This window comes from Impatiens glandulifera, chromosome 1 (genome assembly GCF_907164915.1).
Source record: "Impatiens glandulifera chromosome 1, dImpGla2.1, whole genome shotgun sequence".
Classification (NCBI taxonomy): Eukaryota; Viridiplantae; Streptophyta; class Magnoliopsida; order Ericales; family Balsaminaceae; genus Impatiens; species Impatiens glandulifera.
Genome location: NC_061862.1, coordinates 1,139,518 through 1,199,568, shown reverse-complemented (window position 1 = coordinate 1,199,568; position 60,051 = coordinate 1,139,518). Strand labels below are relative to the sequence as shown.

At 33.3% G+C, this 60,051-nt stretch overlaps 12 protein-coding genes and 1 non-coding gene across 13 annotated transcripts; 10 read left to right on the top strand and 3 right to left on the bottom strand.

Moving 5' to 3' along the window:
* Positions 1-1,791: 1,791 nt before the first annotated feature.
* Positions 1,792-3,252, bottom strand: LOC124918646 (cold shock protein 2-like). Its single transcript, XM_047458691.1, has one exon. The coding sequence runs from the start codon at positions 2,945-2,947 to the stop codon at positions 2,189-2,191; it is 759 nt and encodes a 252-aa protein (XP_047314647.1). The 5' UTR covers positions 2,948-3,252; the 3' UTR covers positions 1,792-2,188.
* Positions 3,253-3,376: 124 nt separating this feature from the next.
* Positions 3,377-5,885, bottom strand: LOC124918645 (ferredoxin--NADP reductase, leaf isozyme, chloroplastic-like). Its single transcript, XM_047458690.1, has 9 exons — positions 5,689-5,885; positions 5,350-5,596; positions 5,133-5,266; positions 4,974-5,052; positions 4,686-4,777; positions 4,505-4,582; positions 4,346-4,408; positions 4,030-4,264; positions 3,377-3,738 (listed from the first exon to the last, which is right to left on the bottom strand). Exons 1-9 carry the CDS (start codon positions 5,794-5,796, stop codon positions 3,671-3,673), a joined length of 1,104 nt encoding a protein of 367 aa, XP_047314646.1. The 5' UTR covers positions 5,797-5,885; the 3' UTR covers positions 3,377-3,670.
* A 1,441-nt stretch (positions 5,886-7,326) lies between these two features.
* On the top strand, positions 7,327-8,029 carry LOC124924236. Its single transcript, XM_047464326.1, has 2 exons — positions 7,327-7,441; positions 7,522-8,029. Exons 1-2 carry the CDS (start codon positions 7,360-7,362, stop codon positions 7,941-7,943), a joined length of 504 nt encoding a protein of 167 aa, XP_047320282.1. The 5' UTR covers positions 7,327-7,359; the 3' UTR covers positions 7,944-8,029.
* Positions 8,030-8,417: 388 nt separating this feature from the next.
* LOC124921499 lies at positions 8,418-9,100 on the top strand. The gene has a single exon (XM_047462170.1). It carries the CDS (start codon positions 8,471-8,473, stop codon positions 8,984-8,986), a length of 516 nt encoding a protein of 171 aa, XP_047318126.1. The 5' UTR covers positions 8,418-8,470; the 3' UTR covers positions 8,987-9,100.
* Positions 9,101-10,348: 1,248 nt separating this feature from the next.
* On the top strand, positions 10,349-11,782 carry LOC124920938 (peptide methionine sulfoxide reductase A5). The gene is made up of 4 exons (XM_047461528.1): positions 10,349-10,679; positions 10,916-11,028; positions 11,129-11,273; positions 11,359-11,782. Exons 1-4 carry the CDS (start codon positions 10,377-10,379, stop codon positions 11,554-11,556), a joined length of 759 nt encoding a protein of 252 aa, XP_047317484.1. The 5' UTR covers positions 10,349-10,376; the 3' UTR covers positions 11,557-11,782.
* Positions 11,783-20,388: 8,606 nt separating this feature from the next.
* On the top strand, positions 20,389-21,873 carry LOC124920752 (peptidyl-prolyl cis-trans isomerase Pin1-like). Its single transcript, XM_047461303.1, has 2 exons — positions 20,389-20,854; positions 21,523-21,873. The coding sequence occupies exons 1-2, from the start codon at positions 20,623-20,625 to the stop codon at positions 21,645-21,647; spliced, it is 357 nt and encodes a 118-aa protein (XP_047317259.1). The 5' UTR covers positions 20,389-20,622; the 3' UTR covers positions 21,648-21,873.
* A 1,049-nt stretch (positions 21,874-22,922) lies between these two features.
* LOC124917720 (GDP-mannose 4,6 dehydratase 1) lies at positions 22,923-24,307 on the top strand. The gene has a single exon (XM_047458067.1). It carries the CDS (start codon positions 22,997-22,999, stop codon positions 24,110-24,112), a length of 1,116 nt encoding a protein of 371 aa, XP_047314023.1. The 5' UTR covers positions 22,923-22,996; the 3' UTR covers positions 24,113-24,307.
* A 21-nt stretch (positions 24,308-24,328) lies between these two features.
* On the bottom strand, positions 24,329-27,125 carry LOC124917731 (protein BASIC PENTACYSTEINE6-like). The gene is made up of 3 exons (XM_047458076.1): positions 26,823-27,125; positions 25,492-25,535; positions 24,329-25,415 (listed from the first exon to the last, which is right to left on the bottom strand). The coding sequence occupies exons 2-3, from the start codon at positions 25,495-25,497 to the stop codon at positions 24,510-24,512; spliced, it is 912 nt and encodes a 303-aa protein (XP_047314032.1). The 5' UTR covers positions 25,498-25,535; positions 26,823-27,125; the 3' UTR covers positions 24,329-24,509.
* A 1,446-nt stretch (positions 27,126-28,571) lies between these two features.
* LOC124917743 (V-type proton ATPase subunit c2-like) lies at positions 28,572-30,228 on the top strand. The gene is made up of 3 exons (XM_047458081.1): positions 28,572-28,741; positions 28,836-29,121; positions 29,868-30,228. Exons 1-3 carry the CDS (start codon positions 28,663-28,665, stop codon positions 29,998-30,000), a joined length of 498 nt encoding a protein of 165 aa, XP_047314037.1. The 5' UTR covers positions 28,572-28,662; the 3' UTR covers positions 30,001-30,228.
* Positions 30,229-34,573: 4,345 nt separating this feature from the next.
* LOC124917708 (zinc finger CCCH domain-containing protein 44-like) lies at positions 34,574-42,699 on the top strand. The gene is made up of 11 exons (XM_047458060.1): positions 34,574-34,630; positions 34,874-35,245; positions 35,426-35,505; positions 36,395-36,582; positions 37,955-38,843; positions 38,958-39,085; positions 39,616-39,675; positions 40,115-40,165; positions 40,333-40,403; positions 40,549-40,703; positions 40,786-42,699. The coding sequence occupies exons 2-11, from the start codon at positions 34,881-34,883 to the stop codon at positions 42,387-42,389; spliced, it is 3,591 nt and encodes a 1,196-aa protein (XP_047314016.1). The 5' UTR covers positions 34,574-34,630; positions 34,874-34,880; the 3' UTR covers positions 42,390-42,699.
* Positions 42,700-45,321: 2,622 nt separating this feature from the next.
* LOC124920981 lies at positions 45,322-47,189 on the top strand. The gene is made up of 5 exons (XM_047461573.1): positions 45,322-45,562; positions 45,919-46,088; positions 46,212-46,278; positions 46,589-46,682; positions 46,777-47,189. The coding sequence occupies exons 1-5, from the start codon at positions 45,358-45,360 to the stop codon at positions 46,895-46,897; spliced, it is 657 nt and encodes a 218-aa protein (XP_047317529.1). The 5' UTR covers positions 45,322-45,357; the 3' UTR covers positions 46,898-47,189.
* A 1,411-nt stretch (positions 47,190-48,600) lies between these two features.
* On the top strand, positions 48,601-48,673 carry TRNAK-CUU. The gene has a single exon. It is a non-coding gene; the product is annotated as a tRNA-Lys (tRNA).
* A 533-nt stretch (positions 48,674-49,206) lies between these two features.
* Positions 49,207-51,500, top strand: LOC124920874 (aldehyde dehydrogenase family 3 member F1). The gene is made up of 9 exons (XM_047461446.1): positions 49,207-49,437; positions 49,512-49,580; positions 49,657-49,753; positions 49,832-50,038; positions 50,121-50,242; positions 50,317-50,588; positions 50,671-50,761; positions 50,840-50,989; positions 51,057-51,500. Exons 1-9 carry the CDS (start codon positions 49,240-49,242, stop codon positions 51,318-51,320), a joined length of 1,470 nt encoding a protein of 489 aa, XP_047317402.1. The 5' UTR covers positions 49,207-49,239; the 3' UTR covers positions 51,321-51,500.
* Positions 51,501-60,051: the final 8,551 nt, after the last annotated feature.

Sequence of the window (60,051 nt, the reverse complement as noted above, 5' to 3'; positions counted from 1 at the left end):
TGTTATCTATGCCCACATATATGATGTCGTTATTCATTCTCCCTAAGAGTGTGGCGGTGAAAATATATAAAATAATGTGTAAATTTCTATGGATGTAATTTAACTCATCGTTTTGTCATATAGTTAGTTGGGATAAGATTAAATATTTTAAAGATCAAAGAGATCTAGATATTCGAGATCTTAATTCTTTTAATAAAGTTTTTCTATCAAGATGGTGTAGTAAATTTACAATGAAGTCGGATAGTCTTTGGGCATCGATAATCAAATGTAAGTATGATAATAATTTATTTAGTTGGTTTACTAAATTTTCTAATTATCCAGCGGGGTGTAACATTTGGAGGAGAATTTATTTTATGTGGAAAATTTTTCGTGAGTAGTCTAGATTTATTGTGGGGGATGGTTCTTCGATTAAATTTTGGGACGACATTTGGTGTAGTGTCAAAAGTCTAGTTACGACGTATCATGTGTTTTCCTCCATTGCTATGTGTAGAAATGACACAGTTAAGGACATGTTTAATCTTTCGTCTAATAGTTTTGCTAGCCAAATTAGATGTAGAAGAAGATTAAACATTATGGAGACTTCATCCCATAATAGAGTTTTACTTTTTATATTACGCAAACAAGTGTCACCGTCTGAACAAGACGTTATGCGTTGACAAAATATAAATAGTTTTCATGTGGGGTATTGCTATAAGTTACTATAAGTTGTTCGCTAAGATGATTTAATATAATTTTGTTATAAAAACTTTGGGAGTTAAAGATTTCATCTAAGATCTCGTTCTTTGTATGGCGCGTTATTCATGGTGGAATTATAACGGATGATATGTGCATGAAAAAATGTTATATTATGGTTAGTATGTGACAAATAGGTTGAATTGACAACTCGCTTATTTTTATATTGTCGATGAGTGACTAGTATTTGGAGTCTTTTGTGAAGTATTACTGGAATTTATTGGATGATGTCTAAGTCTTTGGGTAGTTGCTAGAGTTTGAATTGATGCGGCTGATATGACATGCCTACATATTTAGGTTACCATCCCAATTTATTTATTTTTGTAGATTATCTGGTTGGAGAGAAATCGTCAAACTTTTAATGATTGTAGTCGTCCGATTTGTATAATTCATAATATTATTATTGTGATACTTTCTTAGATTAGTTTTAAAAAAATCAGTAGAGTCTGTCGGGGGAGTTAATCGTTTTTTCTCGAAAATTTACGAGCTCGACAATTTATTGGATACCGTTTTTCATTTTTTATTTTTATTTTTATGTTTTGTAGTTGTGCTTAAACGATTTTGTTTCATTTTTAATATATGGACTTTTTTTTAAAAAATAGTTAAATTATTATAATATTATTTTATATTTAAATTTTATAACAATAAAATAAGGACATTGATGAATAGAGTTTTAGTAAAAACACAAGAACAAATGAGGTGTATAGGTGTATCGTGTATCATGTATGGATCATGGAAATTGGTTAGTATTTTGCATAGAATTGTTCTCACCCAAATTCTATTGGTACAGGCTAACAAGTTGGATATTTCCTTTGTGTCACATCTATGTCACAAAGTAAAGCTAACATAGACAAACAGTTGAAGAAAACCAAGAATTCTAACATAAGTAAAAAAAACATACACCTAGAAAAGAACCAAATTTAAACATTCATAATCTTGTTTGTTTCATATTCATTTTTCTCCATTCTAATTGACCAATGATATATATAAACACTTGAACAGGATTAACATCATTATCCAGGTCCACTGGCGGAAAACACAAATCAAATAACTCAAAGATTTGAGCTTACACTTGTTCTTATTAACTCAATCCACTAGGCAAGAATTACAATCAATAAGTTTGTGGCATGACCAATTGACCAATGATATATATAAACACTTGAACAGAATTAACATCATTATCCAACTCCACCACCACCATCACTGGAAAACACCAATCAAAAACACTAAGCAATTAACTAAACCGGTCCCCATCTATATAGTTGAGATGGAAAACTTCTTCTGATCACTCCAAAGCAACAGCAACAGCTATCTAAGGTAAGGATTCTAAAGTATAAAACCCCCCAAAAACAAAACATATCTACCATAAACTTAACCAAAACAACATTATCAAATTGCATTATAAAAGATCTCTCTTCTTCTGATTTATCAGCCAAGTCAAAAGTAGAACCAACAATCAAGATGCATTGTTTGGACATTCCCTCGCGAAGTGACCCTGTTCCCCACAGTTGTAGCAGCTGGTTCCACCACCACCACCACCACCTCTTCCTCCTCCTCCATATCTACCGAAATTACCTCCACCTCCACCTCCGCCTCCACCACTAGTACAGTCTCTCGCAATGTGCCCTTGCCCTCCACAGCTGTAGCATGCACCACCACCACCACCACCACCACCGCTACTCCGACCGCGATTGCAATCCCTAGCAAGATGCCCAGAACCGCCACAATTGAAACAAGCAGAACCTCCTCCGCCACCGCCACCCCCACCACCACCACTCCCCTGTCGCCCACAATCTCTAGCCATGTGACCAGATTCCCCACAAGTATAACACCCGCCTCCTCCTCCTCCTCCATTCCTCACACTACTCCTAAATCCACCACCATTAGATCCATACCCTCCTCCCCCTCCACCGCTGTTACGGAATCCATAACCACCCCTCCCGCCTCTTCCACCACCGTATCCATCCTGTCGACCTTCCTCGAGTGAAGATCCGTCAGGGCCAGTTACATCAACGGCCTTGGTACGATCGTTATCAATTGTTACCGCAAACTCAACGATCTGTCCTTCTTGAAGAGTTCTGAACCCATCTGATTTGATTGATGACTGATGAACAAACAGATCATCAGTGCCATCTTCAGGAGAAATAAAGCCAAAGCCTTTCTGATTGTCGAACCATCTCACAGTACCTCTTGCTCTTATACCCTCCACTTCCATTGACGACTCCGTTGATGAGAAATCGAAAGATCCAAAATTTAATGATCAACCCCTAGAATAGAAGAAGCCCAAGAGTGTATCCCAGAGAAGACCGGCGATAGATTTCATATATCAGATAATAGGAGAGGAGAGAGAACCCAAGTATCCATTTTTTAAGGACAAGATTGCCCATCTCTTTCGTCCATATTACAAGAAAACCGAGACATCTCTCTCTCACCTTCTAGACTCTAGAGTGATAAAAATCAAAGGAAAGGTGAATGGGTAAAAATGGAAAAAGAGGGAAATGAAATCCATTTACTTTTTCCAGCAACTTTTCAGTCAATTAAATTCACACCTTATAATTGGTAGCAGCAACCTTATCTAATATTATCTTCATCTAAATATTGCTAGCCTAGCCTGGTGTGGTGAAAACAAAAATTAGAATTTGGATTGGGAAGCAATGATGAATCAATACTGTAATAATCTGTAAAAAGTACCAGATTTGATATACATATATATATGTTCTCTCAAAAGAGTAATCTTTAACTGAAAAATGGAACAACAGATTGAACATTGCATGTGGGTTACCTTACCTATCTATTTATCTAAAGAATGCAGCAGCAGAGATGAAATTCACATGTTTGTTTGTTTATTTGGCCATAGATGCTCTCTCTTTCTCAATCTGTGTGGCCTTGGCCTTGACCTTGAAGAAGAAGAAGAAGAAGGAGGAGGAAGTAGAGCTATCTAGTAAACTTCCACATTCCATTGCTCACTCTTCTTCAACGCTTTCCTGTACTCGATCCAGTCAATTCCTGAAATTCAAACCATTGTTTACTTTCCATATCTCTCTTTCTCATCTCTTGAGAATACTTAATAAATCAAATATCATCATATGACAACATATATATGTCTCCACCTCATACATTTTACATTTTCAGCACTGAAATTCGCTTAAAATGTGCCCAAATGGCTCAATTTGATCAACATTGAAAACCGGGCAAATTTCATGGCAAGAAGAAGATTTATTTTGTTGTTTTCCTAAAACATAAGGTTGTGGATGTATGTAAATAGGTGTTATGGATGAGGACATATTAATTTCATACCATCTTTGGCAGCTAATGGGACCATAATGTCGTCAATTCCCTTCTCCATTCCTTTCAGCCCACACATGTAGACATAGGTGTTCTCCTTCTGCAGCAGTTGCCATAGTTCCTCTGCATATTCAGCCATTCTTGTTTGAATGTACATCTTCTCTCCCTTTTCATTTGTTTGCTCCCTGCTCACCGCATAGTCTACCCTGAAATTTTCTGGGGATCTCTCCTTCATTTTCTCGAATTCCTGTTTTATTTCCCCACTAACCATTTCTAAGATATTTTTATCCATATATTTTGCCTAATTAAGATGTTATTCATTTCATACCTCCTTGTAAAGAAGTGAACTGCTTGTAGGAACACCCAGGAAGAGCCATGCCAATCCATTGAACTACAGACAGACACACAATTATCAAACATCAGTTAAATACCTAGACAGTAGACAGTTTTATCCCTTCTTGATTTGTAAAAATTATCTAGTCACCACCTTGTAATCCTCGTACTTCTCAAAGAACATCTTCCACAAGAATGAACGGAAAGGAGCAATTCCAGTTCCAGTTGCAAGCTGCAGAAACATGTGTGCGCATTTATAATGGAAATGGAGAAGGGATGGTAGCATGATGATGATGACAATTGACGACACATATGGGATTAAAAACAATTTTTACCATTATAATGGTGGCATTTGGATCTTTTGGCATAAGCATTTCTTTTCCAACTGGACCCGTTATCTTTACATCGGCACCAGGTTTCAAATCACCTGTAATGTAGATAGAATCCATGTCCGCTTATGTAGAACATTTGTATCTGGATTTGATTTCTCAATAGGAAAACCATTTATGATTTTTTGGGGATACACATCCAGATACATTATTTACTGATATGAAGTCAAAATTCTGAAACTAACTTGATTGATGACAGAATACTAGTAGAGAATTCAAGGGTGGTATTCTTACACAAGAAATTTGAGCAAACTCCTTTAACTATTTCCCCTTGATCGTTGGTGTAAACAAGCCTTTTGACACACAATGAAACCTATATGATGATGAAGCAGCCAATATGGGAAAGATAATCAAGAAACCTTAACAGTTGAGAATACTGGAAATGAAGCTTACAGTTTGGGAGTTTCCAAAGTCACCAAGAGCACTGCTGGCAATGGAATACAGCCTTAGTTTGTGAGGCTTCCCATTCTTGTCAATACCATCTGGGATTACACCAATAGATTGGCCTTCTCTGTAGGGAACTTCTCCTGTTTATATAATTAATTGATTTTAAAAGATGAGATAGATTGTAATCATGTTTAACAGCCCTTTAAGCTGAAAAAGAGGAGACCTTCAGTGGTGAAGACCATGTGCCAGGTCTCTCCAGGAGCATCATCTCCAGTAATCTTAGAATTAAGGAGACATTGGCTGGTGTATGGCTCCTTTGGCCTGTATTTGTTCACAATCACACCTTCCTCCATTTTCTTGGAAATCTTTTCAACCTTTTTAGGAGCCTCGGTGGTGGTCTCAGTAGTGACCTCAGCTCTGACAGAGAATGCTTTCCCCCCAAGTGATGCATTTCTATAGTGTAAAGAAACCTGATCATAACAAAAGAAACTCAGGGTCATTTTTATCAAACACCATTGTTGCATGGAGACAGAACATTGAAATTTCCAAGTAAAATGTTCACCTTGTTGAAACCGATTCTCTCTGGAGGGAGGATGATAGAGGTTTTGATTGAGAGGGAGGACTTAGAGGAGGAAGGGAGGGTGACAGCAGCAGTTACTGCGGCAGCCATGGATGCTGAGGCTGAAGGAAGAGAAGGGAGAAAGGCAGTGAGTGATATGGTGTCAGAGAAGCAGCAGCAAAAGAAGAAGAAAAGGGTGAGGTGGGATTTTCTGATATCTTCTCTCTCATTTTCTTGTCAGGGGAATCGAACAGAGTTGGAAATTGGGTGGACGAGATCGCAAATGAAGTGGCAGATGGGAAGATAAGAAATTGTGTGAATTAGCCACAGAATTTTGGAATCGCCATAGCTGCTCAATCTTTCTCTTCCTGTCCCATTCCATCTCATAATTTAGCCCTATTTTTTCAACAAAAAAAAAATCAACTATATGTCCTAAAAGTCTTATTTTTGTATAAACGAGTTAAGTTATTCGTGAGGATGGTTCAAAACTCGTCTCGATATCGGTTTGACTGAACTGGAGTCAAAATCGAGTAGTTCGATATTATAATCGAGCTTGATTTCGAGTGTTACATTTCCAGTTTCAATAATATACTTAGATTTGAAGTTGAACAAATAAATAAGTCCAAAGTCTTATTTTAAGTAAACGAGACAAGTTGTTCGCGAGATTCTTTCAAAACTCGACTCAATTTAGTTTGAACAGTTCGTGAGTAGTTCAGTGAATACTCGTCTCGATATCAGTTTGACTGAACTAAAGTCAAGATCGAGTAATTCGATAATATAATCGAACTTTAATTCGAGTTTTACATTTTCAGTTTTAATATTTCGCGCATGAATATACTTAGACTTGATGTTGAACAAGTAAATAATATTAAATTTGTTAAAATATATATAATTAAAAAAAATTAAAACATTATATTATATAAATATTAATACCCTAATAAGATATTAAAAATATATAGGTCCAAACCAACTCATAGATATTTATAATTTATTATATTATATATATATATATATATATATATATATATATATATATATATATATATATTAGGTAAGATTTTTACATAGTATTATATTATATGTGTATTAATATAATTTAATAGGTAAAAACCCTTGACATAGTATTATTATATATATTTATGTGTATTGATACAATTTAGTAGTTACTATATATTAATTCACTAGCATAGTTACTATAAGTAATAATTTGAAGGATAATTGTCTATATGATATTATAATACTCAACATTTAATATTTTAGTAATGTTTTGTTAGTATTATATGTGTATTTATACAATTTAGTATGTAATTTATTATCATACTATATAACTAGTGATTTTGTATGATATTATAATATTTGATTATATATATAAAAAATGAATATATTGTAAATTATTTATATGGTCCAATATTGGATTTTAATAAATCTGAAATATATTAAAGTAACCTTTTATTTTATATATGTTGACCATATTAATATTTATATGTAATAAACCGACCCCCAACACCATATTACACATAATCATGAGCCTTAGAACTCACAACGGCTAGTTTTTGCGCGTCCGCGATCTAACGGTTACTTGATCGAGTTCTAGAATCTTTATATATCATTGACAAACGCCGTTTCAGCATCGACCCTGTTTCTGATCTTCGAATATCATTGAAAAGGATATCAATGGAAACCCCAACTTCAACTAGACGAATCACAAGATCACAAACCAAGGCCGCCGCCGCCGCCGTCGCTACGGTCATCCCAGGTAAGCTCATAATAACAACTGGACAATCATAGTTGATTACTTGAACTTCCTTCCACTAATTAACTTATGAAAATTTGAAGATCATGATCACCCCATTAAGAATTTGTCATCTGGGTCGTCGAAATATTCAAGAAAAGATCGATCTGTGCTTTTTGACATTTCCAATGATTCCCCTGTTCTTGGTCTTGCTATGGGAAGCATGAAGAAGAAGAGTGTTCGTAAATGTAATCATCGTCGATTCAAGGAAATAAGAACTCCGGGATCAGGGGAGGCACTTTTAAGAGATCAAGTCAAGATCCTTTTGAAAAAGGTTGAAGAAGATCAACCCCAACTCTTAGGAGGAGGACATTTTCTTGGTTTCAATGGCGGCGCCGGCGCCGGCGGTGGTCTTACTCCGGCTAATACTCCTCTAGCCTTCTTCATTAAACCTTGTCAAGATGGAAGCTTGAAGAAAGATACCCCTGTTCAACAACGGTCCATAAGAAAGAACCTATTTTTATAATTACTTACTTTTATAATAATTTAAAGACAAAAATATTCAATATATTTCTTTTGTATTAATGATAAAATGAAGAAAATAAATGAAAATTTGACGAGACGAGTAGACAGTAAAATGCGTAGATAAATAGAATATAAATTAAATTGTGCAAATAACTATTTCAAAATATTTTGACGAAATTATCTCGTCTCACGAATGGGCAGAATCTTCATGCGAATGGGCAGAATCGTCATTTGAATGTCAATATCGTCACACGAAGGGCACGATCATTCTGAACTTTTCACATGTCTTCTCATCGCGTGACGATGCTCTCTTCACGTTATGCGAAGGGGGTATTTTTGTCGTAAAAAATTCAAATGGTAATATGGATATCAGTGCAATCTAATTTATGGTCAAATTTCTCAAAATAAAAGGGTCAAAAGGGTCTTTTTATCATCTTCATAGTAGATAAGGAATCCAATCCTTAGATTACTCTGTTTTGTTCTTTGCTTTTTTTTCTTCTTCTTTCTTGTGTAAAAGCTCCGGCTGCCATGAATCCAACGGCATTCTTTCTCAATAAACCTTTCACCGCCGTTCATCACCTTTCAAAACTTCCGACCGGGCGTCTCCGATCAGCATCCGCCGCCCAACTCCTCCGGATCAAAAGTGAGAATAGTACAAACGAATCCATCACGAACGATGCTGTCGTGGTCGACGAGACCGACAGGAACCCAGAGACGGCGTCGGGGATACGATTCCGGCGGGGGGTGTCGAGGAAGAAAGGGCGTGAGCAAAGGCGGCTGAAACAGGGCGGTGGCGGAGATGAGGAACGGAAGAAGGAAAAGGTGGTTGTGAAGAAAGAATGGGAATCAATGAACTTAACAGAGAAGGCAATAGAGCTTTATGTTGGGGAGAAAGGATTGCTATTTTGGTTGAATAAATTTGCTTATGCTTCCATTTTTATTATAATTGGAGGTTGGATTTTGTTCAGGTTTGTCGGTCCTTCTCTCAATTTATACCAACTTGATCAACCTCCTCTTTCTCCTTCTTCTGTCTTCAAGGGTTAACTAATTAATTCAGCTCATGATCTGAATTTCTAGTTTTCATTTTTGGGATTTGAGGGATTTTCTCTGCAAGTGTAAGTAACAACAGATGATTATGATGAATGATTATGATTACCAGCTGCTTTGTTGCTCAGAATCAAATGTTTGAAATCAATTCTTTAAGTTTTAGCTATCTAGTTCCTTCTTTATACAGCAGATGATGAGAATTGTTTGGTTTTGATAATGGAATCTGAAATAAAAATGGGTTTCATAGCTGACTTCCAATATTGTTATTTGGATTATAAGACTTGTTTGAATAGTTGAATTTCAATAATTAAGGAATGGACAATTGAGAATCTAGAAATTGGATCTGAACAACATAGAAGAATAGTTGTGTTATAATATCAATGAAATACCTTTGGTAAAGATGTCAATTTAAGAAAGTAATGGCACATTTAACACTTGAATTTGTCCACAAACAACCTTTTTCACGAGACAAAGGCACGTATACATAGTGTATATCGTTTGAACTTTATATCCCGTCTGGTTGCTATCCGGTTATTGCAAAGGCCCAAGTGATAGTGGGTCATCAGCCGTGGAAACTCCAAATACATAATTTCAACTTGGTTCAGAAATTGCACATCACGTGAGTCAGGGAGGGAGTTGAATTGTTGGAGAGTCATCAACCTGTACTGAGTACACAATACACAATGTAGTACACCAAGAGTGACTAAAAAATTCTCTTGAAATACATGACCGAAGCCAATGCATATAAAAGTGTGTATGATAGAGATGAGTTGTGGCAACATCTCGCACTCATAGTAAACATACTCCACGTTTGGGAGTGGTTGAAGTTCAACCCCTACAAGTCAAGAGACCTAGAGCAAGTCGTTCCTCCGAGAGTAGAGGAAGTAGCAAGATGCTAGGGACGAGTCGAACCATCATCCAAATAATTGGGTAAGGGCAAGGCGAGATGAGACGGTATCCATAAAGGTTAGATAAAGGTAACTAATAGAGTAAGATAGCTAATATAGTGTGATAATTAATAGAGTGAAGATGCGTACCACACTAAGATGTGACACTAAGGAATAGAAAATAAAACAACAATAGTAAAGATTTCTCTGAAGAATATATAATAATAGAGTTTAAAATTTGTGCTGATGAACAAAATCAAGTTCTAATACCATGAAAAAAAATCCATCATTTGAAGGAATATATTAAATTTTAACAAGTTGCAAACAGATAAAAGAAATAATGGAAGAGCAATGAACAAGATCTGAGCTTAGGCGAATGAAAAAAACATTAAAAAAAAATTAAAATGAACTTAATAAGTTTTGTTACACAGGAAATAAGGTAAAATTAGGGTCGGAGAGAAATCATCTGTCTTTCTTCCTGTCTGTCTCCGACAAATTCCATGGATCCAAAGAAGACCCAGATCCCTCTCCTCCGTCTGCTTCTTCTCCTTCTCTGTAATCTCACATTTCTGTTGTCTGGAAGGGTATCCGGCATCAGATTTCCCGATCCGAATTCTCGTTTCTCCGGTGACATCTCCACCCACCCTCTGAAGACAGCGTTTTTCGCCCTTGGTAGCTTCTGGAGATCTGAAGCCATTTTTGGTTGCTTGGACGGTGTCGTTCGGACATCCGTCGGTTATGCTGGCGGTTCCAAAATTAATCCCGAGTATCGAAATTTGCGTGATCATGCCGAAACTGTACAGGTATACAAATAAAGCATTTCCTGATAGATCTCATGCTCTCATTCACTCAAGTGTTTGTTGAAATGCCTTGAGATAATAATAGAATGTGATTTGAATTTTGGGGGATTTCATGAGGATAATGAGGAATTAGAGTATCTCATTGCAACTGTGCATAGAATTGATTAATCCTGCTTTGCTAATGTGGAATGGGTGAGATACTTGTTAGAAACTAACTCTGTAAAAAATTGAATATGCAGGTTGAATATGATCCTAGATTGATTAGTTTCAGGCAACTATTAGATGTATTTTGGTCAAGTCACGATTCGAGACAAGTATTCGGACAAGGTCCTGATGTTGGAAACCAGTACAGGTCAAGATGATGTTGTTGTTTGTTTGTTAATGAATATATATATATATATAAATGTTGTTGTCCAGCAGCACCTAAGTGAGGCTTTCTGGTCTGGCTGCAGGTCCATTATATTCACAAATGGGACTGAAGAGTTTAGGTTGGCTGCAATTAGCAAAGAACGAGAACAAACCAAGTCAAAGCAAAACATTGTAACTACTCAAATTCAACAAATTGGAACATTTTATCCTGCTGAATCTGAACACCAGGTGTGTGGGCATGATATGATGATGGATTATGATTTACTGATCAGATCAAATAAATGTTATCTTATTTAGTTGTTGATTTGAACAGAAATTTGAGCTGAGAAGACACCCATTCCTGTTTCAACTGTTGGGGAATTTACAAGAGGAGGAGTTACTGATGTCCACTCTTGCAGCCAAGCTTAGTAGCTATGCAGCAGGTCTTTGTCCTGCGAGAATTCAAAGAAAGTTTGATTCTAAGATCACTGAAATCAATGATAAAGGGTGGCCTCTTTTAAGGAACATTTGATTTGGATTTAGAACAGGTATACAAATCATCAATCTATATATTGTAACAGACACACAAATAGGATCTATCTGCTTGTTCCACACACAAAGGTTCTCAGAGAGGAGGAGAGGTGGTACACCAAGGGTGGCCTGTCTTGTTTTGTCTTTGGTCTGTGTGCAGATTTCCTAAGCTTTTTCCATTGTAAAAACCCTTTAATTTTATGTAATTGAACTAATTCATATTCTTATATTTGGATTTTTGCATATTTAATCTCCAAAATAACATCAAAGTTGAATGTAAAAAAATATCAAATCTTAAGGTTATAGACGAAACCATAAATTAGAGTTATGGGAATTGAATCTAATGTAAAAAATAAAAAAAACTTGTTTTTTATTTTAAATAATTATGTAATGATATTATGGAATAAATAATTAAAATATATATATAACATTTGTGGAGAAAATCAATAAAAATATTAATAATTAATGTGTGCAAATTTTTTTAAAAGGATAATAAGATCGGGTTTAATTCGATATTGATCCCCACTTATATATAAAAGTGGAGCATAACCCGTATTAGGATCACAATAAATTTAGTACAATAATAGCTTAAAATTGTTAAAGATGTTGTGATTTCACCGCAAACCAAATTATCCAAAAATAAATAAATAATAGAAATATAATACATTGTCTCAAACCCTAAGGCCTCGTTTGATCTTTGGGTTATCAGATCTTTGGGTTAGCAGGATATTGTCTGAATTTCTTCTAAAAAAATCAATGTTTGATCAAATTAGGTAAAAATGTAGGTTTTTAAATTTTGTTCATATTTTACCCTATCTCTCCCCCTCTCACATCTACTCTCTTTATATATATATATATATATATATATATATATATATATATATATATATTATGATTAATAATATTTTTTAAATGAAATAATTTAATTTATATATATTCATTGAAATCTGTCCTAGCCTTGAAAAAAATATCTGATAGGTTTGAAGCGCTGGGTCTTATGAAGAGGGCTCTAAATTCCCAATTTCAGTATTTATTGAGAGGAGTCCCAGACTTGTTGTTCTCAGGGACCATTTTACATCAGTTGCTGGTTCGGAAGGTGAAGGCCAATTTGAATATGATGATTTTCAACTTTAATGGGGAGGAATATACTTTTGGTCTGAAAGAGTACGCATTGATTACATGCCTCAACTTCGACAGATTGCCTGAATACAAAGATGAATGCCGAGGTTGTCCACCCTTGCTGATAAAATATTTCAAAAGGAATACGTCAATTCGAATGATGGATTTGGAATCTATTTTCATGAAATGCACCGATAAGGAAGACGCATGGAAGATCGGGTTGATCTGCTTGATTAACCAGTACCTCTTCTCATATGACCCAAAACGGCTTTTAAATCTCAAAATCATCCATATGGTTGAAGATGTTGAAGATTTCCTCCGATTTCCATGGGGGAAGGTGTCCTTTAGATTCACCATGAGGGGTCTTGACCAGGACATGAAACACCACAGGTCCGTATATATGTCCAGGAAAGGGAGTGGAGTTACTAATTCTTTTGCTTATAACGTGTATGGGTTTGTACTAGCACTACAAGTGTGGAGCTATGAGATCATTCAAAACTTGGTCCCTAAATTCGCCACAAGGAAAGACGTTGATGGCCCTTTTCGCCCAAGGATACTGTTGTATCAATCCAAAAGGAAGAATACATTTCAGGAGGTACAATCTGCCTTTAACAGCGCTGTGTTTTCTAAGATGAAAGAGTCCTCCGAGGAGACGAGTTTGTACAGTGGGGAGGATTTTGAACACATTAACAATTCATTCGATAATTTGTTTGAGGGAGTTACTGATGGGGGAAAAAAGAGAAAGACTGATGAAGATGATGATGATGATGTTGATGAAGAACCTACTACTGTCCAACCTTCCAAGAGGAAGAGGAATGTTGAATATGATGATATATCCCCCCCAGCAAAGCAGCCATCAAGCGTCGTAGCCTGCGTAACATGAGTCCCCCATCCGCAACTTCAACACCTCCATCATCACCTGCACGTGAACCGGCACCGGCATCTCATGTTCAGATAAAGGATGCCGAAGTGATAAAGAAGGATGTCGAAGAGATAAAGAAAGATGTCGAAGAGATCAAGAGAGACATAAGAGACATCAAATTGAATCAACAAAACTACTTTACGAGGTTTGAAAAGATGATTCTCAGTCTAAGCAACCAGTTCGCCAGCCATGTCACCAACCAGGTAATTCTGTTAGAGCTTTCTGTTTTTTAATGTCTTGATGCAGCTGCTTGACGTAGCTGCTTGACGCAGCTGCTTGACGCAAGCTGTTTGACGCAGCTGCTTGACGCAGCTGCTTGACGCAGCTGCTTGACGCAAGCTGCTTGACGCAGCTGCTTGACGCAAGCTGCTTGACGCAGCTGCTTGACGCATCCTGTATATAAATTCTTTTCACTTTTGTAGCAGGAGCAGAAGGAGAATGACATCGGTCTGAATGACATTCGTGACGAAGAAGAGGAAGAAAAGCAGAATGACATTCGTGACGAAGAAGAGGAAGAAAAGCATAATGACATTCTTGACGAAGAAGAGGAAGAAAAGCAGAATGACATTGGTCTGAATGACATTCTCGATGAAGAAGAGGAGCAAAAGGAGAATGAGAAGATTAATAATGGATCCATTTTGCAAGACAATGTTGAATTGGAGCAGAAGAAGATTGAGAATGAGAATGTTGAGGATGAGAATGTTGTCGAGAACGTTATTCATGAGGCTGTTGTCGAGAATGAGAATGTTGTCGAGAAAGAGGTCGTTGTTGAGAATGAGAAAGAAGAAGTGGAGATTGAAGAAGGGGAGAAGAAAGAAGAAGTGGAGATTGAAGAAGGGGAGATTGAAGAAGAAGGGGAGAAGAAAGAAGAAGTGGAGAAGAAAGAAGAAGTGAAGAGAAAGCCTATACAAAAGACTTTTCAGAAAAAGGTGGGGAAGAAGGTTGGGAAGAAGAAAGACGAAAATGACGAAGATGAACTGGAAATAGTGAATACTCCTCCTCCTCTTCCTAAGAAAGTCATATTGGTCACGAGAAGGAATAGGAGGCCGAAGAATGATCCAGATTTCACCGACCCCAATCTGAAACAGCCCAAGTTAAAAGATCCTATCACCGTCAATCCACTTCTAAAATATGACGATCAACTTCTTCATCAATTGCAAACATGGCTTAAAGATCCAAAAACTGACAACACAAAAATTGAGCTCCATACTATATTAGGTGATAAGGCATTATTTCGCCGAATGCTAAAAAGGTTCACCTGGCTGACTGATGATGTAAGTAATATTCATGTTAGAATAATTTTAGATTTGCAGATTGTATTTTAAATGTTTTTCTCTTGTGTAGGAAATCGATGCAGGTTGCTTCATTCTGAGAAGAAGAGCTTGGGTATATCCAAAGACATATAAGAAGAACTTCTTTATTGGAGATTGTTGGCTCCACACCAGGTTCACTGCTGAGTACCCTGCGTTTAAGAAAAGTCGTATTGAGTTTGACATTGAAAACTTTTTCGAATACTTCTTGGGCGATGAAAGCAACTATAGGAATAGTTGGAAAGTATGCGATGATATATATATTCCTTTGAACATCAAAGACGTCCACTGGATACTTTGTGTTGTCCGTCTACAACAATGGCGCGTAGACGTATATGACTGCGATCCTGGATGTTATGCTAATCTTGATGAGTTTGTGCTACCGATGTGACAAATGATTCCGGTTATATTTGACAAGGCATTGCCTCTTGAAGATAAACAAAGATTTCCTCTGCTCAACCCTGATTCCGTTTTGCCATACACAAGACTTCCAGAGTCAGAAGTTCCCAAAGCAACTAAGAGTGGAGATTGTGGTGTATTTGTACTAATGTATATTGAGTACTTGACTGCAGGTCTGAATCTAGCAGAAGTGACCTCAAATGAGATGAAAGCTTGGAGAGAAAAGTGGGCAGTGAGGTTATTTCATGGACTTGTAGATCCATAGGTTATTTATGAAACTTTTGTACTGATAACAAATTTTTGTAATGTTAATCTCAAACCTTTGTAATATGGTTGATTTAATGATATCAAATGTTGTTAATGATATATATGTTATTGTAATTAATTTAATGCCTTAAGTACACAGTTATATAAACCATGTCTAATGTAATAGGTTCTGCACTAATGTAAACCATGTTTCGTCAAGCAGCTGCGTCAAGCAGTTTCGTCAAGCAGCTGCGTCAAGCAGTTTCGTCAAGCAGTTTCGTCAAGCAGCTGCGTCAAGCAGCTGCGTCTACAAAAACACTTGGTACAAAAACCCTGTCCCTGTATTACATTCACCAGAAAACTACAAAAACACCAGAAAACACCAGAAAACACCAGAAAACAACATTCAATGAATCTTTGTTACAATACAATACACTTTACTGAATCCTTGAATCCTTGATGCAAAAACAACATTAACACCTCCACACAAGACATTTGGTAATAAGTCTACAAAAACAACATTAACACCACAACACAACACTAACAAGTTCATTCTAAGCTAATGGCTCGTAAGATTGAGATGATGGCTCGTAGAGCTGAGATGAGGGCTCGTACAGTTGAGATGATGATGGCTCATTCTGCTGAGATGATGAGGGCACATGCTGCTGAGATGATGAGGGCTCATGCTGCTGAGATGATGCTCTTGCTCTTGCGGTAGACGGTGCAGGCATCACTGCTTTGTATGTTGCTCTATTATGTCCTAGACCTGCACATGAACTGCATCGTCTCGGGACCTTACGGACCTCACCTTGGGATGTCCTACGTTTAGTTTGTGGCCGACCTTTCTTAACCTTCACAGGTGGTTTTAGACACACGCGTTGTTTGATAATATCGGGAAAATCCCAATTCTCTTCATCACCAACCGGATAACATGTCTCCGCATATGCATTCAACCAAGATACAGTTGTATAATACCTATGAGAAGGAAAATAAAACGATTAAAAATAGGTTAAATAAATAGGTTCAAAACGATTAAATACCTTGAGCATAAGTCGTAAAGAACCACATTCCTGTGACGGGCAGCAGCCAGTGCATGTGTACAAGGAAGACCGGAGACTTCAAATACCCTACAAGTGCAGTCCTTGTCCTTCAAATTGACTTTATAATGTGCCTCATTATCATGCACATACAACTCAAATCGGTTAAGGGATGATACGGTATAGAATCTTGCTTTCAAATTGACTTTTCATACGTTGGAGATAAAAATTCTTGGTGGTTGGACGCTTTTTCTCTTTTATCATTAAACCACCCTTGTAATGTTGTTCTTAAAGACTCAAGCATTGCTGAAATTGGATACTTTCTGGCTTCCCTGCACTGACTATTCAAACTCTCTGCATAATTGCTTGTGAGTTGATTGTATCGCTTACCGGGGAAATATGCTCTACTCCATCTTTGAAATCCAATCTCTTCCAAATAGGCAGCAATCCTATGATCTTTAACCCTGATCTTGTCAAAAAACCGATTAAATTGGGGGATAGTGTACGCACGAGAAGCCAAATCAAACTCGACATGACAATTATCAGTTTTGAATTTGGCATTAATATTCATCTTTATGTGATATGTGCACGCACCGTGGTCTGCTTCTGGAAAAACAGCACACAAGGCATTGGCTATACTTGGGTGTCTATCGGATACGAAGACGAGATCATCAACTAATCCAATTGCTTCTCTAAGTTTTTGCATAAAATAAGTCCACGAGTTATTATTCTCTGAATCAACAACGCCGAATGCAACAGGATATAGTTGCTCATTGGCATCCAATGTAACAGCCACCAATAGTTGACCTCCCACCTTGTGCTTGAGAAAACTTGCATCAACACACAATATGGGACGACAAAAGGCTTTGAAACCCCTAATTGAGAGGCCTAGAGACATGAACATATATTTGAAGTGGCCGTGCTCGTCTGTCTGAATATCTGTTATGGTACCCGGATTATTCTTCTCCAACATGTATAGGTATGAAGGCAATTTTCCATAGGAATCCTCTACCGTCCTCGCACCGCCGTTAAAGCCGTTTCCCTTGCCCTCCAAGCCTTATTATAAGTCAAAAACATCCCATAAGCTGACTGCATGTCTTCAATTATTTTTTTAGGCAAGTGGTTATGGTGATGGTCCATGTACTTACCCTTCATGCACTGCCCAATAACCCATGCCGGTGTTTGCATTTTTTTTTCCGGCCTCGACAAAACTGAGCATGAGTGTTGTCGATTGAATTTCCGAATCTCAAACATCTCGGAAAACTTACCTTTCACAGCACGTAAGCTCCACTTGCATGTCTCATCCATACATTTCACATACCAAAGATGTTTTCGAGACTTTTTCACTTTGAATTCAAAATGATAAGTCATCGCATATTTATATAGCTTCAGTTGAAGTTCTTTTTTAGTATCAAATAACATACCGACTTCCAATACGGTTTCACTAGTTAACGCCAATGCAAATGAAGGGTCTGTCGGTGATACGTCTGTCGGTGATACGTCTGTAGGGTCTGTCGATGGTGTACCCATTGACGCTCTTGCACTAGATGGTGTACCCATTGACGCTCTTGCACTAGATGGTGTACCCATTGACGCTCTTGCACTAGATGGTGTACCCATTGACGCTCTTGCACTAGATGGTGTACCCATTGGTGTAGGTATTGACCGGTGCGGCGTGCGTGCAACTGCTGATGCAGGACTAGTAGTAGCTTGGAAATCACTAACCCGTTCATAATTAAAGTCAATAACGCGTTCATGATTAATCAGTTCATGATGAGCCCGTTCATCTTCTTCTCCTCCTCCTTCATTATCACTTTCAAATAAAATCTGTTGAGAAACAACTCGAGAAACAACGTCGGGTATAGTTTTTTGAGTAATGATTGGTAGTGTAGTATCTTGACTTGGGTACTTCTCTACTAATGAGACACAAAGTGGTGACGAAGATGACGAACTTCGACCCGATATCAACCGTGATAAATACATGCCCACATCTTTATCTCCCTCAATAACAACAGGGGGAAGTTTTGCAGAAGGATCATACATGACTTTAATCACTAAATCATATGCAGACTTTTGCACGTTAATCGTCTCATAGATTGTATCAACTAATTCAGCAAATGTAGTACATTGAGGTATATCCATGGTTTTGCATGATTGTGCAGAGAAAGACCTGGTACCATTGGCTGCAATTTACCACTCTCCATTGTACACAACAAATACGTCAGCAAATACTTCAGCTGCAATTGAAAAAATGATAGTATCAATCGAGAGACACCGTAACAATGAAATGCAAGTAAAGTGTATGGGGTGCGTTACGCATCTGCGTAACGCAACTACGTGACGCAACTGCGTTACGCACCCAGTTTCCGCCGCGACGGTGGCATTCCACCTACTCATTCCCTAATCACTACACCATAACAAACAAAGCGTGGAAAGAGAGAAATGAAGAAGGAGAAGAATACCTGTAGCAGCAGAAAGAGACATTGTGAAGGAAGAGAATGGATTCCGCCGTCGTCTTCGTCGGTCGGTGGTTGGGTTTTTTAGAGAGAAGGAGGAGAAGGGAAGTGAAGAAAGAGAAGAAGAAAGAAAGAATGAAAAGAACTGAGATTTTTTTTATTATATAGTAAGGGCATTGTGGACTTTTCACAATGCCCTCAGGTGCGTCACGCAACGGGAGGGTGCGTGACGCAACGGGGGTATTTTCGGCAGAAAATTATTTGGGGGTCACCAGCGCTATAAAAATTAGTGGCCCGCACCATCGACTATTTGGCCCTATTTTGGGATCATTTCCTCAAATTTCCCCTCACATCTACTCTCTCCTTTTATATATATATATATATATATATATATATATATATATATATATATTATGATTAATAATATTTTTTAAATGAAATAATTTAATTTATATTATTTTTTTTAAAAATATAAATAAATATTAAAAAATTATAAATATATTAATATTAACTTTTATTAATATATAAATAAAAATTTAAATAAATACTAATTTTATAAATAACTACTATTATAATTTAAATATTACATCAAATAATATAGTATATTATAATCTTATTTATATTGCGTATTTATTTTTATTTAATATAATTAATATAAAAATTTTACATTAAATTAATGTTATAAGATAATAACTAAAATTCAAACAAATTTATTAGAATATTTATTTAGAATAATAGTTTAAAGTTAGTTTATATTAAAAAAAATTAAATAAATTTATTTATAAATATTTAATTTAAATGAAATATATTTATAAATTAATTAATATTTTTATTTAAATATATTTCACTTTATTTTCTAATATAATTATTTATTTAAACTATTTAAAATTTAAATGGTATTTTAGATAATATAGTAGGTTATAATTTTATTTATATTTAATATAATTTTTTAAAATAAAATAATTTATTAATTTAATTTATATGAAAATAAATTTTATAATGTAATAAAATAATATAAGATATATATATATATTATTTTTTATTAATATAAAATAAAATATTTAAGTAAGTGTAATTTAGGTATTTTAATTAATAAAAGAATTAATTTGATTTATATGGTATCGTTAGGTTTTAGATAAAATCTGTGTTTTATCCTAAAAACCCTAAGATGAAACTAGGGTTTTGCTGTCTTATTTATGTGTGAACATAAACTATAAATCTTTAATCTAATTATATTTAATCAATAAATTTATAAAAAAAAATGTATAGTGGGTGTGAATTTAATAATATATAATAAAGAAATGAAAAGAAGGAGCATATATAGTACTAGTGGTCGGGTGGGTGATAGAGTGAAAAGAGATTCCCAAAATCCGATCCAACTAAAGCAATCAAGCAGGCAGGAGCAGACGGCGCAGACGCAGTGGAGAAGATAACCCTTTTTCTCTTTTTCTCTATCTACAACTGCATACATACACGTTCGTAAAGATAGAGTCGGAAAGGAAAAGAAAAAAGGCTTCTTCAACCTCCTCCTCCTCGGCGGTAGATCGAGCGGCGGACAAGAAGAAGACAAAGCCAAACATGTCATCCGACAAAGTTAGGGCTTCCCACATCCTTATCAAACATCAAGGTTCTCGTAGGAAGGCTTCATGGAAAGATCCAGAAGGTAAAATCATCATGGATACTACCAAGGAGACAGCCATCTCTAAACTCACCGCCATCCGCGACGACATCACCTCTGGCAAGGCCAAGTTCTCCGACGTCGCCACTCGTCAATCAGACTGCAGCTCCGCCAAACGCGGAGGAGATCTTGGTCAGTTCTTTCAAACCCTTCTTTTATTGTTTCGATTTATTCTTGCTAGAACAAGTTTTAGATTCTGGGTATTAACCTGTTTGTTTATAAGGATGAAGAACATATAATAGTCTTATTCTATTAGATAGATAGATCTTCATCATTATTGTGAAACTAGCACTGATCTTCTGGATCTTTCAATTCAATTGGATGCTGATCATCTTCACATTGGTAATTCTGATTTCAATATGTACAAACATATCTGTTCTGTTCCTGTTCTGTTTCAGTGCACTTTGTTTGAGGTTTCTTCTTCTGATAGAGAACTGTGTTCATTGTTGTAAACAAGCACATTCTTCTGTTGCATCTGTTCATGATTCCACAGCCTTTTATGATGTCAATGTAGCGATGAATCTGTAATAAGCTATTGGTAGTGAACTGATTGATATATTCAATACTGATCAAGTGATTGAAAATAAAATATTACCAGTTCAAGCCATGATTATTTGGTATTATTGAACAATTTTATGGTGAAATACATACTGATTGGGATAATAATACCAGTTCAAGCCATGATTACTTGGTGTGTTATTGAAAATTTTTATGCTGACATACATACAATACATAGTGATTGGATTATATATATGGTTTGTTGTTTCTTTTTGATGGTGATCAATGATAATAATGTGCAGGCTCATTTGGAAGAGGTCAGATGCAAAAGCCATTTGAAGAAGCAACATATTCACTCAAGGTTGGGGAGATAAGCGAGATTATTGAAACCGATAGCGGTGTTCATATAATATTGAGAACCGGCTGACCATATATGTCATCAAGAACAATGAATTCGCATCTTCTTTAATGCTGTGGCGCCCTCTATCTCTATCTCGATCTCGTTCTCAAGTTGTTTTTACTATGTCATATGAACTTCTGTTGATTATTTGTCTGTTGTTTCGTTTGGATTATACTCTATTGTTTGTAAGAGAAGGGTGCACCACAAGACATTCAACTATCTTCATCTTAATATTATTGTTTTATTTTCCAAATTTCAATAATAGATAAAAGGAAAATTAGTTCTGAAATTTTAAACATTGAAAAAGAAGTTAGAAATTTCCCTTTATTTGATTTCAATTTGTTCATTATCTTAGAGTTTGTTCAATCTTAGTATTTTCTTTTCTGTTTTATAAAAAGTTAAGATAAATTATTTAAATTTAATAAAAATAATTTCATATTTTAGATGATTTAATCTATAGGATTCACACCATTTTTCCTTTCTAGAAGCACAACATATTTGTCAATTGCTTTGTAGATTTTACATATTGTTATAATTTCCTGTATAATATCTTGGTTTTTCTTGTTTTTGATAAAAAGAAATCTAGAGTCATTTAATTTTTTAATTGATTTAATTATTAAAATATTTTATATTTAATAAAAATTAAAACAAAAATATATTAATATTTTAATTAATAAAATAAGTGATTTAATTATTTTAATTAATAAAATAAGTGATTTAATTATTTTAATTAATAATAATATAATAAATAAAGAATTTAAAACATATCTGTTTTCTTATAAATAATTATTGTAATAGAAGGGTGCACCACAAGACATTCAACTATCTTTATCTTAACATTATTATATTATTTTCCAAATTTCAATAATAGAAAAAAAAAAGGATAATTAGTTCTGAAATTTTAAACATATTATTGAAAAATCAGCTATGAAACCCTTTATTTGATTTTCAATTTGTTCATTATCTTTAGAGTTTGTTCAATTTGTTTTATAAAAAAATAAGACAAATTATTTAAATTGAATAAAAATAATTAGATAATTAATTATGTGATTTGATTAGTCTATAGGATTCACACCATTTTTCCTTTATAGAATCACAAAATATTTTTCAATTTCTTTGTAGATTTTAACAAAATCTTCTCTTTTACATATTACAATTATTGTAATTTCCTATATAAGCAATTAGAATTATCTTGGTTTTTTAATAAAAAAAAAATTGAAAGTTATTTAAATTAATATTTTTTATTTTTTATTTAAAATGTTTTCTTTCCTCTCCCTCAACTCTTTAAATACTTCCCTAAAACCTCATTCTCTCTCACACACACTCACACACACTCACACACATTTGAGCAGAAGCTAACTGAAGAGAAAATTCCAATGGCATCCGACGACAAAACTTCCCGATCCGTCACCGGCGCCGGCGCCAATGGCGTCGAAAGTTCACCGTTGAAAGGAAAGGTCGCTCTGGTTACTGGAATCACCGGTCAAGACGGATCTTACTTGACAGAATTCCTTCTGAAAAAAGGCTATCAAGTCCATGGTTTGATCCGTCGTTCTTCAAATTTCAACACTCAACGCATCAATCACATCTACATCGATCCTCACAATGTCAATAAAGCACATATGAAACTCCATTACGCCGATCTTTCCGACGCTTCCTCTCTCCGTCGCTGGGTCGACACCATTCTCCCCGACGAGGTTTACAATCTCGCCGCTCAATCACACGTCGCCGTTTCCTTCGAGATCCCCGATTACACCGCCGATGTAGTCGCTACCGGCGCCTTACGTTTACTAGAAGCCGTCCGATCTCACATCGTTACCACCGGACGGGAAGTTCGTTACTATCAAGCTGGATCATCTGAAATGTTTGGATCTACTCCTCCGCCTCAATCAGAAGATACACCATTCCATCCTAGATCTCCATATGCTGCATCTAAATGCGCTGCTCATTGGTACACGGTGAATTACAGGGAAGCGTACGGGATGTATGCTTGCAATGGAATCCTTTTCAATCATGAATCGCCTAGGAGAGGAGAGAATTTTGTGACGAGGAAGATTACTCGTGCTTTAGGTCGGATCAAGGTTGGGTTACAGAAGAAGGTGTTCATGGGTAATTTAAAAGCTTCTAGAGATTGGGGATTTGCTGGTGATTATGTTGAGGCTATGTGGATGATGCTGCAGCAGGAGAAGCCTGATGATTATGTGGTGGCGACGGAGGAGTCGCATTCTGTGGAGGAGTTTCTGGAGGTGGCATTCGGTTATGTTGGTTTGAATTGGAAGGATCATGTGGAGATTGATCCTAGATATTTTCGGCCTGCTGAGGTTGATAACTTGAAGGGTGATTCGAGCAAGGCGAGGAAAGTGCTGGGATGGAAACCGCGAGTTGGGTTCGAGCAGCTGGTGAAGATGATGGTTGATGAAGACGTCGAATTGGCTAAGCGCGAGAAGGTGCTGGTTGATGCCGGTTTCATGGATGCCCAGCAGCAACCATGATGATTGAATGAATGAACCTATAATCATAATTTACATAAGATAAAACAAACAATCTGAGGCCTAGTATTCATCACTTTATATAAATTTGTTTGTGTTTTAATTTGATTTTCATCTTTCTATGTACTCACACTGTTGTTTCTTGTCTGAAATGGAATTATTATTCAATTCTAAGAACTGATATGAGTTTTTCAGGTTTACAGTAAGAATTCAATTCCCATCCACCGACAGAGTAGTAATAATTTTAGTAGGGTAAAAATGAAATGACATGAATTCTCAAAGCAAATCTACTACAGAAACCAGATAACATAAATAATAATTGTAGGGGTTCTAAATTAAATTTTGTTACCAGACCAACCAGAATAGAAATGGGGGCCAATAATCTTGTTGTGGAAAACTACTAGGGAATGGTTTCGTGTTGGTCCCAATGGTCCTTGAGATCTAGTGGCATCGAGGGGTCGTGTAGTTCTTCTGCTACAAGTCTGGTGATCAATTTTGATAACGCGCTTCCACTTATCTTCCTTCCAACTACTACTCCAGAACGCTTGTTGTTGTTCGATTGGTGCAAATGCTGAAGGTGGTACATTGGCATGTTGTTGTTAGTAGTACAGCAGGCTGATTGCCAACCGCCATTTCCTAATTTGTAGCAAGGCTGACTTACACCGCTACACGAGCAGATAGGTGGCACCGGAGGCAATGCTGACTCGTCGTGATCATCGTAACTGATTCCTTCTTCTTCCTCCTTCAGTCCCATACTATTCTGATTCCAAGCAGCAAAATGTTGTTCTAGTTCATCCCCATCCTCGTCTCCAAAGTCTACGCTATCCCAGATATCCGATGCAGTGGATTCAGTAGTATTTACCTGATTTGTCATTTCTTCACACCCTCTTTTCCTTCCTTTCTTCTTCAATCCTGCCCCTGCCCCTGCCCCAGCCCCAGCCCCTTTTTCTTTCCTTTGCTTACCACCACCACCACCCTTTCTAGTCTTTGTCTTGTGGGCTTCAGCCAAATCTTCATTATACATGTACTCTAATTCTTGGCTAACTCCGACTCCAGCTTCTTGTGAATCCGGGTTAAGATTGTACTCGTTTCTCGGGCTTTCGCAAAAATCGAGAGCATTAAGGGCCTTATCTCTTTCCTCTAGGGCCGTATTCCTCTCTGCAAGAGCTGAATCTCTTTGAGTCATTGCCAAGTCTCTTTCTGCAAGTGCCTGCCTTCTTTCCTCCATTGCCACGTTTTTTTCTCGAATCGCAGCATCCCTCTCCGCCATTACAGACATGTATGTTTTCAATGAGAAGTTGTTTTCCTACAAGGGAGAGTTTTTTTTTCTTAATTAGATCATAAACTACAACTGCCTGGAATCAAAAGCACGGTAATCTTACCATCATATAACTCCAGATCTGTCCCCTTTACTTACACTCCAGCACTGAAAAATCCATAACATTTTATTCAACTATCAGTTTACCTCAAACTGCCAAGTCAAAATGTTAATAACAAATTTCACAAACTCTATCTAGTCAAATCTAATCCCAACATTGCAAATAGACAAGATAGGACTAGTTTCCTTATATATCAATTACACTAATATCTGATAACCTTATCATCTCCAAACCAACACATTTTTTATCATCATTCCAGGAATTTGCTAAAACATGGACAATTGTAAAGTAATCAATTTGCCAATCATGCATAAACAAGGTAGTTTCACATGATCCTATATTATTAGAAAACTTGAAAACAAGAGGTAATCAATCCATCATCTTAACTGGACCCTTCATGCTAACTTCATTGTTCCCTTCTTGACCTAATAGTCTCCAGTTGTGCACACAACTTCTTCCATTTCCTATTGTTCGTAATTGTTTGTAATGTAGTTTTCTGTTATGACTTAATTCTGTATTCAAGATTATAGGAGAAGAAGAAACAAAGATGAGAAAATAATACCGCTGGTATATACCTAAGAACTTTCACAAAGCTTTTTCATTCCCCATTGGGGAAGTGAGTTCAGCATAGCATATATATCAGCTGAATTCGCCAAGAATATTCAGTTACAATGGTTAGTATTAACCAAAATTAGTTTTGAGAATAACATAAAAATGAATCAAAACAGAATTTTAGAACAGAAAACATAAACCTCGCAACAATATCTATCCCAAGTGCTCAATTGGACATTGGAGGGCGTTAGGTCTATTCGGGAATCGCAACATTTTCCTTACAGTGAGTTTTCCATGATACGTTTTGTTCATAATTTCTCATCTTGTGACTATTATAAATGTTCATCATCATTGGTAATAATTTCTTCAGTTCATCTTTAGATTTTCATCAAGGTTGGTTCCTGAATGATACTGAAGTTTCTAAGTAAGTATAATAAGTATACCATTCTTCAATTTAGAACAACCATATCTTAATTACTAATGCTATTCAAAATGGCCATTTTTGATAAGTGAGTAATATATATCCATCCTAATTCCGAATTCGGATCTGTGTGTGTGTGTGTGTGTGCGTTCTAGCTGGGAAAGGAATGTGAAACCAGCAGTCAATTATCAATCAAATCAGACAAAATTTTCCAATTTTCAACATCAACAGCTAGGATACATCATATAGATGCCAAAGTGCAGATCAGCGAACTAACCGACGAGATGAGAAATGAAAATGTGCAGATTCAGATCGAAACCAGTTGGATCGAAGATTTCTAAAGAGGCAGAGAATCTCTTACCGGTTAGACGAAACCTAGATAGTAGTGATAACTGGAAACTGATTCAAATGAGTTGTTTCATCCTTTTAGCTGTAAGAGAAGAGAAGAGAAGTAGATTTCGTTTGTTAATGCGATCTTCTTCTTCTTCAGAAAGGTCGCGGATCATGGCGGTAACTAGAGTGATCGTCATTGGAATTACCAGAAGTCGCCATCTTCAACTGCTGGCTTTACCTTCTCTACGCGTTTGAATCGCGTTTCCAGCGACTGCACAGCACGATGAAGACGACGAACAAGATGCTCTAGTTTTTTTTTTTTTTTTTTTACTTTCATCTTCTTTGCGGCCTTCCCCCTTTTATACAGTTGACGTTTTTATATTTTGACCTCTTTGACTACAATTAATTAACCACTTATTAATTAATTAAGACAAATCAACTCAAATCTGTGTTTTAAGAAAAAAACAAAATAAAATTATCAATTTATTTTAAACTTTTTTTCATTTAATAATATACAATATTTAGTTTAAATTATAAAAAAAAAATAATGATAGAGAGGAAAACCGAAAATGTGATATGATTCCATCTTTAATTAATCGCAATTAAGCTTTCAACTACTGCACATTAATTATTATAAAAGAAGAGAAAAATATAAATTTATTCTTAACACGTATAATTTTGATGTATATATAACATAATACGTCCCTTTCAAGTTATTAAGTTAAAATAATAATGATTATATATAAGTATTTTTTAATTTTATCTATGGAACTTAGAGAGATTGAAAGTTCATATTCATTGTCTTTTAAATTTTTTTATTTCTATTACTCAGATTTATGTTGTTGTATTTTTATTCGATACAACATTTTATTTAGTTAAATCGAATTTGTGGTCTCGAATTTTTGTATTATGAATAATATTTTTAATTTTTTTTTTTGGATCGTCTCCTAATTATACCTCTAATCGTGTTGATGATCATTTATTGAATCTACCTATTCCTATTAGTAAATGAGATGTTTTTATAGAACATGTACTTGTTTTCATTTATTTAGTTTTAAAAATTTATTTATCATCCATATGTCCTTTCAAATGTATTTTCTAACAATTTTATGATTTTTTTGCAATTTTAATAATGTATATAGAACGGTTTGCTATCAATTTTGGTCGAACTTATTTTTAGTTTATAACTCTCAAACAAAACAAAGATAAATTCACTGTAATTCATAATTTTGGGTAGAAATTCTTTTATCATCATGTTAAAGAAATGATATGATTGATAGATGATTTACTTTAAAATTTTAATATTTACATGTGTATTATTTAACTTGTGTTTTATTTTTACCTCTTTATTTAATATAATGAGAATTAATTTATTATAAAAAAAATAATAATAATAAATTGGATAATTTATGGAAGTAATTGTGTGTATTTTTTTTTATTAATTTTTTAAATAATTTGAAAAATTAAATAATTGTTTGACATGAATTATTTAGAAAAAAATTATAAAATGAAACTTTTGTTTGATTAAAAAATAAATAATTTTGAATAATTTAAGTTAAATAATATAATAATATCTAAATTTCTTTAAAATAATGTATTATTTATATTTATGATTGGATTGATAACTCAGATAAATGATTATTTGAAAAAACAAAAAAAAAAACAAATCATAATAAACGAGAAGAAAGAAGCTCGTGAACGTGTGATCCATCAGCAGCCAGCCAGCCAGCCAGCCAGCCAGCAGCGGTCATAATTGATATTAAAAAAAAAAATGTCTCCTTTCTGATACGAGTTCTGTTTTCCTCTTTGATCGATCTCTGATTGATACCCATCATCAATTCACGATCTCAAAAGTAAATTGAAGAAAAATGGCATCTGGGTTCACCGGAGATGAAACGGCTCCTTTTTTCGGCTTCCTCGGAGCCGCAGCAGCTCTAGTCTTCTCCTGTAATGAAATCAGCTTTTTAATTCATCCCATCCCATGATGATGATGCCCATTTTCATGTGAAATTAACGATAAATTTTGTCCTTCGGGTTTCAGGTATGGGAGCCGCCTATGGAACGGCGAAGAGCGGGGTCGGCGTGGCCTCAATGGGTGTAATGAGGCCGGAGTTGGTCATGAAGTCGATAGTGCCGGTGGTTATGGCCGGAGTTTTGGGTATCTATGGTCTGATCATTGCTGTGATTATCAGTACTGGAATTAACCCTAAGGCCAAACCTTACTACCTCTTCGATGGTTATGCCCATCTCTCGTCCGGATTAGCTTGTGGTCTCGCCGGTCTAGCAGCTGGAATGGCTATTGGAATTGTGGGTGATGCTGGTGTTAGGTATGCTCTGTCTCTATTCTTGATTCTAAAGAAAATAGACCCATTTATGGAAGTGTTAATAGAGTTTTAGTTGCTATTCCTTGATTTTCAATGTGCATTGCCATTTCCTAGGATGCTTGATGATTTCCTGCTTCCTTGTTCTAGCTGTTTATCTGAATCTCATTTCATGAACAGAAAATGCCTGTTTGCATTGACATAGACAGATTCTTGTGCAGATGATGTATTCATTCATGTAGAATTGTGGTTCATTTTGCAGAAACAAAACCTTTCATATGAAATTAGACATGGTTATGTTGAAGCTTTCCTTGTAATTCACACTCAATTAACATAGTATAAGAAGTATTAAAACACAAATAGTTGAGAAATCTGTTGGCCATTAAGAGTGCATCTTGCAGCTATAGTTTGGATCAAGGATCTAGGTTCTATCATTCTTATATGGTTGTAGGCTCTATTACTACTTATCATTGAGTTTAGCAAAATGGTGGATCTAATATCGGATTGAGGAATTTGAGCATTTTTGCATTCGTTTATAAGTTGCATCACCACCATTCAAGATGAGGATCCATATTTGTTTTTCCACTTCTTATAACATTGTCTGGTATTTGAATTGAGGTTATTTAGAAATGGGTACTTATTTTGTTTGGATTATGATTCAAATCAGATCATCAATAGGTATTTGACTCCTTCCTTCCAAATGTTAGTTCGAATTGTGCACAAAAGTTTAACAACTGAAAATAATATTGCAGAGCTAATGCACAACAGCCGAAACTTTTTGTTGGGATGATTTTGATTCTCATCTTTGCGGAAGCATTGGCACTGTATGGACTGATTGTTGGTATTATCCTTTCCTCTCGAGCTGGTCAATCCCGAGCAGAGTAAAACAGGCATTACCCAAAGATCGCGGGTTTATAAATCCCCTTATCATGCATGATAAAGTAATTGTTTATTTATTTGGTTTCCAATTGATTGTCTTTGTGGTGAGTGTAAACTATTGGTAGTAAATTGTAGTACAAATAAGGTTTTGACCCTCAAGCACTATTGATTGTTGTGACCAGAAAGAACACAACTTATTGGAAGCTATATATTATCTTCTTTTCAGTTTATACACTTCAAGTTGTTTATGTTATTATTATTATTATATGGAATCTTTGACATATACAATTTCATTGTTGAATAAACACAATACAATAGTGGCAATAACAGATAAATAGTGGCAACAAGAGGTGGATATATCTTTAGCCTTCTTGAGGTCCTGGGTTCGAACCCGTAAAACGACAAGTTCTGCACTTAGTTAAATGGTTAAATATGTTTGCGGGCTATTTGTTTATCCTGCTGTCATTCCGAAAAAGATTTAGAACCCGTTATTTAAAAAAAAAAAAAATAGATTACAAAAAAATCTGGTTAAAAACAACTTAAGTTGAAGCTGTTCATGATTGTACTTGTTATGTATAAAATAAAATAAAGTATTTAGACAAATGAAATATTAAAAATTATAATATCCTTTAACAACATAGATAATTCAAATAATTCATTTTCAGTGTCTTGTGGATGGAGGACTGTTGACTCATTGCCATTATTTGATATAATAAAGATGCAAAAGTTATTTCCACTCACTAAAAGTTGCAAGCAAAATTCAGAGAGATAAAGAAAAAGTGTAACTATTTATTACTTTCATGACCAAACAATTGTTAAAATATTATATTTTTCTAGGAAAAGGAAACTTGTTTTTTAGCTTCTAATTTTATAATAGTCTTTTACATTCAATTTTGTAATATTTAATTTTTATCTAAGGTATAAAAAACACATTCAAATTGACATCTTTTCAAATAAGGGTGGAACTAATATTGAAAAAATCAATGAATATTAATTTTAACTAGGTAAAAATAAACATCTTGTTTAAATTTTTATCAAAATAAATATAATTATTAAACTTAATAATAAGGAGTTTTAAAATACATCATGAATATATATATATATATATATATAATTTATATGTTTTTTGAATAAATAATAAAATTAACTTGAATACTTATTAAATAATATATAACCTTAAACAATAATTTTTACTTGAATTTGTATTGTTATCTTTGTTTTTGTCATGAATTTGCTGTAGCATTTTTTTTTATCTTATATTTTTTAGGGTTTTTTTTTCTTGGCATAGATAGAATACAAAATTGAGACATTGGTGTGCCAGTGAAACTTCATATTGCAAAGAAATAATTAATTGTACTTTATGCTTCCTTCTAATATGTATGCGTGCATAAATATTTTGTCATTGAATTTATTTATTTTTAGAAAATGATTAATTACTACTAATTCAAATAAGGAGTGTCGTATAAACGACAAATGAGTCAAGCTACTCGAGAGCCCCTCGACCAAAGTTCAACTTGAGTTTGACTTTGACCAAATTCGAGCCGAACACGAGCCGACTCGTTTAATATTCGATCCAAACTTTTTCGAATCCGATACTAAATAATATATATATTTATTTTAATATTAAAATATAAAATCTAAAATAAATATTTTCTATTCACTCTCTCTATTCAAAACTCATATATTAGGCCCATGTTATTATATAATACTACCCAAAATTCAAAATTAGAAACTCAAATTCCCTAATCTGTCATCGTTAGAATATATTATACGATTGTTATAATATAATATATTTCGTAATATATCTACGGAATATATTATATTATAATAATAATATATTCTAACAATTATATCATATATTTTTTATCTTATTCTTTTTTTTTTACAATTTTCTCATTTATTGACAAATATTTTTTTATTCTTACAATTTTTTCACTTATTCATAGACATTCTTTCTTCTTTAATATTTCTCTCACTTATTCATAAATACTCTTCTATCTCCCGTCACTTTATTTTTTCATATTATTTTATTCGAGAATTAGTAAACTCAAGTTACACAATCATTTTTTTCGTTGAATAGGTATGTATGTTTAATATTTTGTCTTAAAAATAAATTTTGATTTGAGTTCGAGTTTGAAAATTTAAGTTTAGTTAAAATTTTCGAGCCGAGTCGAACTTGTAGGTAAATAGTCGAGCTCGAACTCAAATTTATAACTCGTTCGAGCTCGAGTTCGAACCGAGCTAATAAATACTTAATCGAGTCGAACTCGAACTGGTTTGAGCTCGACTCGGCTCATTACAGCCCTAGTGTCGTATATAAAAAAATAATTATAAAATAACATCACTCAAATCAAAAGAACTAAATACAAATTTAAATATTAAATAATATGACATATTTATAATAATTAAAATAAAATAAAAAATAAGATTCATAATCTTGTAATTTTTTTTTAGGTAACTCCAAATATTTGCAACGACAATGGTTTAAGTATAACAAGTCGAACAAACCAATTAAACGGTGTCTAAAAAATTCTATCAAATATTTTGAGCGATAATTAAAATTGTTCTTAATCGAGAAATGAGAAATGACAAGTAACGCAAAAAAAAGTTAAAAACTAAAAAAAAAAAAAAATTTAAAATACTTGTAGAAGGAATTCTAACTAAAATATTCATTATTTTTATTACTAATAAAATACATACACAAATTTGAAAAATGATTATAAATGATATGAGTAGTAAAAGACTAACCATCAATTAATAATATTATTTGAATTATAAAATTAACGATAAAAATTTGTTTAGGTTAAACAAGATGTCGCACTAAATAAACACGAACTCAAATTTGAGTGGTGGAAAAAAAAAAAATTCTCATGTTAAAGAAAATCATTAAAAGGGAAAAAGATTATAAAATTTTTTAATATTTTTTTTTAATAATTTTTTATTTTATTTTAAAATATATTTTTTGGTTAATTACTTAATAGCTTACAAAGATAGTTATAAGTAATACATTTTTAATGCTTACTTTTTTTTTTCTTCTGAAAAATAAATAAATGAAGAGTAAAATCAGAGGACGTAATATCGTATTAATTGTATGCACCTACTTCTTAAGTAGGTACATTTAATTGTTTTGGGGAAGATAATGAATAACATTTATTTATATATGTATATTAATATTTTGTTAGAATTTTTTTTATAGTTTTAAAATTCAAAAGAACCACTTATTTTATTTCATTCATCCAATAATATATGTTTTTAAGCCAGTTTAATAAGGCTTTTGTGCTAATTATGATAAATTATAACAATACATAAAGTATAATTAATGTTACAAGTAATTATTTCCAACATTAACATAATTAATTTAAATAATTTTTGCTTAAACCAAATTTTATTTTATTACAATGCCTATTTGAAAACCCCAACTCTAGAGTGTACACAGAGTTTGGACAAATTATTATTTTTAATTTACTTAAAACCTATTTTTGTTTTTAATATTTTATTGGGTATTAATTTAGATTAAACAATGTTTTAATTTTTTTTAATTAAATATATTAACAAATTTAATAATATTTATATGTTCAACTCCACTAATTCAATATGTTTCTAAAGGTTAATATTTAATATTTTTAGAAAATTAAATTTTATTTCCCTAAATAATACAATCACCTTAACCTACTAAGGTAACTCAAATAACAATAATAGTTCCTAAAACAACAAAGGTTACCGTTCCCATTTAAAACGCTTTAAGTTGAAATAGATGTAATGACTATGAAGGTTATGCTAACCTCCTACGTTAAAAAAATAGATTACATTAATTTTTAAAAATTTATCAATAATGAAATGTTTGACGATTTATTTACAATTAATCAATGATCGTAATCGTCCGATACGTATAATTCATAATGCTATTAGTATAACATTTTATGATATTCGTTATGGAAAGTCGATTGAGTTAATCGGAGAGTTAATCGTTTTTTTTTTAATTTACGACTTCGATAATCTATTGGGTAACGTTTTCGTATTTTTATTTTTATTTTTTATTTTTTTTCCGTGTTTAAACCGTTATTATAATTTTTAATATATATTGACCCTTTATTTGTTCGATTTTTATTAAAAAATGCTTAGTTTTTAATTATTATTATTTTTAAAGTAAATTAAAAGGGATCAATTATTTTATATTGATTACAACTTGCTTGTTATCTATGATGAATTGTTATGTGTGGCTGTTGAAGTTTTCATCCATTTAAAGATAAATTTTATTGTCAATGTAAAAACCTTATTTAGAAAAAAATCATGTTTGATCTCCATATGAATTCAGATTAGATTATTTTATTTTATTTGTGGTTAAAGTTCAATGGAATCTGATCATAATAATCCACAGTTTGCTTAAATATTAAATATACTTTATTATTTTGTAGAAAAAGATTGAAAAAAGGTAAATAGTAATAAAAGTTAATGTGGAAGAAAATTGAAAGAGAGAAGAAAAGTGTATAGTCTGGTCTAGTCCGGTTCGGTCCGGTCCTGTGCGGTGCGGTCTTAGAGGTTAATTGGTGAATAAGAATCATATCATATTATTATTACACGCTAATATTTTCTGGCCGGCGGCAGGCAACTGCCAGCTTCGGAGTTCATAGTTCAAGTGGGATCCATACACTTTTTCTCTCTTTGTTTCTCAATCTGTTGTTATCTACTTTTGTCTCGGTCTGCTCTGGATATCCGTTCGAAGTTTTGAATGACTTCGGACGGTCAATTTCCATGAATGTTCACGATCGACATTCGTGTTTATTCTTTAATCAATCAATCTAGGGTTTTTGATGCGATATCGGTCATTCACTTATATTCTTATGAGAATTTAAGTCTTGTATGTTTATCATCTTTATAGGTATTGCATGGAACCTGTGTTACCGAGCTGCGGTGGTGTCGTTGACACTGAACAGATTCAGGAACTAAATCAATTGCAATTGGTTGGACTTCCGATATCACCACCACCACCACCACCACCACCACCACCACCACCTGCTGATTCTTCTTCTTCTGTTGCTCCTGTCTGCAACGGGGAAGAACTTCCTGCTTCAGCTTCAGCTTCAGGAAATGTTGTGGATGATGAAAGTGGTGGAAATCGGAAGCGTGGTCGGCCTTCTAGAGGTCAATCAAAGCCTCCGGTGAAGAAGATGAAGACGAAGGTGAAGGAGGAAGATGAGGATGTTTGTTTTATATGTTTTGATGGGGGGAGCCTTGTTTTATGCGATCGCAGGTTAGGGGACTTTGTTTAGTTATCAATTTGCTTGAATGGTGGATCCGTTTCCTATTTAGTTTGTATTTTCCTCTTTAATTAGTTCATTCTCTCTGTCAGCACAAGTTTATATCTTTAAATTATGGAAATTTACTTCAATGACTTGCAATTTGCTCATTTGATTCCGGTTTCTAATTGCAGGGGCTGCCCTAAGGCGTATCATCCAGCTTGTGTTAAGAGGGAAGAGGCGTTTTTCAGATCAAAGTCTAAGTGGAACTGTGGTGAGATGCAACACGTTTATGTTCTCCGGGATTCAATTGATTTCTCTCATATTTTCGGCTACATATAGTTAGTTCTAGAAGTACATGGTTTTTTGTGAAAGGAAGTCTGAGAATCACATGACATTGCAAACATAATGAGGATGATTAATCAATTGGGTCTAATATTCTTCTTTCAAATTTCTCATCATTTTTTGTGAATGATAGATGGCCAGTTTCCATAATTGGAGCAATTAAAATTTGAACAGAACAAAGAATAAAAGATATGGTTTAGAGTATGACTTAATTTCTTATCCTTCGGTGGAGTTTCTTTGCCTGATCATTATATATGTAAATAATGCCCAATCATCAAAAGAGAAATCTCCAATCTGATCTTGTTCTTGGAACCTAAAAGTTAAGTGCATTGTTTTTTGTAAGAATAAAACAACGTGTTGATTGTGCTTGTTTACATGAAGAGTGAAATCCTAAAACTAGAGCTTTATGTCTACCTATTTGTCAGTTCAAATACATTTAAGAAGAAAGATAGTGAAATTTAGGCATATGTAAAATGTTTACGAAAAATTACTCCCTTCAATAAAACTACAAAATGTATCTTGTTTGGGGGAGTATTCTCATGCGTGCTTAGGCTAGCAAGGGCAAACTGTAGATACATGCATTTGACCTCACATGAAATTGATATTTTTTGTGTTGATGACGAGAAAATTTAGTTTTTGCATTTATATATTTACTCATTTTTTTGAAAAGCCTTGAAACTTGTTCCTTTTCTATAAATTCCTTGCAAGTTTTTTTAGTGTTTCACAACGTCTATTATCTTTAGCTTTCTGTAGTTATAAATGATTTGGGCCATATGGCTTATTTTAACACTTTCCTTTTATGGTTATATTATTTTCAGGTTGGCATATATGTAGCATATGTCAGAGATCAGCCCATTATTTCTGCTACACTTGTACATACTCATTGTGCAAGGCATGCACCATAAATTCTGATTACTTGTGTGTAAGAGAAAACAAAGGTTTTTGCGCTACATGCATGAAAACAATTATGCTCATTGAGAATACGGAACTGAGAGACAAAGAAATGGTAGGTCGGTTTTGTGTATGTGATACATCTATATTGTAATTTCTAGAAATATTCCCTTTGCTTAGGTTTATACTTCTCCTGGAGTGCATGACTGCTAGATAACATGTCTTCTATTTCTTGAGTCTACTTTCCTCTTCTAAGTTCTCATTCAGTTTAGTTTTAATTATATTATTATTCTTAACAATCATCTAAGCTCACTTGGGCTATAAAATGAAATTCATGGTATGGTTTTATAAGTATTCTTGTATGATTTGTGGATCTTTAAGGATGTAATTTTTCTTGAAGTTTGATGATATTTTCATTTTGCATTCATGATTCTCTAGGTAAAAACCTTAGAATCTATCTTAGACGGTTAGATATTTTACGTTGTAAGTAATGGACTAACCTGGTGCCAATAAGTGGGAAACATAAGAAGAGAGCAAAATGATCAACAAAAGATAATGTTTTTTTTATGGGATGGACATGAAGAAATACTGTCATGAGTTTAAAATGATTCATTGATGAATTTCTTGCTGGAAGATGATAGTTAATTATAGGACAATCATGGAATATAACTATGTAGTTCGTATTTTCATGCCGCAACTACTAAATAATGAGCGGTGAGAATGTGTTTGGTGGTTAATAATAGGATGATCATGGATTAAAACCATGCAGTTCATAATGCCATGCCGTAACTACGAATATGAGTAGTGAGACTGTGTTTGATGGTTTTCCCTCTCATTTCTACAAGAGGTCAGATATATGAAAAAAATATCATGCAATAACTACTATTATGTGTGTAATATTGGTGGCTATCCTCTTAGTTTCTAACTGAATTTAGAAAAGTGGCACGGCTGCTTACAGATACCAAGATTAAGTTTCATTAATGATTTTTTCCTCTTATAAGTGTTTGAAGATCAGCAGGCATACATTTATGCGCTTACCTTTAATATCGAACTTCACAGCTCTAAAGTTCTAGCTGTCTTGATAAGATTGCATATGCTTGATTTTATTTGAGTGCCCTTCCAATATAGGAATATATATATATTTGTATATATATATATATATATACCTAATATAAGAAACTCGTAAACCTATATCAATTATGTCTAGTAAATGAACTCCGTTAATCTAGCTAGAAGTCGACGACATCCCATTGGTAGTGAGGGGACGTGATGGATAAGGTCATTAAAGCTTATTCCTTGGTTATAGATGTGGAGGATATATTTTTTTTTAATGAAGCAATACCATCTGTACTATTGAAATCTAATATGCCTGGGACTAGGGAGCTGATTAGTATTTTTCTTTTGGAATTTGGAAACATTGTTCCCTTGTTAGCTTTTGTTGGATTCATATTAGCATTCATAACTTTGTATCCTTCTAACTTGGACAGGCACAAGTTGATTTTGATGATAAGAGTAGCTGGGAGTATCTATTTAAAATGTATTGGCTCTTTGTGAAGGGGAAGTTATCTTTGACTTTGGATGAGCTTATTCAAGCAAAACAACCTTTGAAAGCACGGAATGTGTCTGAGATAAAGAAAGCCCATCGTGATACGAGATCATCTGTTTTAGAAAATCCTTCTGGGTGCCAAGGCCTGGATGTAAAGGATCCTGCAATCTGTTGTAGCAATGAACAACTGAAGATACTTGATCATAATCAGTTAGATAATAAGTTAGACGCTAACACAAGAACAGTTTCTGCTGAATGGGCATCTAAAGAACTACTGGAGTTTGTTTCTTATGTGAAAAATGGTGATTTGTCTGAAGTCGCACAGTTTGATGTACAATCTCTTTTACTAGATTATGTAAAGCGGAATAATCTCCGTGACCCACGCCGGAAAAGTCACGTAATTTGTGATGCGAGGCTAGTAAAGCTATTTGGGAAGTCACGTGTTGGTCACGTTGAAATGTTAAAACTTCTTGAGTTTCACTTTCCGGCGAAGGATGGAAACAAGAAAAATCCTACTCATGGCATCTGTCCTGCTGCTGTTATCCAGGCGGTAGGTAATGGGGAGAGTGATGGAGTACTGGCGGTGAGTAAAGATAAGAAAAGGAAAACCCGTAAAAAGGGTGAAGAAAGAGGACCTGTAAAAAATCTGGATGAATATGCTGCAATTGATGCCCATAACATTAACTTGATTTACTTGTCTCGCCGTCTGATGGAAACTCTAATCAATGACAGTGGCAAGTTCCATGACAAGGTTGTGGGTTCGGTAGTGAGAATAAGAATCTCATGCAGCGATCAGAAGCAGGATATTTATAGACTTGTACAAGTTGTAGGTACTTATTTCACATCTTCTTACACCCATTTCTTTATCATAAACTTACATAGAAATTGACAAGCTTGAGCACATCAATCCTTTAGTGATTTTGATCTACATGGATATTTTACAGGTACATCCAAGACAACTGTACCATATAAAATTGGTGATAGATCAGTTGATCTTATGCTTGATGTATTAAATTTGGACAAGAAGGAGACATTTTCGATTGAGGCCATTTCAAATCAAGAAATCTCAGAGGTGATCTTGGATCCTCTTCTTATCTCATTAACTCTCCCTTTTTTCTCCTATTATATCAAGTGAGAGGCTTACCAGATATCATGTCTTTCGAATACATCCTGGTGTTTGATTTCAAAATCAGATGATTATCACATAATCCATTTAATATCAAAATAGTACTTCGATTGCATTCATACTGCTAGATTTGATCCTGGTTTTGCAATTAATGTTCTTGAATTACGTTACTTGACCATAACTTTGTGATTTCATCTTAATTTGTGGACATTTTTGGCTTACTTTTGTTTCTTGTGGGCAAGGGATGACTCGCTTCATTTATAAGATGCATGATACTTATTGTTCAAGGGATACCCACTCATTCATTCGATTGGGATGTGAAAATCAATTGCTGTCTTTTGCACAACATGAATTAACTTGTGATAATTATATTTAAATTATTTCTAATATAAGAGAACTTTGTTGTCATTTTCCTATTCTAAACATGCATATTGCAGAATATTATCATTGTTCTAATGGACTATTACTTTTTCTAGGATGAATGCAGGCGATTGCGTCAAAGCATAAAATGTGGACTTGTTAAACGGCTGACTGTAGTAAGTACACGCTAAAAATATTCAGGCATTTTTTATTTTAAAAATGTCAACTTTTCATTAAGAAGAACGTAAGTTGCATTTAAACGTTACAGAAAGATGGGGGGAGGGTGAGAACAAAGAAAGAAACAGAATACAAATGGAAGAAGTTTAAAATATTCAGGCTTTTAATGGATCATCTTTGTGGGGAAATTCAAACTAGGCTTATAGATAATATTGCAGTTCCTATATTTGATTTATATGATTTTATCTTCTTAAGATGGACTCATGGACCTTTTATTCTCAGTAATTATCTTTAGAATTTAGGTGATATATCATATCCCTAATAAAGAGTGGTCTTCTCTTGTATATATATGGGTCTATACCCTCAGTAATGATACCAATCTCTTTTGTCAATAAATCCCACACTTTTAAACTAAGATAGTCAGTTATATGGTTGTAGGGCCAATTACAGGAGAAAGCGCTGGCACTTCGGGAAGTGAAACTAAATGATGTAAGTTCAGACTTTCATTAAGCACAGTCATCTGTCCATTTATTTACCACAGTTACAAAGGACTGCTTGTGTTTTCATTTTCTAGTGCATGCTTTCAGTATACAATTTCGGGGTTATATATTTGTTACAAGATGTTGTTTTACTGATACATTGTTATCTTGTTTAAGTGGATGGAAGCTGAAGTTCTACGTCTGAATCATTTGATAGATCGTGCAAATGAAAAGGGTCGCAAGAAAGAATATCCTTTTGTGCAGTAAATTTAGTATTTTCCACAACATTAAATAAATCATTGTACCTTTTCCCACAAATTGTTTCTTTACCTCCATATTGTTATTTTGGAAAGGAAATCAACTTATCAATGCATTCCTTAACACAAAGTTCACGCTAAGAGTATGCATACAGAAGCTAGAACTTCTGAAGAAGCCAAAGGAAAGACAACGCAAACTAGAAGAGATTCCTGACATTCATCCTGATCCAAACATGAATCCAAACTATACTTCTGATGAAGATGGTAGAGACATTAGCTTCAATAAACAAGGTTAATGTCATATAAAGCCCTAAGGCCCCTAACTTGCTATATTCTTTTGGCTTGTTATTAAGATGTTTCTTTATGAATGCAGCTGATCATATAAAGCCAAGACATAATGCATACAATGGGAAAGGGAGAGGCCCATTAATGTCAAGGCATACTGACAAGTCAAAGGGTACCCGCCACAAGTCAGGAAAAGATAGAACCTGCAAAGAAGATAATAATGGCTCTACAGCTGTTGGCACGAGTAATCAAGCTTTAGTTAGGTCAGGATCTTCGTCTGGAAATGTAGCTCCCCGTTATGATAGTGAAACTCTGAAATTTTGGCATTACCGAGATCCAAATGGAAAAGTACAAGGACCGTTCTGCATGTTGCAGCTCCGTAAGTGGGGGACATCAGGATATTTTCCATCTGATATGAGAGTGTGGAGTTTATTTGAGGATGAACATCACCCGATTCTTTTGAATGATTTACTGAAGTGGAGTGTCGACAAATTATCCTCACTGCTTCATGAAGCTTCTGTAACACATAAAGAAGCAGCTAACAGTGGATCAAGTAATTCTCTGAGTATAACTGGGTTAGACAATATTGAAGTGAGTCGTCCTTCTGTAGAAAGTTTGAGGCCTGAATCATCGAATGCTTCTCAACCTTTGCCAAAGCCAATTGTTGTACCACTAAGAAGAAGCTATAAAGTAGAAATCCCGAATTTGCCTAGTCCAACCCCAGATAACGAGAGAGAGGTAGAAGTGCACTCTCCTAAAGTAGAACAGATCGATGTTCAGACTGCACCTGATCCAGATATGCTCAGCCCCATACGAAATCCATGCAAAGTGGAGGAGGAGAAATCAGCCCCTAATGAGTGGGCCGGATATTCGCCTACTCCAGAAAAACCGTCTAATTTGGGTTGTGACACAAACCCGTCTAGCAATCCATCTGAATTGCTGATCGCTAATGTAACTTCTGAAACCTCTTGCAAACCATCTGAATTGCTGAACGGTAATGTAACTTCTGAAACATCTGACGTGGACAGCCTTGGAATTCCACCATCATCATCTGATTGGCAGGCCATTGTTCCTGAACCCTTTGACATAACTGAGTTGGTAGAACCATCAGTGTCAGATCTTCTAGCTGAAGTAGATGCAATGGAGGAATCCCATGGAGGCCTGATTACTCCAACCTCAGCCACAAATTTTGTAGAGGACTTGTTTGGATCTCTGAGCCCTCCTCCTCAACTAGATTCAGACAAAAATGATGACCTCATTTCCATGGAGGAGATACAGCTGCCACCATCTAGGCCTTTCAACGATGCTACCGGTTCTCAGCCAAATACAAACCCCGAAACTGTATCAAAGCCTTCACCCAGTGCTGACGTGGCTCAAACTGGTCCTAATTATCCAAATAGGAACAATGGGTGGGGGGATAGACAACAAGGGGGACAGAGGTCTATGGGTCCGAGAGAGAATTGGGCCCCGCCACAACTACAAGGTGTGGATCAAGGGTTAGGCCGAGGTAATACTAGTAGACAGATATGGAGTAGTAGTAGTAGCAGACAGGGACAGCTGCCATTTGGGATCGGAGGAGGAGGGGGTAGCAGCAGTGGCTACATGAGAGGAGGGCAACAAAGGGTGTGCAAGTTCTACGAGAGTGGGCATTGCAGGAAAGGAGCTTATTGCGACTATTTGCATCCTTCGTAGGAACTCATCAGACAACATTTTCAGTGTACAAAACTTGGTCAGGTCAACAAAAGAAAAGAAATATTTATGGTTTTGTTGTTGTTGTTAATGTTCTTGTAGCAGCAAAAGGTAAATAAGGGGTGGTTTTGTAGTGGAGTAGTAATATTTTTCCCCTCCCTCCCTTTGATTAAACACTTCTACTACTACTACTACTATTATAATTATTTTTAAGACTTTCAAATGGGGACAAATATATAGTTTATTTATCACCTCACAGAATTTTGTTCTCTCAACGAGAGTTTATTCTTAATAACATTGTGCCATTACAACATTTCTCTTCCTTTATGATATTTTATTTGATTCAGGTTTAGAACTAAATCTTGTACTTGGTTACACATTTAATTTGTTCTCAATTGTGACCATTGTAGGCTATAAAATATTTCAATGTACCAACTAAACTATATGTAACACAAATCAGGTGAGGTTGAAAGAGCTTATGATGAACAAATACCGGGATTATTGAGTTTATTTGTTATGGTTGGGTTATTTATAATCCCCTTCAAGTTATGATTGAACTTATTTAAAAATACTTTAGAGTTAGATATATATGGGTCTATAATTTGATTGAAAAATGTCAATAAATTAATTTTGAAAACACTTTTTTTTTCTATAAAAGATGAAACACATATAATCAATTTGTTGATAGATTTTTTTTTTTTATAAATATATATATTTGTAAAAAGTCCATGTATATTACAAATAATTAAAATTGTTTGATCACAACAACAAAGTATGACATGAAGAGAAAACAAATAAAAACAAATAAAAAATAAAAAACGTTACTCAATAGGTTATCGAACTCATAAGTCTTTGAGATAAATGATTAACTCCCCGACGGACTCTACCGACTTTCCGAAATGAATATTAGAAAACATCATAAACAAATAAAAACAAATAAAAAACAAAAAACGTTACTCAATAGATTATCTAGCTCATAAGTCATCGAGATAAATAATTAACTCCCCGACGGACTCTACCGACTTTCCGAAATGAATATTAGAAAACATCATAATAATAACATTATGAATGATACGTATCGAACGACTACGATCAGTGAAAATTCATCGATTTCTCCAAACCAGATAGTTCACTAAAAAATAATTGGGATGGTAAACCAATTATTTTTGTATGTCATATTAGTCACATCAATTTAAATTTCCCAATAACAGCTCAAAAATTCAGACATCACCCAATGAATTATAGTGATACTTCATAAAAGACTCCAAATATACAAGTCACCTCTCGACAATACAAAATTAAGTGAGTTGTCAATTCAATCTCATCGTGACACATACAACTAACTATAATACAACATTTTTTCATGCACATATTATCCGTAAGAATTCCACCGTGAATAACGCTCCATCTAAAAACGAGTTTTAGATGAAATCTTTGGCTACCAAAGATTTTCTCAACAATAATTATATGAATTCATCTTAGCGAACAACTTATAGCAATGCCCCAACTTATCTAAAAATGAATAAATACATCATATATTTAGGCATAGATGGTAACACAATTTTAATGAGGATTAACCGACCTCCTTTCAAAATTATTTTAATTTTACATTTAGATAGTTTACAATCCATATCAGTGATAATCAGATCCAAGAGACCTTGAATCGTAATTTAGCATCCAATAACATACTAATGTATGTTGATGGAAGATCACAAATTTTGAACCCCAACACATTTACCAACATCGTGATTATTTTATTCGAAACAGGATTTGAGAAAAAGATATATGACTTATTAAGATTCACTTGAAGACCGGAACATGCACCGAATATTAATAAAATACCCAAAATGTGTTTAAAATTAATGTAGGTAGTCTGAACCATGTAGAGTGTGTCATCATCGAAAAGAAAATGTGATATCTTCTTGACACACAACTAACTCCACGGATGAGTCATGAGTTTTCTATGAACGTTATCATTTTTTAAAGAGCTTTCATAACAATAACGAACTAGAAAGGAGAAACCTGATCACCTTGTCTAATCCCTCGAGAACTCTCGAAAAATCTTTGAGAACTACCATTAACAATGATAGAAAACTTAGTCGTCGAAAGACAACATCTAATCCACCTAATCTATTTCGCATCCATTCTTATTCTGCCCATTACATCAAACAAAAACTCCCAATTGACGTGATCATAAATTTTTTCAATGTCTAACTTGACATAAACACATTTGTCACCTCTCGAATTAGCTGAGGCAATGCACTAATTGATTATTAATACGACATCATATATTTGACGACATTTGATAAATGTCATTTGATTATTAGATATGACCGTCTCTAATACATTTCTTAATCTGTTGGTCAAACATTTTGCAACAATCTTATAGAAAGATGAAACGAGACTAATAGGCCTAAAGTTCTTCACATCAATAGACCCTAGAATTTTACGAATAAGACATCAAAGTAGAGTTCCAACTCTTATCAAATAGTGAAACCGATATAAATGATCAATTGCTTCCATAATTCTCGTCTTAAGAAAATGTCACGCCTTTTAAAAAAAACCAAAATAAATCCGTCGCATTCCGATGCTTTATCATTTCTGCATCTTTAATGACTTCCTCAACCTCTTCCAACAAAAACTAAGCCTCCAACATATATTTTTTCGCTAAACTAATTGAATAAAAAATAATAGCATTCATTTTAGGGAATGATTCCTTAAACAAATTATTTATATATATATATATATATATATATATATATTTAAGTTAACACAATACATAACTCTCAATTTGATTTCTAACATTTAAGATTGTTTTCGAAATAATATAGTTGAAGGGCCAGTATTAAAATAAGTTAATACTTTGATAGCTGATTTATGGGTTCTACGTCGCCCAGTCCTGAATTTGGGAATTCACAAACTTCAATTGAAGCGGGTAGGTTATATACTTTTAGGAGAGAGAGAGAGAGATATGGAGATGGAGGGCAACGACAAAACGAATGCGAGCGACAAAGAGAACCATATCAACGGCGGCGATGGAAGAAATCATGAACAAGGACCTATTTTGGCTTCTAAGAAGGCCAAATCGTGCAAAGGATGTCTCTATTACTCTTCCGCCTTCAAATCCAATTCATATGACCCCTTCTGCGCCGGCATCACTAGGTCTCTTCCCAATGGTATTATTCTCATCTCCAATCCGTGCTTTTGGATCGATCTAATCTCGTTGTTTCTATAGATTTCATCTACCCGTCGATTGTGCTTGGCATGTCCAAATATTAGGTTTTATTGGGTATCTAATAGGTTTTCTTTCACCCAATATTCTTCTTGTTAATTTTCTCGCATTAATTTGCACTTGGGTAATTTGCATTTGAGTAGTATTCTTGAGATTGTTAACTTGATTCTGGCAATTGTTTGGGGAAGTCATCTCATTTGTACTAGAGATTTTATGAAAACGTCTTCAATTAGGCTGCCAGTATATGGTTTCTGCATAAAAGATGAAACTTGTGTTGAAATTGGCCATGGTTAATTGCAGTGCCACCACAGCTTGTTGGAGAATCTGAGATGGAGGCCTCAAAAGAAGGTAGAAGCCTTACAGATTTCAGATATGCCTGTCTCGGTTACTCTGTTTATATGAAGGGAAAAGATTCTTCATCCAACATACAAGTTGATCAAATAGAATTGCCTATATGCACTGGTCTTGAGGTTATCTATCATGTCTTTTTTTATAGTTTTTCTCGTTCTTTTTCTTGGATTTTGCTCGCCTGTTTGTTCTATAACTATAAACTTGATCCAATCGATGTTTCTTATAATGAGTTACTGTAACAGGTTTTGATAGATAAAAGAGTTGACAGTGATGCTGAAACTGTTCCTGCTTCTGTTCATAATAAAGAAGGTAGAAAATCATACTCCTCATTCATGAGCATTATCTGATTCCCTCTTTGATAAGATCCTTGTAATCTCCTCCATTGCTTAGAGTTTGATGTAATGAGGATAATATGAAAGAGACTAGAATCCTAAAGGGTTTTTTTCTCGATCATGAAACAAGTTATTCTCTAAATCGTTGTAGTTTTTGGCAAAGATATTTGCATATCATAATCAACATGAAAAGAAATGGTATACCAAAACATCCATATTGGTTAGATTCATCTTATGAATGGCTCTTCAATGCCCTAATTTTATTTTATCTTTTGTTCCTTGTGAAGGGGATGGTCATGTAATACCACATCCTCGAGCACATAATAAACCTTCTTCTCCTTCCTCTCCCGCTCATGTGGTTGGAGGTGAATTCTTGACCAGGCAAGCCTGTTTTTTTGTTACTAGTACATTTCTCCGGTCCTTCCTCTCCTCCTTCTCTATGTAAAAAGTCAATGAATTTTTTTATATGGTGCAGATTCTCTAGGAATGCGACTGTGGTTGCTAATGGAGTGGTTAAGAACTTGTGCAAAGTAGGCAACCATATTAAAGAGCGGGTTGATGACATTCTGTACCCGTACCGAAGGCGATCAAAGTGACATTTCAGTTGAAGGAATATTGCTGCGGTTGAGTCAAATAAATAAATAAAAGCTATAGGTTGCGGCTTGCTCGCTAACCAATTGACCGAACTCAGTTAGTTGCAGCCTGGGGGGAGTGTAAACTTGTGGGGATTTAGCAGGGCATAAATGATACTTTTTTTGCCTTAAATCAAAAATGTTAGCAGCAGTTGTATTTTATAAATTCACAAAAAAAATGGTGTTGTTTTCATCATCTTGTACGATTTACTATTATTATTATATAAGTTTATTTTATCAGCAAGTTGTGATTGAATATGCTGGCTTATAGGAAAATTTGATGAAATGACCTTAAAAATAGCTCAAATTTCAAAAATAACCTATGCTCAATAATTTATTATTATTTTTAAAATGACCTTTTAGGCATGTGAAATTACCTCTGTACCCTTTTTTTTCATTCTTTGCACAAAGTAATGGATGAAACACCATTAACTCGAATGAGCAACCGCAGGCTCCGGTGACAGCTCCAGTATCGGCTCTGATGTCATTAGCGTCTACAGCATTGTCATCTTCTTCCGTTCCTTCTATTCCAAACGCAACAGCAATAATCCGTTCAAAGCTCTCAAGCGCGACCTCAATTCAACAGGCCATTGCAGCCTGCGTCACATTATACGCACTTCTCATCTTTTTCCCTGTGTAGTGATAGTGGTAATTATACGCAAAGTATGATAGAAAAATGATAAATTAAAATATATAACAAAGTAATTGTAGTGTAGTGGTAATTATTTTCGCCTGTCATTCAAGTGATTAGAGTTTGATCATAGACAACTGTTTTTTTAGCCCACGCAAACTATGCATTGCATTGACGCAAATTATAAAAAAAAAATAGTTGTCTGGATCGAAACCTAATCATTTGTAAAAGAAACAAGAATAATTACTGCAATTACTTTGCTTCATCATATTATCATTTTATTTCTATTTTAGTTTGCATCAACTAACTTGCTAAATATTTTAATTTATAATTTTATTTTTATCCTATTTTACGTTGACGCAAACTATAAGCAACCACAATGAAAAAGATGAGTAGTGCGTATCATGTGACGGAGGGTACCATGGTCTGTTGAATTGAGGTCGCGCTTGATAGTTTTGAACGGATGATTGCTGTTGCGTTTGAGAGATTGAAGGAGAATTAAGGCTAGGATCTTGGATCGGGAAAGGTAAAACTGCCGACGAGGAAATGGAAGGAACAGAAAAAGAAGATGACAGTGCTGTAGACGCTAATGACGTCGGCTGGAGCTATCGTCGGAGCTGCAGTTGCTCATTTGACGTTAATGGTATTTCATTCATTGCTTTGTGTGAAGAATGAAGAAAATAATAAAAAAGAAAGAAGAAAGGATAAAGGCATAATTTCACATGTCTAAAAAGTCATTTTTGTAAAAATTATTAAGCTTAGATTATTTTTGAAATTTTAGCTATTTTTTAGGTCATTTCATTAAATTTCCCAACTTATAATTATTAAATATATTTGGATATAAATGAACTTATATATGATAAGGTATTTTAATCCTTCATTTATTGTTTACAATTTAATAACAAGCAATGGCAGGAACAAACACATGTGAGAATATGATTAATTATTATAAAAGAGATTTAGTTTTAATTATGTCAAAACTTCTAGATTTGACAAAAGCTTTTAAAACTATCTATCAATTAAAAACATTCACAAAGCCCGTCTAGCTCAGTTGGTAGAGCGCAAGGCTCTTAACCTTGTGGTCATGGGTTCGAGCCCCATGGTGGGCGTTCATTTTTTATTTTATTTTTACAAAAATAATAAATACAAATGTGTTTATTTATTGGATGGTTTGGTGTATAAATTAATTATGTGTTTGTCACTAAACTATCTATCTAGCTGCATCATCATTAATTTGTTTGTTAGAATTGGTAAAGAAATAAACATTTTTGATTAAATAATAGAAGATATAAAGCTCAACCACCAACCATTTAGTTATTAATTAAATTGTTCCAAAATGTGTGTACCTGGTCCTATTATGTAAAAGAAAGAAAGAAAGAAAAGAGGTATATTTTTTATTGTTATTAATTTGATTCACCTGTTTGCATGGTGGAGAAGTATATCACGATTATTTAGTTGATATTCATTTATGAGGATTGTGATTTGTGAATGTATTCTGTGTGTGTCTTTTTCACTTTTCACCAGTACTAGTCCTCAAAACAAGTACTATGCAATGCAAGTTGTCAATGAATGCATTCATTAGTTGGGAAGGTTTGAAATTTATTGTTACTTCCATCATCATTATTTATTAATACATAATTGAATTGATCTTGCATTACAGCAATAGCTAGCAGCAATGTTGGAGGAGGTTCTCCTAAGGAAAACAATCTCTCAACTCAATGAAACTTTCAAGAGTGGAAGAACAAGGACCTTAGCTTGGAGGAAGGCTCAACTTCAAGCAATTCTCAGGCTCATAGAGGAAAATGAGGACACAATCTTCAAATCTCTCCTCCAGGATCTTGGCAAACATCCTGTTGAATCTTATCGTGACGAAGTATTATCTTCTTTCTTTTATCTTCATCATCTTACAAGTTACAAATCAATCATTACTATTCCTACTTACTGCAGATTGGTGTTGTGAGTAAAGCAGCCAAATATGCCTTGACTCACCTTAAGACATGGATGGTTCCAAAGAAGGTTTTTATTTCAAATAATCAAACTGATTTAACTAATTCATTCTTTTGTAACTTGTTACATTCTTCTTCACTTACAGGGACATATACCTTTGGTTTTCTTCCCTGCAAAAGGAGAAATTATACCAGAACCTTTTGGCAAAGTTCTCATTTTTGGATCATGGAACTTCCCTATATGTAAAAGTTCATTAAATCTGCAATTTACTGAATTATTCCTAATTTATGTTTTAATATCTTCTTAATTTGTATGTGCAGCTTTGACTTTGGATCCATTGATTGGAGCTATATCTGCAGGAAATACAGTTGTTTTAAAGCCTTCAGAACAATCCCCAGCCTGTTCTTCTTTCCTTGCTGAAACTATACCTCTTTACTTGGATCATAGTGCTGTAAAAGTCATTGAAGGTGGATCCGATGTGGCAGATCAGCTACTCCAGCAGAAATGGGACAAGATTTTCTTCACTGGTTAGCATATATTAATAGTGTTGATTATCAGGGAAGAATTGAAATTAGGGCTTATACATCTTTGGTTCTTGCTTTTTTGCAGGAAGTGCTCGAGTGGGAAGAATTGTTATGTCTGCAGCTGCAAAGAATTTAACACCGGTTACACTTGAGCTTGGTGGAAAATGCCCAATAATTCTCGACTCCTTGTCTAAATTTGATACTGAGGTAACTTGTTATTGTTCTCAATCACTTTAGATCATGATCATAGATAGATTCATAATGATAAAGATCTTCTGCAGGTGGCTGTCAAGAGAATAGTTGGAGGTAAATGGGGTCCATGCGGTGGACAGACATGTATAGCCATTGATTATGTTCTTGTTGAGCATAAATATGCAACTGCTTTAATTGAAGATTTGAAGAAGACTATACGCAAATTTTATGGTGAAGATATGAAGAATGACATCGCGAAGATAGTTAACAAATACCATTTTGAGCGACTGAAAAAACTTATTCAACATCCCACAGTCGCCTCTTCTATTGTTTATGGTGGTTCCATTGACGAAATCAATATGTAACTTTAATTTCTCCCCTGCTTTCATATATATGTGGATCATGTGATGTGATCACTCAAGCTATTATGTTTGCAATTGCAGGAGTATTGAACCTACAATATTGCTGAATCCTCCACTTGATGCTGAGATTATGACTGATGAGATATTTGGTCCATTCCTTCCCATAATCACGGTTAAGAAAACATCACAATAGCTAATTTATTAGTTCTTAATAAGAATCTTATTGAAATAAGATATTTGTTTGTTATAGTTGGATAATATTCATGATAGCATCGAGTTTGTTAGCTCGAGGCCAAAACCACTAGCTATATACGCTTTCACCAAGAATGAGGCATTGAAGAAAAGTATTCTGACTGAAACATCCTCAGGAAGTGTGACTTTCAATGACATTCTAGTCCAAGTAAGTATGCAAGTTCCTTTTTCTTTTTCATTTTGGAATGTAATTATCGATAATTGAATGCATGCAGTTCTTGTGTGATGGGCTGCCTTTTGGAGGGGTGGGGCAATCGGGATTTGGGAGATACCATGGAAAGTTTGCGTTCGATACGTTTAGCCATGAGAAGGCAGTGCTCCACAGAAGCTTCTTGTTAGAACTGGAACCGAGGTATCCTCCATGGAATGACTTTAAGTTGGAGTTCATCAGACTGGCTTATTGCTTGGACTATATTGGACTTGCCCTTCTCATGCTGGGCTTGAAAAGAAGATTCAAATCAACCAGCCATTTAAATTAAATAAATTATTCAATATGTTACTATTTATGTATATGTTTTTCAAATTCCACTTTCACATGTTCATTGATGTATGCCTTTGACTCCACCTCTAAAACATGCCTCTTTAATATTAAGGGCTTGCTTGTTTAGTAAATCGAAATTTTAATTATCATTGTGATTAATGCATATGTTTTTATCATATTTGATTGTATTATTTAACATTATTTTTTTAAACTAGATCCCTTTCCCTTTCGTTGCAAAATTAATTAAATGTATTAGAATAAAGGGTAAAACAATAATAAATCAACGTCACTATAATAGTCTTGATCAACTACTAAAAAAATTATTTTAAATATCAATCATTTATGTTAAATTAAAAAAACATTTTAGAATTAATAATCAAAATTATTTGATGAATTTTAAACAAGCTGAAAATAAACCTATAAACAAATTCCTAATTAAATTGATTAATCTTATATGAATATATTTAAAAACCATCAAAATGTTGTTTACACACACACAATATTATTAAATTTGTTAATAATATATATATATATATATATATATATATATATATATATATATATATATATATAAATAAAAGGTATATTTTAGACCATCATTTTATTTAAATCAATATAAAAAAAATCACACTTTTAATATATAATTTTATTTGGTTCAAAATGATTATTTTCAAACAAAGTCACTCTTCCAAAGTAAGATAAACTTTTAAAGAAACATTTAAATATCGTGCAATTGCAACCATAATGCAGATCTAAAAATGAGTAAATAATAAAAAAATTGAACACAAAAAGTTAACATTTTACTACATCCGCGACTACCTTTTACCCTCACATTGGACATTTTATTTCATATGATTCGTCATTATCAATCACATTATACCATCATTTTGTGCATTTATGATTCAATTCGAACTACAATTCCCTTAATATCTCAAAAGTTCGCACATATACCATTCTAAAATTTGACAATTCTGTTAATCCTTTAAATTTGTACCCACATATACCATCATTATCATTTTAATCTTTATAATATCCCTTCTAAACTCTACACCAACTAAGGTATGCACAACCGTAATCTAAAAGTAAACCAGATATAAAAATGGCGACTAGGGTTGCTGTTTCCATTATTTTGAAATGCAAACACTTTAACCACTACATCACTTTAATTGTTGAATTCAATTTATAATTTTGTATATATATATATATATATATATTTATATATAAACTCTTAATTCTCTTACTTGATCGTATAAATAATAAATGTTTAGAGAAGGTATAAAAAAATATTTTCTTAATAAATTATTGGAAAATTTTAATTAAAAAATAAGGTGAAAATATTTTTAAAATTTAAAATTTAATTATATAATATAAAATATTAATACAAATAAAATTATTGGTGTATACATAAAATTATTTATTAAAATAAATTCAAGCAAGAAAAAATATAAGATTTACAAAAATTAAATTAAGAAAAAATGTTAAAATATTGACTCGAATAAATATGAAGAAAGTTAAAATAAAATTTATTTTAATTGTAAATAAAAATAAAATTGAAAATAATATTAATATAAAAAGAGACAAATAATTAAATAAATTAATTTATTTTTATTTAAATATTTCACGAATTAATTTTTAAATAAGTTGTTATATATATATTTAATATATAATTATATAAATTAAAAAATAATTAATATAGGAAGACTACACCATTCTCTTCATTCTTTCAATTTCTCACACTCACATATACCACCATTATTGTCATTTTAATATTTATAATAGACCATTCACTTAATTCCTCAATGCAAACTTTGAACATTATGCACTAACTATCATTCTCTTCTTTATAATAGACCCACATATAATTCACAACAATGAGACTCGAATCCTAGTTTCAAAATTAAAATGTAAACACTTTAACCACTATATTACTTATGATTGTTCAATTTAATTTATAGTTTTGTGTATGCATATATATAACTTTTTATATAAACTTAAAAAAAAATCAAAAAAATCAATTTATTTTTATTTAAATATATCACCAATTAATTTTTAAATAGGTCGTTATATATATATATTTAAATTATATAGATTATATAATAATTAATAAATATAAATTATTGATATTATTAAAAAACTCATAAAAAGATACAAATAATCAAACAAATAATTTTTTAATTATTTTTTTAAAAGGTCCATGTATATTAAAAATGACAAAGCATGACAAGAAAATAAAAAATAAGAAAAAATAGTACTCAATAACCTATTTAGTTTATAAATTTTCGAGAAGAACGATTAACTCTCCGAGAGACTACTAATTTTCGGAACAAATCTTAGAAAATATCATAATAATAACATTATGAATAATCCGCATCAAACAACTACGATCAATAAAAATTCGATGATTTCTCTCCAACTAGATAGTATACCAAAAAATAATTGAGATGGTAACCCAAATATGTAAGTATGTCATACCACATCAATCCAAACTTTCCAGCAACTACCCAAAGACTCGGGCATCACCTAATGAATTCTATTAATACTTCACAAAAGACTCCAAATATTAGCCACCCCGACAATGCAAAAGTAAGCGAGTTACAGATTCAACCTCTTCGTGACACATAACTAGCCATAATACAATATTTTTTTATGCACATATCATCCGTAAGAATTCCACCGTGAATAACGCTTTATCCAAAGAATAAGATCTTAGATTAAATCTTTGACTTTCAAAGTTTTTCTCAGCAAAAATTATATGAAATTATCTTAGCAAACAACTTATAACAATGCCCCACACAGAAATTATCAATATATTGCCAACGCATAACGTCTTGTTTAGATAGGGACACTTACTTGCGTTCTACTAAAAGTAAAAACTCTTTTATTTGATGAAGTCTCCATAATGTTTAATCTCATTCTATATCTAATTCATCTAGTGAAACCACTAGACCGATGGTCAAATATGTCCTTAACCGTGATATTTCTATATATACCAATGGAAGCAAACTCATGATACGTTGTAGCTAGACTTTTGACACTATACCAAATGTCATCCCAAAAACTAATCAAAAAATCATCCCTCATAATGAATCTAGACTAGTCACAAATTTTTCCCACATAAAATAAATCCCCTCCAAATGCTACACTCCGCTGGATAATTAGACGTTTTGGTAAACAACCAGACAAATCATGACCATAATTACATCTTATTATCGATGCACAAAGACTATTTGGCCCCGTTGCAAATATATTACACCATTTTGATAGAAGGGCCTTATTAAAGGGAATAAGATTTCGAATATTCAGATCTCCTTAATCTTTAAAAAATTTAACCTTATTTCAACTAACTAGATGACAAAATAATGAGTTAGAAGATCCCCATAGAAATTTTCACATTATTCTTTCTATATTTACCGCCACACTATTAGAGAGAATTAATAAAGACATCATATATGTGGGCATATATGACAACACACTCTTAATGAGGATTAGTCAACCCCCTTTAGAGATTATTTTACTTTTATATCTAGATAATTTATATTCTATTTAGTGATAATTGGGTCCCAATAGACCTTGGATTGTAATTTAACACTCAATGGCATAACAAGATACGTTAATGGAAGACCAAAAATTTTGAATCCCAATATATTTGTCAATCTCATCCTTCTTATATTTAAAACATAATTTAAGAAAAAAATGTTTGACTTATTAGTATTAACTCGAAGATCGAAACATGCATCGAATAAACATAAAATATCATAAACATGTTTAAAATTCCTATAGGTAGCTTAAACCATGCAAAATATGTCATCAACGAAAAATAATCGTGATATGAAAAAATGATGTATTCTTGACCCACAACTCACTCCACGGAAGAGTCTTGAGTTTTTTTTTTGTGAAAACCATTATTTTTTAGAGAGCTTACATAACAATGATAAATAATAAAGAGAGAGTAAATTACTATGTCTGATCCCTTTAGAGCTCTCGAAAAATCCCTGAAAACTCCATTAATAATGACAAAAAACTTAACTATAACAAAAAAGATATAAAATAATATATATTATTTTATAAAAGGGTGTTGTAGGCATAGGGGCATGTGTGACACTTAGCATTACCCCTTTTGACTTGATAAAATTCTTTTATCGACTGTGAATGAAGAAGAGAAGAGAAAAGCTAGAAAGAGAATAGGAAGATTTGGTTTGGCTTAGGGCAAAGAAGCACTAACAAGGTATATATATTTCATTATTTTCTTAGTCTTGAATAAGTTACATTATTTAATGGTTATGATAAGTTGTTAAAGATGACTAAGAATGCATTAGGAAATCTAAGACAATAAAGTATTGATAAAGGAAAATATATTAGTGTTGAGGCAAGGTTTTAAGAGAGGTGAGTTGATGAATAAATGATAGATATGATTAACATAAAGGAAATGTGAAGATGAATATAATGATTTGACGAAATTATTATGTTTAAAGCTGTTTGGAAAAAATAATAAAGGTATATACGAAAAGTGAATGTTTGAAGTATTTGGAAAATAGTAGCTATTTGATTATATGAGTTATACGAAATATGGATATTTGGAGTATGGTAATAAATTAGGGATATATAATGATATGACTTAGATGAAATATAAATGTTAGGAATAGTTAAAGACATTGTAGATTTACGATTGTAGGACTATATCTGAAAAGAAATATGAATGTTTGAAATGATTGAAATAGTGAAAGATATTTGAGAATATAACTTATATTAAATATGAATGCATGAGGTAGTTGAAGACATTAGAGACATTTGATGATATGACTTATTTGAAATATGAATGTTAAGATGATTTGAAGACATTTGAGATAGTTGGTTATATGACTATTTATTTATTATTATGTATATGTGGTTGTACTGAAATGATTTGAATTTGAAGGGCATTGCTCTATTATGCTAGCATGTGAATCTTAAGGTTTATGCTAAAATTTGAATCTTAAGGGCTTATGCCATTATGTTGACATTTGAATCTTAAGGGATTTGTCATTATGCTAACTTTTGAATGGCGTTGAGCCATCATATGAATCATTAAGAGTTGTGTGATGCTAATCTAACAAATGAATAAGTATAAATCTTGTGATGTTAAGTTGATTGTTAGACTATTAAATGTAAACTTTCAGAATAATGAAGCTAATTTCATAGAATTAACATTGAGTCACAATTCATAATAAATTGTGTTATGTGTATGTTGTTGTTAAAGAAAATAGAGATAAGATGATTTTTATTTGAGTCTTAGAGTAGAAATCAAATGTAAATATCTTATATGATGCATGCATTGTTTTCTTCATCATTGTTATTTCCTACTAGCGCGTTTAACTCACTCCAATTGGATGAATTCTTTTCAGAAAGAGATCATGAGCAGTTTAGAAGGATAAAAGAGACTAAAGCATATATAAGTACTTATATATATTTATTATCGATGAAGGCATCTACACCCTATATTTTGTATTTTGTCCACAAAAGTGTAACTTAAAGCAAGAATATGATGTTTGTAAGAATTAATAGCCTAGAAGAAGATATAATATCATTAGCATATTTTAAGAACAATGTGAGATATCTCACAATTGTAATTGGTATTTATGAATATAACATGGATGATCCACTTTTGGCCTAGCATTTTATTATCAAAATGAATGTATAACATGCGGTGACTACGCTTCCAAAATATAAATTTGGGTTTGGGACGTGACAGTTAAGTGGTATCATAGCCTAAAGTTTCCCTAAATTGTATGATTTAGGACAAAAACTCTTCCAAGAAATAGCCTTATTGAGCTTCATCTCTAACACGTAACAATAAACATAATGTTGACTCTAGGTATGAAGGGAAATTGAGCATTTGTCAACCATTGGACTGGAAAAAGGAGACATGATTCACAAGACGCCATGATGAGGTTTATAAAGATGACCCACCCTATTTTGAGGATTTAGTCGACCCTTTGAAAGTTGAGAAGTGGGTGGATGAATTGGAGAAGATATTCGAAATACTTGATTGTGAAGACATGGAGAAAGTGCGTTATCCGCATTTCAATTATGCGGCGATGCAAATGATTGGTGGAGAGTAGAGAAACTGGCTCACGAAAATGACATTATCACTTGGGAAATATTCAAAGAGAAATTCTACTACACGTATTTTCCATCGAGTGTTCGTCAACAAAAGAAAATGGAGTTTTTTGAGCTAAAGCAAGGAACAATGACAGTGGTATAATATCGATTTAATTTCTTGTAAAATTTGCCAAATCGAGGACGAGTGGAGAAGAGGGTAAAGAAACCAAGTTTAAACTGGGCTTACGAGAAGAGATTAGCGTGACCATGACTCCTTTTCAACTAAAAACATTTGGTGCGGTGGTGAATAAAGCGTTATTAGAAGAGAGAAGTAATTAAGGCACAAAAGGAGAACTATAATAATTTTAGGAAATATAGTAATGCCATCAGTTTTCTAGGAAACCAAGATCCTGATTGGTCAAAGAAACCAATCTGAAGTCAACTGATAGTTCAACAATCTGAGATCTATCCACCACAAAATTCTACACCCCAATGTGAACATTTTAGAAAGAATCATCAAATCAAGGATTGTCGTTGGATCACTAGAGCTTGTTTTAATTACGAACAATGTGGACATTCTTTTAGACGAGAGTGTAATATATTTATTTTTGAGGATATTGAGTTTGAGGGAAAAAATGATTTTGTCTTTGAAATGATTTAGATCAATAATTCATATTGAGAAAGATTTGATTTATATCTTTAATGTTTTTTTGACATTGATAAATATTTTATTCTTATTAATGATAAAGTCCAAAAAATCAAGAGTAATAAGAAAGTGTTGATCAAATTCATTAAGTACAAACTCAACAACCTCAAAATCAAGTGTCTTTGCGACAATCCAGTTTAATCGAGTTACACTTTATGAACAATTTTATGGCACTCGTTGCATATTTTGATATGGAACTTCACCATAATAATATTGAAAAACAATTTGGTGCAATGAGAAAACTTTGTGTCGAGAGACCAAATTAATATGGTTTGTAAATTAAAGAAATTAATCTATAGACTTAAAGAAGCGTCTCGTTAGTGATACCATAAATTTCAAAAAATAACAATTCTCTCTTTTGGTTTTGAGGTGAATTTATTTGATTATTTGTGTATCACAAGTTAAGTGGGAGTAAACGCCTGTTTATGGTTTATATATGAGTGACATTTTGTTTGTCACATATTTTGTTTGACATTAAGTAGCCAATAGTTAGGATATATTTGAAAAGAAATAAGAATTAAATGCTCACATATAGAAAGTCGGAAAGTCTTGAGATCATTGAGTATTCTGACTCCGATCTTACGGGATGCCAACACAGTATAAAATCTATTTTGGGTTATATTTTTCGCTAGTTGGTTTTGTCTCTTTTGAAGAAGTGTCAAACAAACACTTAATGCATCATCCAATATTGTAGCGGAATTTGTGACATGTTATTAAGCATCAAATTAAGTAATATTGATATCAAGTTTCTTGTTATGAAAGAAATGATACAAAGTGGATAGATTTTTATAAAATATTTATGTACAAACTCTAGGCATGGCAAAATTCCGGTTCTTGGGGTCCATTATTAACCCGAACCTAACGGTTCTGACCCGACGGGTACCCGACCCGACCCGGACCCGAATTTTATATTTAAAGTTCAGAATTTTTTTTGTATCTATCTTATTTTTTTTATCCAACTCATAATTTAATATTTATTTTCATTTTCAAACCATTCTTTTTACCCTTTTAAAATAAGATAAATAAAAATTAATTACTAATCCTATACACAAAGTTATATAAAGCTAATACATGTTACATCTATTTATTTTAACCAATTACAATTTATAACTAGGAAAAACTCATAATCTCAATATATTGAGAGTACAATTATTATATTTTAAGTAAAATATATATTTTATTTTCAACTAATAATTTAATATTTATTTTCACTTTTCAAACTATTCTTTTTACCTTTTAAAATAAGATAAATAAAAATTAATTTTAAGTAAAAGTAATCTTATACACAAATTTAAATAAAGCTAATACATGTTCAATCTATTTGTTCTAACCAATTACCATTTACAACTAGGAAAAACTCATAATCTCAATATATTGGGAGTACAATTATCATATTTTAAGTAACCCATGCTCTTAATATATTAAATTCAAAAAACAAAATCTAACCCAAACTAAATAATAGATCTCCAAAATGTATTAAATTCAAAAAACTAAATCTAACCCAAATAAAATAATAGATCTCCAAAATATATCAAATTCAAAATACTAGATCTACCCAAACAAAATAATATATCTCCAAACTATATCAAATTCAAAATACATTTTCTCCCAATTATATCAAATTTTGAAATCTTCATTCTTCAATCCTCTCCTCAACGTCATCTACATCTGTAAAAATTCAAAAATAATTAGCTAAAAACATTTACAAATTATGATCGCAAATGATAAAATTATACCAAAATCTTTATCGCAATCTAGGTCCAAATCTATATCAGCTTCCATGAATGATGTTTCATTTGGAGGTTCACCTACACATTATTAATAAAAAAATTGAATAATAATAAGAAAAGTGAATAAGAACTTTATTGTTTTTCAAAATATTATTAACAATACCTGATAACCAACTTTTTGCACACATAAGAGCCTCCACCATCTCCACATTAAG

Bases quoted from the DNA above. Each gene is read 5' to 3' on its own strand.
- LOC124918646 (XM_047458691.1), bottom strand. From the start codon at position 2,947: ATGGAAGTGGAGGGTATAAGAGCAAGAGGTACTGTGAGATGGTTCGAC.
- LOC124918645 (XM_047458690.1), bottom strand. From the start codon at position 5,796: ATGGCTGCCGCAGTAACTGCTGCTGTCACCCTCCCTTCCTCCTCTAAG. The intron at 5,267-5,349 runs GTCTCCTCTTTT...TTATATAAACAG, and splicing joins CATGGTCTTCACCACTGAAG to GAGAAGTTCCCTACAGAGAA. The intron at 4,583-4,685 runs GTAAAAATTGTT...ATGTTTCTGCAG, and splicing joins CAAATGCCACCATTATAATG to CTTGCAACTGGAACTGGAAT.
- LOC124924236 (XM_047464326.1), top strand. From the start codon at position 7,360: ATGGAAACCCCAACTTCAACTAGACGAATCACAAGATCACAAACCAAG. The intron at 7,442-7,521 runs GTAAGCTCATAA...GAAAATTTGAAG, and splicing joins CGTCGCTACGGTCATCCCAG to ATCATGATCACCCCATTAAG.
- LOC124921499 (XM_047462170.1), top strand. From the start codon at position 8,471: ATGAATCCAACGGCATTCTTTCTCAATAAACCTTTCACCGCCGTTCAT.
- LOC124920938 (XM_047461528.1), top strand. From the start codon at position 10,377: ATGGATCCAAAGAAGACCCAGATCCCTCTCCTCCGTCTGCTTCTTCTC. The intron at 10,680-10,915 runs GTATACAAATAA...TTGAATATGCAG, and splicing joins ATCATGCCGAAACTGTACAG to GTTGAATATGATCCTAGATT. The intron at 11,274-11,358 runs GTGTGTGGGCAT...TGATTTGAACAG, and splicing joins CTGCTGAATCTGAACACCAG to AAATTTGAGCTGAGAAGACA.
- LOC124920752 (XM_047461303.1), top strand. From the start codon at position 20,623: ATGTCATCCGACAAAGTTAGGGCTTCCCACATCCTTATCAAACATCAA. The intron at 20,855-21,522 runs GTCAGTTCTTTC...AATAATGTGCAG, and splicing joins CAAACGCGGAGGAGATCTTG to GCTCATTTGGAAGAGGTCAG.
- LOC124917720 (XM_047458067.1), top strand. From the start codon at position 22,997: ATGGCATCCGACGACAAAACTTCCCGATCCGTCACCGGCGCCGGCGCC.
- LOC124917743 (XM_047458081.1), top strand. From the start codon at position 28,663: ATGGCATCTGGGTTCACCGGAGATGAAACGGCTCCTTTTTTCGGCTTC. The intron at 28,742-28,835 runs GTAATGAAATCA...TTCGGGTTTCAG, and splicing joins AGCAGCTCTAGTCTTCTCCT to GTATGGGAGCCGCCTATGGA. The intron at 29,122-29,867 runs GTATGCTCTGTC...ATAATATTGCAG, and splicing joins GTGGGTGATGCTGGTGTTAG to AGCTAATGCACAACAGCCGA.
- LOC124917708 (XM_047458060.1), top strand. From the start codon at position 34,881: ATGGAACCTGTGTTACCGAGCTGCGGTGGTGTCGTTGACACTGAACAG. The intron at 35,246-35,425 runs GTTAGGGGACTT...TTCTAATTGCAG, and splicing joins CTTGTTTTATGCGATCGCAG to GGGCTGCCCTAAGGCGTATC. The intron at 40,166-40,332 runs GTAAGTTCAGAC...ATCTTGTTTAAG, and splicing joins GGGAAGTGAAACTAAATGAT to TGGATGGAAGCTGAAGTTCT.
- LOC124920981 (XM_047461573.1), top strand. From the start codon at position 45,358: ATGGAGATGGAGGGCAACGACAAAACGAATGCGAGCGACAAAGAGAAC. The intron at 45,563-45,918 runs GTATTATTCTCA...GGTTAATTGCAG, and splicing joins CACTAGGTCTCTTCCCAATG to TGCCACCACAGCTTGTTGGA. The intron at 46,089-46,211 runs GTTATCTATCAT...TTACTGTAACAG, and splicing joins CTATATGCACTGGTCTTGAG to GTTTTGATAGATAAAAGAGT.
- LOC124920874 (XM_047461446.1), top strand. From the start codon at position 49,240: ATGTTGGAGGAGGTTCTCCTAAGGAAAACAATCTCTCAACTCAATGAA. The intron at 50,039-50,120 runs GTTAGCATATAT...GCTTTTTTGCAG, and splicing joins GGACAAGATTTTCTTCACTG to GAAGTGCTCGAGTGGGAAGA. The intron at 50,762-50,839 runs GTTAAGAAAACA...TGTTTGTTATAG, and splicing joins CATTCCTTCCCATAATCACG to TTGGATAATATTCATGATAG.